Source organism: Heterodontus francisci, chromosome 48 (assembly GCF_036365525.1).
Source record: "Heterodontus francisci isolate sHetFra1 chromosome 48, sHetFra1.hap1, whole genome shotgun sequence".
NCBI lineage: Eukaryota > Metazoa > Chordata > Chondrichthyes > Heterodontiformes > Heterodontidae > Heterodontus > Heterodontus francisci.
The window spans coordinates 4,423,525-4,495,613 of NC_090418.1; the positions used below are offsets into that span (position 1 = coordinate 4,423,525).

Sequence of the window (72,089 nt, forward strand, 5' to 3'; positions counted from 1 at the left end):
TGGCTGTAGGAGGAAACCGGTTCACCCAGCAGAAACCCTCACAGTCACAGGGAGAACTTGCAAACTCCGCACAGGCAGTACCCAGAACTCAACCCAGGTCACTGGAGCTGTGAGGTTGCGATGCTAACCACTGCGCTGCCCTTGCCCACTTTTACCTAGTGTTCCCCAAATCCTTGGTCCCCTCCTACTTGTCATCTACATGTACCTCAGTGTCATCATCCAAAAACACAGCATTAGTGTACACATATACAAGATTGGCTGATGTGACACCCTCTTTCAAGAAAGGATGTAAGAACAGTCCTGGCAACTACAGGCTAGTGGTGGGTAAAGTTTTAGAAATGATCAGGAAAAATATCAACAGATACCTAAAGATTCGAGTTAACTAAGGATAGCCAGCACAGTTGTAAAAAGGCACATCATGCTTGACTAATCTAATTGAATTTTTTGATAAAGTAACAGAAGTTTGATGAAAGGAATGTATGGATGAGGCTGGTGGTAGTGAAAACAATCAATCTCTGCAAGAGGATGTTGGATGACTGCCTGAGGAAAAATAGAGGTGCAGGGCTGTAGAACACAGGATAGCTTTGTAGAGAGCTGGCATAGATTTAATGGGCTGAATGGCCTCCTTCTGTGCCATGAATGACTGAATCGTTTTACTCTATGCTGCCAGCACCCAGCTCTACTACTTCATCACCTTTCTCAACTATATCGCTGTTGCCAAATTATCTCACTGCTTGTCTGATGTCCATTACTGGATTAGCAGAAATTTCCTCCACCTTGACATTGGGAAGAGTGTCATTGTCTTCAGTCTCTAGGTATTGACTCCATCCCTCTCCCTGGTAACTGTCTGAAGTTGAACCAGACAGTTTCCACCTTTTCATACTTTTGTTATCTCTAAATTTGCTGCCAATGCTTTTCTGGCTGGACTACCATCTTTCACCCTCTGTAAACCTGAGCAGCAGAGCTTTGGATGAGCTTGTATCCCATTCACCCATCACCCCTGTGCTCGGTGAGTTATAGCGGCTCCAGGTCAAGTCCCGCTGTGGCACGGACTCGGGCCGTAGGGCCTGTTTCAGTGCTGTATCTCCCTGACTCGATAACTCTCCAAGATCCCCGCACTCTAATTCTGGCCGCTCGAGCATTCCCCTGATTTTAATTGCTGCATCGTTAGCAGTCTGGGCTCTAAACTCTGGATTTCCCTTCCCAACCTCATTAAAGACGCTTCTTAAAACCAACCTCTTTGACCAGGCTTTTGGTTCACCTGTCATAATGTTGCTTTATGTGACTAGGTGTCGCACCTTGGGCTGTTTTATTAGGTTAAAGGTGCTATTGCAATACCAGTTGTTGTTGTGGTGGGAGGGAGGCCGCTGATTGGTGGGTTGGGAGGGAGGCCGCTGATTGGTGGGTTGGGAGGGAGGCCGCTGATTGGTGGGTTGGGAGGGAGGCCGCTGATTGGGCTAGTGCGTTTTTGCTGCAGTTCCTCCTTCGGCCGCCGGCGTCGCTGTTTCTGGACCCGGAAGTGCAGCTTTATAACAGTTCCCCCAGCTCGCAGGGGTGCAGCGCAGAGATAATTCCCCCGGAGGCTGGCAAGATGGTGGAGAAGAAACGGGAGAGTTTGGGTGAGGGCCGGGAGAGGGAGGAGGAGAGAGGGGGGAGGAGAGAGGGGGGAGGAGGGAGAGGGAGGAGAAGGGAGAGGGAGAGGAGGGGGGTTCGGGTTTAATTTCCCGTCACCGAGTGAGGCCCCGGGGTAGGTTCCCGGCCGCTTCCCGTTGCAGTGACTGACATTCCGCTGTGTTCAGGCAGGTCCCAGGATGGCGGACAGCGGCGGGTTCTGGACCAGGCCACTCGGCAGCGGCGCCTGAACCGGCAGCTGGACGCCCTGGAGAAGGACAACTTCCAGGATGATCCGCACGCAAACCTCCCGCAGCTCAAACGCCTGCCGCAGTTCGATGACCACACGGAGTCCGGTGAGGGAGGGGAGGGGGGTCAGGGAGGGCGTGTGAGGGAGGGGGGTCAGGGAGGGAGGGGAGGGGGGTCAGTGAGGGAGGGGGGTGAGGGAGGGCGTGTGAGGGGGGGGTCAGGGAGGGCGTGTGAGGGGAGGGTCAGGGAGGGCGTGTGAGGGGGGGGGGGTCAGGGAGGGCGTGTGAGGGAGGGGGGTCAGGGAGGGCGTGTGAGGGAGGGGGGTCAGGGAGGGCGTGTGAGGGAGGGGGGTCAGGGAGGGCGTGTGAGGGAGGGGGGTCAGGGAGGGCGTGTGAGGGAGGGGGGTCAGGGAGGGCGTGTGAGGGGGGGGTCAGGGAGGGCGTGTGGGGGGGGGGGGTTTCAGGGAGGGCGTGTGAGGGAGGGGGGTCAGGGAGGGCGTGTGAGGGAGGGGGGTCAGGGAGGGCGTGTGAGGGAGGGGGGTCAGGGAGGGCGTGTGAGGGAGGGGGGTCAGGGAGGGCGTGTGAGGGAGGGGGGTCAGGGAGGGCGTGTGAGGGAGGGGGGTCAGGGAGGGCGTGTGAGGGAGGGGGGTCAGGGAGGGCGTGTGAGGGGGGGGTCAGGGAGGGCGTGTGGGGGGGGGGGGTTTCAGGGAGGGCGTGTGAGGGAGGGGGGTCAGGGAGGGCGTGTGAGGGAGGGGGGTCAGGGAGGGCGTGTGAGGGGGGGGGGGTGAGGGAGGGCGTGTGAGGGGAGGGTCAGGGAGGGCGTGTGAGGGAGGGGGGTCAGGGAGGGCGTGTGAGGGAGGGGGGGTCAGGGAGGGCGTGTGAGGGGGGGGTCAGGGAGGGCGTGTGGGGGGGGGGGGGTCAGGGAGGGCGTGTGAGGGAGGGGGGGTCAGGGAGGGCGTGTGAGGGGGGGGTCAGGGAGGGCGTGTGGGGGGGGGGGGTTTCAGGGAGGGCGTGTGAGGGAGGGGGGTCAGGGAGGGCGTGTGAGGGAGGGGGGTCAGGGAGGGCGTGTGAGGGAGGGGGGTCAGGGAGGGCGTGTGAGGGAGGGGGGTCAGGGAGGGCGTGTGAGGGAGGGGGGTCAGGGAGGGCGTGTGAGGGAGGGGGGGTCAGGGAGGGCGTGTGAGGGGGGGGTCAGGGAGGGCGTGTGAGGGGGGGAGGGTCAGGGAGGGCGTGTGAGGGAGGGGGGTCAGGGAGGGCGTGTGAGGGAGGGGGGTCAGGGAGGGCGTGTGAGGGAGGGGGGGTCAGGGAGGGCGTGTGAGGGGGGGGTCAGGGAGGGCGTGTGAGGGGGGGAGGGTCAGGGAGGGCGTGTGGGGGGGGGGGGGTTTCAGGGAGGGTGTGGTGGGCTTGGAAGGAGGATGGAGGCATTGATGGGAGGGGAGCGGCTGTTGCTGCCTGGAATTCTGGTGATGATTGTTTGTGTTTTAGCAAAGAAGAAGAAAAAAACTCGGGGCGATCACTTCAAGCAGCGATTCAGGAAGAATTTCCAGTCACTATTAGAGGAGCAGGTAGGGTTTATTGTTGGCTTGTACCCCACAAGGGTTGGGGGGGAGGTGGGGGAAAAGGGAATTTAGGGTAACCATCTGTGCCGGGGTAGAAATCACCGGTCAGCTTGTACACATGTGAGGGTTCGGGGGCAGGAAGGTATTGCCTGCTTGTGCATGTGGGTTGTTGGTTTATAGAACCAGACTGATTCCTGGGATGGTGGGACTGACGTATGAGGAGAGATTGAGTTGGTTAGGATTATATTCGCTGGCGTTCAGAAGAGTGAGGGGGGAATCTCATAGAAACCTATAAAATTCTAACAGGACTTGACAGGGTAGATGTCAGTGTCCCATGAAATGGAACACCAATCCTTCAGCTGCATATTTGCTTTTCTGATCTCATCCCTGTGCCAGTTTGCACATGGCTTGTGTAATAATCCTGAGGTCGTGACCCTCGAGGTCCTGTTAATTTCGCTCCCAGCTCTTACTAGCATTCTTAGCAGGATCTTCTCTCCGTTCCTTCCGATCTCTTTGCTCTTGCCCAAGCTGCTGGACTGATTGCAATCTATAGCTTTGAGAAGATAGTAACAAGATGTATTTAATTTCTGACAAAACAGAACCTGAGTGCGAGCGAAGGACCGAACTACCTGACAACCTGTGCCTCTCCTTCCAAACTGCCCCAGCGCCATTTCTGTGCAGTGTGTGGTTTTCCATCCAACTACACCTGTGCATCATGTGGAGCCCGTTACTGCTGCGTCAAGTGCCTGGGGACACATCAGGAAACCAGGTACATTCTGTAGCTGGCTCACTCTTCCCGCGTAACCATAGCCACAAAATTGTCTCTGTCAGATACAGAATAAAACTCCTTCACTGTCCCATCAAACACTCCCAGGACAGGTACAGCACAGAGTTAGATACAGAGTAAATCTCCCTCTACACTGTCCCCATCAAACACTCCCAGGACAGGTACAGTACGGGGTTAGATACAGAGTAAAGCTCCCTCTACACTGTCCCCATCAAACACTCCCAGGACAGGTACAGCACAGAGTTAGATACAGAGTAAATCTCCCTCGACACTGTCCCCATCAAACACTCCCAGGACAGGTACAGTACGGGGTTAGATACAGAGTAAAGCTCCCTCTACACTGTCCCCATCAAACACTCCCAGGACAGGTACAGCATGGGGTTAGATACAGAGTAAAGCTCCCTCTACACTGTCCCCATCAAATACTCGCAGGACAGGGACAGCACAGGTTAGATACAGAGTAAATCTCCCTCTACACTGTCCCCATCAAACACTCCCAGGACAGGTACAGCATGGGGGTTAGATACAGAGTAAAGCTCCCTCTACACTGTCCCCATCAAACACTCCTAGTACAGGTACAGCATGGGGTTAGATACAGAGTAAAGCTCCCTCTACACTGTCCCCATCAAACACTCCCAGGACAGGTACAGCACAGAGTTAGATACAGAGTAAATCTCCCTCTACACTGTCCCCATCAAACACTCCCAGGACAGGTACAGTACGGGGTTAGATACAGAGTAAAGCTCCCTCTACACTGTCCCCATCAAATACTCGCAGGACAGGGACAGCACAGGTTAGATACAGAGTAAATCTCCCTCTACACTGTCCCCATCAAACACTCCCAGGACAGGTACAGCATGGGGGTTAGATACAGAGTAAAGCTCCCTCTACACTGTCCCCATCAAACACTCCCAGGACAGGGACAGCACGGGGTTAGATACAGAGTAAACAGTTATTCCATTTCCCTCACCAACCATTCTCTATCTCTTTTGCCAAGTTAATGGTGTGGACTGATTCCCTCTGGTGGTGAAGACTGAGATTGCCTGACCCTGAAACCGATCTAGTGCAGACTCCTTGGAGCTTCTCAGTCAGAGTTGCTTTGAGCTGAGGTCCTGAAGTTGGTTAGTTAGTAACTAACTCCTTTTCCACCCGGCCCTCCAAGTCTGGATTGATGGGTGTACCAGAGCACTGCTGGCAAATCATTCATCCATCAGACACGATGGTGCCCTCACCTGACATTGACACATTGAGGGTTTCTGGATAGTTGAAGCTCCTGGATCCCTGGTTGTTCATATTCTCAGCCTGTAGCCTCGAGACAGTTGCTTTACCCACAGTCACTCAGGTAGGCACCAGTGAACTCCATTACAAATGAAGGTTTGGCATCGCTCCGATACTCAGTCCCCACTGCTGCCATTAGAAAACTGATGGGTTTCCTGCAGCTTAACAAGGACTCCATTTAATCTTCCATGCAGGTGCCTGAAGTGGACGGTGTAAAGTTGGGAGTCTGGAGCTTTTGTGCAGCCAGTGTGCAGCAGACAGCGACTTCAACCCTGCCTGAATTATAAAACCGACTGTTCTCTTAATCTCCTCCACCTTTCAGGGCTAGTTTAAACTTGACAGCAGTCTAGAGAGCCAGAAAATGCCACATGCGATGTTTGCAGCTGTACAGCCGGGCCTGTGGGCAGCAGGCAGACAATTGTCTCTTTAAAAAAGAATGTTGGCTTGGATGAAGGAACCTTGTGTAATGCAGCACCTCTGCTGGCTTCACATTACAGCTTCAGTCCTGATTTGTACAGGCAGACTGCACCTCTGTCTAACATCACATCCTCTTGCAGCAACCCCCTCCATAATGCACCGCAATATCATCTTGGGTTACGAGCTCAAGTCCTGGACTGGGGTTGGCACCCTGTGACTTCCTGACTCAGAGGTGAGATGTAACCAAGTTAACCCTTTTGAAGTGGCTGGTGGATGCCCAGAAATGGTGAAGAGTGATGGTACAACCTCAGAGTGGAGAGGCACGGACATCTTTGGTACCAGTTGGGATAGTGCTATGCCTTTTCTACTGTTTCTAGTCGTGGAGCAGGTTGTATAGCTGTGTTTATCTTCCACTTTGGCAGTGGTTCCTTCTTGTCATGTCATCGTACTGCAGCCTTGCATGTTACAACTCTTTATTTTTGAGGAAAGAAGTTTTTTCCTCTTGGTATGGGCTAGTGATTGTATCTCAGATTTCCTAAGCTACTTAACGCTGTACCTCTCCAAGCAATGTTTAATCCAGCAGGTTATCGGTGGGAAGCTGAACCTGCTTGGTTATCCGGGTAAAGTTTACTGGAATAAAGTTCACTGGACCCAATAATGTACAGTTAAGTTTGGTTGTATTCAAGATGTAAATTCACACTTGGTAAAGTCTGTAAAAGGTTCTTTTGCAGTTTGGTGGGCGGGAGGCAGGAGAGGTGCAGAGTGAGATTGAGTGTCCTTCACAACCTCAACGTCCCAAAGCACTTCACAGCCAATTTTTGTGACTTTTTGGAGGGTAGTCAGTGTTGTAGTCAGGAAATGTGGCAGCAAATTTGCTTATAGCAAGGTCCCACCAGTAGCAATGAGAAAATGACCAGTTAACCTGTTCTAGTAGTTGAAGATAAATATTGGCTAGAACACCCTACTGTTTCAATAGTGTCATGGGATCTTATAGGTTCAGCTGAGGGCAGACAGGGCTTCAGTTTCATTTCTCACCCAAAGGCCTCTAAGCCACTGTCTTTCCTGTTAAAACAGTGACCATATTTCAAAAGTAATCGTTAGCTGTGAAGTGTTGAGAGCTATTCGGAGGTTGTGAAAGACTCTATATAAATGAGTTTTTCCTTTACCGCATGCTGTGCTTATCCATACAGGCCAATAATGCAGGTTGGTGTTATCCTCTCCCCATAGATCAAAGCCCTCACTGTCTGCAAGGAACTATTCATGGAAGTTAATGTGAAGTGGGGGTCTTATCCACAACATACAGTTCAGTAGCTGAAGAGGTGCAACCACGCAACTGGTGGGAAGGGTGATGGGGATAAAATGGAGGTGGGGTGTGGGGGTGGAGGGGAGAGAGAGTAAGGAATACAAGCTGGGGGGGGGGGGGGAAGAAGAGAGAGAGTAAGGAATACAAGCTGGGGGGGGGAGGAAGAGAGAGTAAGGAATACAAGCTGGGGGGGGGGGGAGGAAGAGAGAGTAAGGAATACAAGCTGGGGGGGGGGAGGAAGAGAGAGTAAGGAATACAAGCTGGGGGGGGAGGAAGAGAGAGTAAGGAATACAAGCTGGGGGGGGGAGGAAGAGAGAGAGTAAGGAATACAAGCTGGGGGGGGAGGAAGAGAGAGAGTAAGGAATACAAGCTGGGGGAGGGGAGGAAGAGAGAGAGTAAGGAATACAAGCTGGGGGCGGGAGGAAGAGAGAGAGTAAGGAATACAAGCTTGGGGGGGGGCGGAGAGGGAGGGAGAGAGAGTAAGGAATACAAGCTGGGGGGGGAGGAAGAGAGAGTACGGAATACAAGCTGGGGGGGGAGGAAGAGAGACAGTAAGGAATACAAGCTGGGGGGGTGGAGGAAGAGAGAGTAAGGAATACAAGCTGGGGGGGGGGGTAAGAGAGAGAGTAAGGAATACAAGCTGGGGGGGGGTAAGAGAGAGAGTAAGGAATACAAGCTGCGGGGGGGGGGGGGAGAGAGAGTAAGGAATACAAGCTGGGGGGGGTAAGAGAGAGAGTAAGGAATACAAGCTGCGGGGGTGGGGGGGGGGTGCGGGGGAGGAAGAGAGAGAGTAAGGAATACAAGCTGCGGGGGGGGGGAGGAAGAGAGAGAGTAAAGAATACAAGCTGGGGGGGGAAGAGAGAGAGTAAGGAATACATGCTGGGGGGAGGAGGGTGGGGGGAGTGGTGGGTGTTGGACTGAGGGGGAATGGGGGCTTGGAGAGTTGGGGGTCGGGGTTCAAACAGTGGGGAACAGCATTTCCTGCAGAGCTGGGAGCAGCAGCCTCTGACAGGGAGTGCTGCACTCCGTTCCGCACTGGGAGTATCAGCCTAGATTACATGCTCAAGTCTGGAGTGGGGCTCAAAACCCTGACTTTCTAACTGAGGCAAACGTGCTATGAATTTGCCTGATTCACCGCCAGAGAAAGTCTGCTCAGTCTGTAGAGAGAGCAAAAGGTCAAATCAGTTCAAGAAAAGCCATCAGTTTATTAATATATCTATAATTTATTGAAAAGTGCACAGATTATTTGCATCATGACAATATACATACACTTTACATGCGTAATATACAATGCCTCTCGACTACAAATACTTTAAAGCAGAAAGGGCAATGTCTGATCTGGGTGCCAGTAGGATATCTCTCTCAGGATTCCTGTACCCCAATGCAATGTAAAGAAATTGAACATTGAGGTACAGTCTTAGAATCACAGAATGGTTACAGTACAGAAGGAGGCCATTAGGCCCTTCGAGTCCTATGCTGACTCTCTGCAGGAGCAATGGAGCTAGCCCCATTCCCTTGCCCGGTCGTTCTGGAATTTAATTCCCTTCAGGTATTTATCCAATTCCCTTTGAAAGCCACACTTGAATCTGCCTCCACCGCACTCAGGCAGTGCATTCCAAATCCTAACCACTCACTGTGTAGGAAAGTTTTTCCTCTTGCTGCTTTTGGTTCTTTTGTCATTCGCCTTAAATAGGTGTCCTCTGGTTCTCGATATTTTCATCAAAGGGAACAGTTTCTCTGAGTAGTCCAGACTCCTCATGATTTTGAACACCTCTATCAAATCTCCTCTCGACCTTCTCCAACCTATCTGTATAACTGAAATCCCCCATCCCTTGAACCATTCTTGTTCATCTTTTCTGCACACTTTCTAAATTCTTTGCATACCTCCTAAAAGTGTGGTGCCCAGAACTGGGCACAATACTCCAGTTGAGGCCAAATCAGTGTTTTATCCAGGTTCACCATAACTTCCTGGATTTTGAACTCTCTGCCTTTATTTAGAAAGCCCAGGATCCTGTATCCCTTTTTAACCACTGTCTCAACCTATCCTGCTACCTTCAGTGGTTTGTGCATGTATTCCCCCAAGTCTCTGTTTCTGCACCCCCTTTATATTGCCTCTCCTCATTCTTCCTACCCAAATGTGTTACTTCACGCTGCTCGGCATTAAATCCCATCTGCCATGTTTGTGCCCATTCCACCAGCCTGTCTGTCCTGTTGAAGTACACCACTATCATCCTCTTCAGTTCACAGTACTTCCAGTCTTCTCAAATAGCACCATATAACCATTGACCTCCAACACCTAGAAAGACAAGGACAGCAGGCTCAAGGGAACACCATCACCTCCCAGTTTCTTCTCAAGTCGCACACACGCCATCTCAGCTTGGACATGTCAGCTGTTCCTTTATTACTACCCTGACAACCCTGTGGGAGCACTTTCATCACACCAACTCCAGTGGTTCAAGTAGAAGGCTCACACTACCACCTCAAGGGGCAAATAGGGACGGGTAACAAATACTGGCCTTCCCAGCAATGCCCACATTCCCAAATATTCATTTAAAGATTGAGCAGTAGGTACTGAGAGAAGCAGACATGGACTACCTGAAATTCATAATGCCTTTTATTAGTGACCAAGTTTCTGAATTTTATTCTAGTTGCTGTCAGATTGCCTATAGTGTTGCTCAACTGTAAGTACAACAGCACATTTGTTATAACCACAGGGCCATGTTGCGCACAAGGTATTATTCTGTTGCTGTGGTGTAGGTAAACTCTGCTTAAGGACAACTAGAAGCAACTGTTGAAAATTTCTGTGGATTGGTGGCTGCCTGTAAATCCCCAGCTCTCCCCTTGGGAACAGGCCTGATTATTAAGGGTAGAAAATACATGGGTTTCGTTTATTGTTAAAAGTATTTATTTTAAAATGCTATTTCTCCATTGCTCAGTTCAATTGATGTTTTATGACTATTATTGGAGCCAATTAGAATCAACTGTGACACTTTCAAATGTGATAGGCATACACTAGGACTTGCATTTGTACGCACATCTATTTATCTGAGTATGTCAAAGAAAAAAACTAGAATTTATATAGCACCTTTCACATCCTTTGGAGGTCCCAAAGTGTGCACACACTTTGAAGTCACTGATGGTAATGACAGCCAATTTGCACACACTCCGATGTGCAAACACCAAGCTCCCACAATGGGATAATGGTTAGTGAGGGATAAATGTTGGGAACTCATCCATTCCCCACTGAAATGGTGGCTGTGGGATTTTTTTGCATCCACCTGATGGGGCCTCAGTTTAACGTCTCTGAAAGCACTCCCTCAGTACTGCGCTGTGAACATGAGCCCAGATTCTCCGCTCGAGTCTCCGGAGTGGTGTTTGAACCCAGGACCTGTCTACTTAGAGGCATGAGTGATTCAACTACACTCGGCACGTCGACTGCATGTGACCTTGCTCGTGGGCAGTCTGTAGGGTTAGGGGTTCATTGGACCAGGATGCACAGATGTGATTCAGCCCTGTTTTCAAGTCGCACGTTCTATCGTAATTTTCAGCTATTTCCATTATAAATACTTATGTTGTCAATTATAGGGGGAATGACCCATTTAAATTTGTCGCATTGTAATCCCAGTGGTGTCACTGTTTGAAAAACCTAAAAAGTATCAGACACTGCCTCTTAGAAAAAGCACACAAAAACACTTAAATAAATAACTTTACAATAAATATCTTGGAGCAGCGTATCTTTCACAGGGAAGTTCAGGGAACAGTCAATTTCAATTCGATGTTATAATGAGGGGGAAATCACAGCTATGTCTGTTATAGTTCACTCGTGCACAAGTTCCTTACACACTCTAGTGAGTGGAGATGTTGTAAGTGTCTGCAATGACTTTGATAATGTGGTGGTAGCTGATAAAATGGTGCAGATTGTGCAAGGGGTCAGCTTCTCCGCTAATGGTGTTCATTGCAGGTGTGAGGCATTAAGGGTCCCAGCAACCTCATCTTTAAGTGCCAGTCATTACAAATTCTGTACTCCAATGCCAAGCTAGATCTTGTTGTGGAAATATATGTTATCGATGTGTCCCTCACAAACTCAATGATGGGTAGAGGCCAAGTAAGAGATGGGTTGGAGTGCTTTAGTGCAGCCCCTGCTGGCTAGTTTAAGAACAGTAATGTTGGAGCCTGAGAGCTGAGGTAATGGGGTGGGGGGGGGGGGGGGGGTGGGGAAAGACTTGCAATTCTCCAGCGCCTTTCACGATCTCAAGACATCCCAAAGCGCTTTACAACCAATGAAGTACTTTTGAAATGTTGTCACTTGTAATTTAGAAAATGCAGCCAAATTCACACACAGCAAGCTCCCACAAACAGCACTGTGCTAAAGACCAGATAATCTCTCTTAAGTGATCTTGGTTGAGGGTAAATATTGGCGAGGACACAGGGGAGAACTCCCCTACTCTTCAAAATAGTGGCCGTGGGATTTTTTACTTGAGAGAGCAGATGGGGCCTCGGTTTGACATCTCATCTGATAAAACAGCACCTCCAGCTGTGCAGCACTTCCTTTGATCTACAGTGGGATGTCAGCCTGGATTATGGGTTCAAGTCTCAGGAGTGGGACTTAAACCCACAACCTTCTAACTTCGAGGTAAGAGTGCTATGGCCCATCTTTTACAGCGATTTAAACTTAAATAAGCCAGGAATGCAGTGAGAGATTTATCAGTCACTAAGTAGCTCAGCTGACTGTCAAAAACGCCACAGTGGGGCTGGAGAGTTTGTTTACTAAATTTTTTGAGCTCATCAGGAAGGATTCCAGTGCTGGCAAGTGCCCAGTGTCTGCCAAGTAGGTTAGATACTGTCCTTAAAAACTTACCTTTTTGACCAAGCATAGTCTCTTGTCCTGATATCTCCTTATGTGGCTTGGCTCCATTTGTGTTGGACTATGCTACTTCAAAGTGGCTTGGGACATTGCTCCACATTCTGTGAATGCAACTTGCTGCTGTGGATGTCATTCTCCCTGCTCTGCAAATTGGCCTTGGCTACAATACGCAAAGGGCCCATCATTCCCGGTGGTCGGGCATCCTGTTTACGGTGACTGGGCTGATGCACTGGCTTAGGTGGTACTGTCGAAGTCTCATCTGCAGGTCATGCACACAGAGAGTTCCCCATGGATTAATCAACAGAGTGAGTGAGTGGGTGAGGGGATAGGAGCGACTGTGGGTGGGGGAGGGGAGCGGAGAAGGAAAAATGCCTTTGGAAATTTACACACTTGCTCACGTGCTGAACACTTATTCACACAAGGGGTAAACAAAGGTTTATGGGCGATGGTGAGATTTGCATGACTGAAGCAAGGTGGATGACCAACCCCAGGAAAGGGGAGGAGCACCATTAGATGGCAATCACGCTGGCAACATTTTATGGGCACAGAGGGTCATGCAGTGTCACTGGGAACTAGACTGGGTGTATGGTCAATTTCGGACTCCACTCTCTGCCTCACCGCACAACCTGGAGTGCAGGGGTCACAGGTCGGCACATCGCTCCTGCCTGCTGTAATGGTCAAACTGGTTCTTCCAGTGCATCATGTAGGAGCTCCACCGATGGAACTCCATCTTCCACTGACGTTCAGCCTCATCGATGGTTTCTGGAAGGGAAGGAAGAGAAGGTGAGTCACACGTTTCCTGCTTAATGTAGCTGCTCTGCCATGACATTGCCCTCACCTACACAGATGTCAATCAGCACCCTCACCTCTTAGAAGGTCAGGGGTTTGAGTCCCACTCCAGAGACTTCAGCACATAATCTAATCACGGATTCGGGGGTTTTATATATAGAATAGCGGATATCTAGAAGTGAATTACAAGCTGGAAGCTAATCGAGATTCAGGTGGTTTATATGTAGAATAACACACTCGGGAGTGAGTTACAAGCTGGAGTGAGATTTGGGTGGTTTATATATAGAATAACACTTTACAGCCAACGAGGGCCGAAGGGCCTGTGCTACGCTGTTATGTTCTAAGTAGTTTTGAAGTATAGTCACTGTTGTAATGTAGGAACCAAGGCAGCCAATTTGTGCACAGCAAGCTCCCATAAACAGCAATGCAGTGATAATGACCAGGTAATCTGTTTTTTTAGTTTTGACCAGGACACCGAGGAGATCTCCCCTGATCTGTGAATAGTGGCCGTGGGATCTTTTATATCCACCTGGGAGGACTGACCAGGCCTCCGTTTAACATCTCGGCTGACAAGGCACCTCTGACAGTGCAGCACACCCTCGTTACTGCACTGGGAGGGTCAACCTAGATTTGATACTCGAGTCTCTGGAGAGGAACTTGAATCCACAACCTTCTGAGCCAGAGGTGAGAGCGCACTACCCAGTGAGCATGGCTGACAGAGGATTTGTTGAATCTCACTTGTCCACAACACCAACTGCACGGGAGACTCAGCCTTGATCCTGTGCTCAGAGCTACAGGTTTTGAACCTGGGACAGCAATGCTACCAATCCTAAATAATTTGTTTTAACGCATTCTACAGAGGGTGACTTATTTTTTAAAATTTATTTCGAGATACAGCACTGAAACAGGCCCTTCGGCCCACCGAGTCTGTGCCGACCAACAACCATCCATTTATACTAATCCTACACTAATCCCATATTCCTACCACATCCCCATCTGTCCCTATATCCCCCTACCACCTACCTATACTAGGGGCAATTTACAATGGCCAATTTACCTATCAACCTGCATGTCTTTGGCTGTGGGAGGAAACCGGAGCACCCGGCGAAAACCCACACAGTCACAGGGAGAACTTGCAAACTCTGCACAGGCAGTACCCAGAATTGAACCCGGGTCCCTGTAGCTGTGAGGCTGCGGTGCTAACCACTGCGCCACTGTGCAGATGGACTTGATCCACCTGACTGGCAGCACTGAAAACCAGCCGGGTGACTTAAACCCCAATGTCCAGGTGGCATCCATTTTAACTGGCTCTTCCCAGACAATGGAGAAGGATACAGCCTCAAACTGTGTGAGTCCTTTAAATATGCAGATCAGGGACTGATGTCATGGGGGTCGCTGACTGCTATTTGAACTCTGACCTGATCAGAGCGGGAACAGGCTCCATGACCAGAAGCAGCAGTTTAAAGCGATGCTCCAGGCCGCACAAGGGAAGCTTGGGGGTGTTTTCCCCACTTCCACTAGTGAGCCCCCTCCCACCCCACACCTCTTCTCACAACTGCCTGTTTGACCAAAGTCTCCTGTCGTTTGAGATGCCACTCCCCTCACCCGTCGCCTGTTCCTCACCCACTTCAAGCTGGCTGCTGAGAGGCATATAAACAAGAACCAGGCTTAAAATTGCGCTGACCTCACCCTGTCCAACCCCCAGAATTTCTCAGGCCTCACCTCATTATCCCCTGCCCTTGGATCCCACTCCTAGTTATGTCACTGTATTCTCTGTCTGGCTCTGATAAATGTCACAATTTCTTCAAAGAGATGTCATTTCTGTCCAGGAAGTCTGTTGAATGACAACTTTCTCTGTGCCATTTCTTCCCTCCTCCAAGTAATTAAGAAGCATACGGGATACTTTCCTTTTTGAGCCAAGACATAGAATATAAGGGTGGGGAGGTTCTGCTACAACTGTGCAGAACACTAGTTAGGTCACAGCTAGAGTACTGCATACAGTTCTGGTCAGAAAATTACAGGAATAATGTGATCACAGTGGAAGGGGTACAGAGATTTATGAGGATGTTGCCAGGACTGATGAGTTTTAGCTATGTAGAAAGATTGGATCGGCTAGGGTTGTTTTCCTTGAAACAGAGGAGGCTGTGTTGGATATTTAATTAAGGTGTATAAAATTTGAGGAGCCAAGGCAGAGTGGAGAGGAAGGACCTAATTTCCTTTGCAGAATGGTGACTAACCAGGGGGCATAGATTTAAAGTAATTGGTAAAAGGATAGGGGGAATAGAGAAGAAACTTTTTCACCCAGATGGTGGTGGGGGTCTGCAACTTACTGTCTGAAACAGTGGTAGAGGCAGAAATCCTCATTGCATTTCGAATATACTTGGATAGGCACTTGAAGTGCTGTAACCTATGGGGCTATGGACAAAGAGCGGGAAAGTGGGATTAGGCTGGCTAGCTCTTTTTCAGAAGGCACAGAGACAATAAGGCAAATAACCCGAACCATATATTTCTGATTCTATGAGTCGCCATAAGACCAGTTTTAGTGCACAGGAAAGAGATGTACATTTCTATAGCGCCCGTCACAACCTCAGGACATCCTGAAGTGCTTTATAGCCAATGAAATGCTTCTTGAAGTAAAGTCACGGTTGCACAGTAGGAAACGCAGCAGCCAATTTGTGTATAAAGCAAGACCCCATAACCACCAAAGTGATAATGACCGGATAATCTCTACGTGCTGATGTTTGGAGGATAAATATTGGCCCCAGGACACCTAGGAGAATTCCCCTGCTCTTCTTTGAAGTAGTGGCCATGTGATCTTTTACATCCACCCAAGAGGGGGCCTCGATCCGGAAGAAGGCAAATCTTAACAGTGCAGCACTGCGAGTGCTGGCCTAGATTATGTGCTCAAATCTCTGGAGTGGGGATTAAAGCTATGACTTCTGTCACAGACCCACTGAAGTACATTGACCACCCCCCCCCCCCCCCCCAACTGAGCACTGAGTACTGCCAGGGGGAGGGGAAATCAGAGTTAAGTTCGATCCTAAAGTTCATGCATCCTCTTCAGCAGGGATCAGCAAATAGGAGTGGGTATCCTGTATGAAGATTTTTCTCCCTCTCTTTCTAGCTGTGTGTCCCGTTATGCTGCCTGAACCCCTCTCATTAACCTCCCCCGAACATAGTGTAGTGTTCCTCTGGCTCTTTCTGATTTTTGCAGATCTGTATCACAACAGGAAGATCTGCTTAACCCTGTCCCCCCACTGCTGCTGGGCTGCTCTCAGACATATTTAAACATTGCAAAAGGACCATTATTAAATATGGAAAGACTGAAGCTAGGATGCGATGTACAGGTTACCCAGAGGGTTTGCAGGCATGGTTTTATTGACAATATTTACACATGCAGGAACTGGAGAACATACAAAGACACGTGAACTATCAGAGCAGAAAATCAGATGTGTATTTAACAGGTAATAAAATAAATTGTACAATTGCATAACTCAAAAATGAAGCACGATGCCACAGTGATTTACCAGAGCTGTGTAGAAGAATGAAAAATACAAATAAAATAACTTTCTAACAAAAAAGCTAGTGTTTTTTAAAAATTGGAATGAAGTTCTGATCATGTGAGGGGGGAAAAGGAAAGATGCTGAACACATAAAGGGAAAATAAAACAGAATGAGAGAATAACTGAGTGAAAGGGAAAAAGAGAATGAAAGAAAAACAATGAGAAAGTGGAGCACAAAAAAGAAAATGAGTGTGATAGAAACTGTGGAAAAAAAAAAGGATTGAGAATGGGAGAAAAACATGCAAGAGAAAGGAAACTAGCAAAGACAAAGAGTGGGGGAACATGTGAGGGACAGAATGGAGAGAAACGCAGACAGGGCAAAACAAAGTCAGAGTGTGCATGAGAAAACAAATAGAATCGTAGAATAATATAGCACAGAAGGAGGCCATTCAGCCCGAAGAGTCTATGCTGCCTCATTCTAAGATGTGGGGAAGAATCTTCCCAGGATCAACTTCAGATCTGCCAAGGACATCTACTTGGTGCAGCAGTGATGGACATGGCCTCAAGTCTTCACACTTCCCTTCATTGTTATGGGTGGCATTTCACTTTTCATCGAGGTTGCTATTGGGGTGAGATGATCACTTGAGCTTTGCCCGGCGGCGATTGGAAATTTTGTCCTCCCTCGTTGATCCACCATTTAAATTCCACTTCCTTAAAATGTTTCGTTTGCACCACTGGAATTGATACATTCCCTACATTGGCCCAGATCTGCGCCTGTTATTAATGAAGCAAACTGGGCCAGGAATTGTCAGCACTGCTAACACGCTCAGGATGGGCTGCAATTAACACCTTCTGTGAACCTCTCAGATATGAGTTGCTCAGTGGAGGGAAACCACTTGGGCCTTCTTGTTTCTACACTATCTAACTGAACGGGTCATGACGACAGTCACCTCTCTGGTAATGACAAAAACTAATGCCCTTCCACTTCCTAGTGCTTCAAGCCCTTGGAGACTAGTGGGAACCTGGTCAAACTTGCCGAAAGTGTAGCTGACGTACTGGAGTCAGTGCGAATAAACTTGGGGGCGCGTCACCTAAATGACTGAATTAGAATTAGAACATTACAGCGCAGTACAGGCCCTTCGGCCCTCGATGTTGCGCCGACCTGTGAAACCATCTGACCTACACTATTCCATTTTCATCCATATGTCTATCCAATGACCACTTAAATGCCCTTAAAGTTGGCGAGTCTACTACTGTTGCAGGCAGGGCATTCCACGCCCCTACTACTCTCTGAGTAAAGAAACTACCTCTGACATCTGTCCTATATCTTTCACCCCTCAACTTAAAGCTATGTCCCCTCGTGTTTGCCATCACCATCCGAGGAAAAAGACTCTCACTATCCACCCTATCTAACCCTCTGATTATCTTATATGTCTCTATTAAGTCACCTCTCCTCCTCCTTCTCTCTAACGAAAACAACCTCAAGTCCCTCAGCCTTTCCTCGTAAGACTGAGTGGAGGCACAATACTGAAATATATAAACCCAGAAGGTTCCACGTTGGATTCGGAATTGGTGCTGACCAGAAAGAAAGACGTGCATTTCTGTAGCATCTTTCACATCCGCAGATTGTCCCAAAACACAGCACTGCCAATTAATTACTTTATGAAGTGTAGTGCAGTTGTAGGAAATGTGACAGCCAGTTTGTGCACAGCAAGCTCCCACAAACAGCTATGAGATACTGAGTAGACAATCTTTTTAGTGATGTTGTTTGAGGGATAAATATTGGCCAGAACAATGGGGAGAACTTCCCCTGCTCTTCAAAATAGTAGCAGTGGGAGCTTTTATGTCTGCAGATGGGGCCTCAGTTTAACATCTCATCTGAAAGATGGTGCTTCAAACAGTGCTGCATTCCCACAGTACTGCACCGGGCGTGCTGGCCTGGATTTTCAGCTCAAGGCTTGGAAACGGGGCAAGAAGTCACAACCTACTAACAATATCTATGCTTCAAAAAGTGATTCATTGATTGTGAAGCACTTTAAGATGCTACAGAATTACACATTCATTATTTCTTCCTCGCATCCTCTCCTCACTGGCTTCCCAAGAGAAACTTCAAACCATTCAGAAGCCGAAATACTAGCTGGACGAATTGCCACAACATCCATCATCGCTGCCCACTCAATTCACCCTGTCTTTGCATTATCAACAAATCCTTGTCCTTTTTCGGGTCCCTCTGCACACCGTCTTGATTTGTCTCCAGCTCCACATTGCAATCTAGCTGTCTGCCACTGCAACCCAAGAACCAACCAGGAGTTTCTGGAGCCTGCTCTGTCATTCAATTCGAACATGGCTGATTTGCAGCTCAACCCTATTTACCCACCTTTGCTCCACATCCCGCAACACCCTTACCGAATAAAAAATCAATCGATCTCGGTCTGGGACGCTCCAACTGAATGCCAGCCTCAACAGCTTTTTGGGGGCGCGAGAGTTTCAAATTTCCAGTACCCTTTGCGTGAAGAAGTGCTTCCTGACATCAATCCTCAACAGCCTGGCTCTAATTTTAAAGTTATGTTCCCTCATTCTTGATTCCCCACTAGAGGAAATAGTTTCTCTGTTTCTACCCTATCAAATGTCTTTAGAATTTTAAACATCCTGACCGATCGTCCCATCATCTCTGAACCTCAACAGATTACAAGCCAACATCGAACTGCCCTGCTGCACTTCTCCCCCTCCAGCTCCACAGCCTTGCACTCTTGGCTTCCTTTCCTATCCTTCCCCCACACTACCCCCTAGTGACAACTGTCCTCAATTTCCACCCGCTGTTTGAATTCATGTCGATCTTCTTGTAACATTGTAGTTAGGCCAAAGCATCACGTCATTGAGAGTTTTTGGTCTTTTTGCCACATCTGCCCCATAGTTGAAGGGGAAACGTTACCAAGTGGGGAATCATAAGCACTAGCCCGCATCCTGCCTTGATCCGGTGGGATCTCCCTATGCATGCTTTCTCCTTTCAGTAAAACAACCATGAATTACTCATTTCTTAGCTGCTGCTGTTCCTTTACTAGCGCAATGGTGCATTCTTATTTTGCATCTTAACCTCTCCAACCAGCCCCCCTCCCTTGATTGACACCCCATCCACAAACATTCACTCCCTCCACCACCGACGCACAGTGTTAGCAGTGTGTACCATCTACAAGATGCATTGCAGCAATGCACCAAGGCTCCTTAGCACCTTCCAAACCCGCGACCTCTACCAACGAGAAGGACAAGGGCAGCAAATGCATGGGAACATCACCACCTGCACGTTCCTCTCCAAGTCATACACCATCCTGACTTGGAATTATATCGCCCCTGACTTGGAATTATATCACCGTTCCTTCACTGTCACTGGGTCAAAATCCTGGAACTCCCTTTGGGCGGCACAGTGGTTAGCACCGCAAACTCACAGCTCCAGCGACCCAGGTTCAATTCTGAGTACTGCCTGTGTGGAGTTTGCAAGTTCTCCCTGTGTCTGTGTGGGTTTTCTCCGGGTGCTCCAGTTTCCTCCCACAGCCAAAAGACTTGCAGGTTGGTAGGTAAATTGGCCATTATAAATTGCCCCTAGTATAGGTAGGTGGTAGGGAAATATAGGAACAGGTGGGGATGTGGTAGGAATATGGGATTAGTGTAGGATTAGTATAAAATGGGTGGTTGATGGTCGGCACAGACTCGGTGGGCCAAAGGGCCTGTTTCAGTGCTGTATCTCTAAACTAAACTAAACTAAACTGTGGGTGTACCGACCCCACATGGACTGCAGCGGTTCAAGAAGGCAACTCACCACCACCTTCTCAAGGGCAATTAGGGATGGACAATAAATGCTGGTCTAGACAGCGACGCCCACATCCAATGAATAAAAAAAATATATAACTTTTAAAATGAAGAACAGATGGGGAAATAATCCAAAGGAGGTCAAACTAAACAGGTCAAGGAAGCTTACCGTACCATTTTCTGCATGGGAATTTTATTGTCCAATTCTTCCCACAGGACAAGCTCAATAATGAAGCTGGATGACTGGGATTTCAACCGCATGTCCCAGTTTTGAATTCCAATCTTGAACTGATACTCATGCTGGGGATTGCCCTATACTGTCTGTGGATACTGGCTGCCGCAGTGGGGGGCGGCGCAGTGGTTAGCACCGCAGTCTCACAGCTCCAGCGACCCGGGTTCAATTCTGGGTACTGCCTGTGTGGAGTTTGCAAGTTCTCCCTGTGTCTGCGTGGGTTCGGGTGCTCCGGTTTCCTCCCACAGCCAAAAGACTTGCAGGTTGACAAGTAAATTGGCCATTATAAATTGCCCCTAGTATAGGTAGGTGGTAGGGAAATATAGGGACAGGTGGGGATCTGGTAGGAATATGGAATTAGTGTAGGATTAGTATAAATGGGTGGTTGATGGTCAGCACAGACTCGGTGGGCCGAAGGGCCTGTTTCAGTGCTGTATCTCTAAACTAAAATTACAATTGTGACTACACTTCTGAACAGGTATTTTATTTGCTATGAAAGCACTTTGGGAAGTTCTGAGGTTGTAAAATCAAGTTCTTACTTCTGTCAGTGAGCATGTGGGAAAGGAATACCAGTGTGTGTGTGTGTGTGTGTGTGTGCAGTCAGTTCACCGCCTGCTCTGAATTCTTCTACTCCATTGTTCATGATCTTTCATACGTCATCCTCCTCGGCCAAGGTGCCTGTGGTCTCGCCCTGTTCGATTGCTACGCATTACCGGTTACCAACGGGTTAGACGTATTTCTGGATTTTCCGTAACATGATCTCCTACCACCCTGCCCCCCACCCCCCCCCCCACCACACTCCTGCCATTCTCACAGCGCCTTACCAGCCAATCAGTACGTGAGCAGAACCTTCACACTTGATTGGCTGGTTTTTGACTCTCAAACAGCCTCTTTACCCCGTCTCTGATATTTTCACAACCAAAGGCTTCAAAGGGTTGTTTCTGAAAGAATGCAATTTTTTTTACTGCAACTCTGATTTTTTCATTGTTAATCCACTTTCCCCTTGTCCTAACATCCTGAAGATGGGATGTTGGGATGAGGAAATTTAGCTCCAAGATTGAATAGTCATTTTGATATACTAAAACAGAGAATGATCTAGAAGCTTAGTTACTCCGTGTCGCTGTCACATTTATTGTGAACTTGTGCTTTGCTGGAGGTTGGGTGCGGACGTCAGTCAGTGAGCTTTGCAGAACCTTTAAATTTGCAAGATTTTCCCGAATATCGTATTAGGCAATAGAACACAGTAATTCAGCTCCGAAGCTGATGAAAAAGAAAGAACTTATATTTCTATAGCATCTTTTATAACTTCAGGAAGTCCCAAAGTGCTTTACACCAATAAAATGCTTTTTGAAGTGTAGTCACTGTTGTAATCTATGAAACGCGGCAACTCAACTTGCATCATGTGACAATGAACAGATAATCTGTTTTTGTGATGTTGGTTGAGGGATAAATAGTAACGAGGACACCGGGGAGAACTCCCCTGTTCTTCAAAATAGTGCCATGGGATCTTTTACATCCACCTGAGAGGGTAGGCAGGGACTGAGTTTAACATTTCAACGGAAAGGTCAGATCTCTGACAGTGCAGCACTCCCTCTGTTCTGCACTGGGAGTGCTGGTCTGCATTATATGCTCAAGTCTCTAGGGTGGGACTTGAACCCATGACATTCTCATGTAAGGTAAGAGTGCTACCCACTGAGTCAATACTGATACCTTAAAACAGAAACCATAGGAGGAAATGGAAGCAATATGAGACCTCAATATTTGCAGAAATTTACAGCACAGAAGATGACTATTCGGCCCATTGCACCTGTGCTAGATTTTTTTCCTAGAACAATGAAAAACCTGTCCCACCACCCTGCTTCCCGATGGTCTTGTATCTTTCTCTGCTTCAACTTTGACCCACTTTTCCTGTAAAAGAATTCAAGGGTCTTCCTGTGGCAAAGCATTCCCTGCTCCAATAACTCGGTGCGTAAAGCAGTTTCTTCTAATCTCACTCCTCACTCTTAGTGACAATTTAAAATTGATGACCCCTCGTCAATGATTCCCCAGTGGAAATAAAATCTTAATTTTAAAAAACTCAATTAAATCTCCTCTTAGCCTTCTATGCTCCATGCATCTCCATTTGTACTGGAGAATTATTTGGCAATTCGGTGGAATCTCTGTCCCTTTAACATCATTTTCATTGCCTCCCAAAATGTATTTAAAGAAAAACTGTGACTAGCTGTTTTCAAGGAAATCTGGTTTGGGAGTTAAATGGATATTGGGATGAATTCTTCGACTGGAATTTTGTTTTTTGAATGATTGGTTTGCTGTGATAAACCATGCACGACAGAAATGAAACATGTTCCTCAGAGCAATATTGTTCTTTTCACTTCTTTCATTGTCATACTAATTTTGGATATTAAAAACCAGTTTCACACACAATGTGCTGCAGTTTATTTTTGATGCAATTTTAACCAGTGGTTAATTTTTTCTGAACCAGTTGTGTGATAGTGGGGCCAAGCTATTAAGTTCAAATACAAACATCTCATGGGATTGAGTCTAATTATGTAATCATTTTTGTAACCAAGTTTCCTGGACAGTATTTCTTAGTCTGACTGGTTCTCTGGGAGTTGATGTGAAGACTTCATACAGTGAGAGGACTTGACAAAATGAAAAAGTACAGTCGCAAGTCAGATAGAAATAGAAGGATAAGACAGATGAATGTGTGGCTGGAAAGATGGTGCAGGAGGGAGGGCTTCAGATTCCTGGGACATTGGGACCGGCTCTGGGGGAGATGGGACCTGTACAGGCTGCAGGGGTTGCACCTGAACAGAACCGGCACTGAGTTCCTTGCGGGACATTTTGCTAGTGCCATTGGGGAGGGTTTAAACTAGTTTGGCAGGGGGATGGGGACCTGAGGGTAGACTCAGTTGGGACAAAATTAATGGATGAGTCTGGAAGACAGAGGAAACAAAGATTAGAAAATAAAAAAAAGAGTTGGGCAGTTCTCAAGGGTATCTATTTCAATGCAAGGAGTATAGCAAATAAAACATGAGCTGAGGGCACAGATAGACACGTGGCAGTATGATATCATAGTTAAAATCCATGTTACAGAAACATGGCTTAAGGAGGGACAGGAATGGCAGCTCAACGTTCCTGGTTACAGGGTTTTCAGATGACATAGGGAGGGGGATAAGAAAGGAGGGGGTGTGGCAATTTTGGTCAAGGAAACTATTACAGCTGTGAGGGATGATATGTTGGAAGGTTCATCAAATGAGGCCGTATGGATTGAGCTAAGGACCAAAAAAAGGGGCAATCACACTGCTGGGAGTGTACAACAGCGCCCCCCCCCCCCCTCCCCCACCAAACAGTCAGAGGGAGATAGAAGAGCAGATATGTAGGCAAATCTCTCAGAAGTACAAGAACAATAGGGCAGTAATAGTTGGGGATTTTAATTACCTTAATATTAACTGGGATAGTTTTAGTGTGAAAGGAATTGAGGGAGCAGAATTCTTGAGGTGCATTCAGGAGAACGTTTTTGCCCAGTATGTAGCAAGTCCAACAAGACAGGGCGCAGTTTTAGACTTAGTTTTAGAAAATGAAGATGGGCAGGTGGAAGGAGTGGCAGTGGGAGAGTATTTTGGTGCTACTGATCATAATTCAGTCAGTTTTAATATTATTATGGAAAAGGACAGAGATAGAACAGGAGTCAATTGGGGCAAGGCCAATTTTACTAAACTGAGGAGTGATTTAACGAAAGTGGGCTGGAAACAGCTACTTGAAGGTGTCAGAACAGTGGGCGGCATTCAAAGGGGAGATTCAAAGGGTTCAGAGTAAAGATGTTCCCACAAAGAAAAAGGGTGACGCAGCCAAATCTAGAGCCCCATGGATGTCAACGAGCCGACAGAGTAAGGCAGAAAAGGAAAGCTTATGTCCAACACCGAGAACTCAATACCACAGAAAGCCGAGAGGAGTATAGAAAGTGGAGGGGTGAAATCAAAAAGGAAATCAGGAAAGCAAAGAGAGGGCATGAAAGAATATTGGAAAGCAAAATCAAGGTGAACCCAAAGATGTTTTATCAATACATTAAGAGTAAGAGGATAACTAAGGAGAGAGTCGGGCCCATAAAAGACCAAAAAGGTAACCTATGTGTAGGGGCGGAAGATATTGGTATGGTTCTTAATGAATACTTTGCAGCTGTCTTCACAAAAGAGGGGGAACGATGCAGATATTGTAGTTAAGGAGGAGGAGTGTGAAGTATTGGATGTGATAAACATAAGGAGAGAGGAAGTATTAATGGGATTAGCATCCTTGAAAGTTGATAAATCACCAGGGCTGGATGAAATGTACCCTAGGCTGTTAAAAGAAGCAGGAGAGGAAATAGCAGAGGGTCTGACTATCAGTTTCCAGCTCTCACTGGATACAGGTGTAGTGCTGGAGGATTGGAGAACTGCTAATGTTGTACCTCTGTTTAAAAAGGGAGTGAAGGACAGACTGAATAATTATAGGCCAGTCAGTCTAACCTCAGTAGTGGGCAAATTATTGGAATCTATTCTGAGACAGGATTAAACTGTCACTTGGAAAGGAACAGGTTAATCAAGGATAGTCAGCATGGATTTGTTAAGGGAAGATCTTGTCTGACTAAGTTGATCGAATTTTTTGAAGAAGTAACAAGGAGGATTGATGAGGGTAGTGCAGTTGATGTGGTCTACATGGATTTTAGCAAGGCTTTTGACAAGGTCCCACATGGCAAACTGGTTAAAAAAATAAAATCCCATGGGATCCAGGGAAATAAGTTCCGAAGAAGGGTCACTGACCCGAAACATTAACTCTGCTTCTCTTTTCACAGATGCTGCCAGACCTGCTGAGTGGTTCCAGCATTTCTTGTTTTTATTTCATTCAAAGGGAGTCTGGATATGCCGTAAGCTGCAGAGTTATGGACCAAATGCTGGAAGGTGGGATGAGAATAGGTGGATTGTTTCTCGGCCAGCACAGACATGATGGGTCAAGTGACCTCCTTCTGTGCCTTAAACTTTCTATGATTCTATAGCAAGACTTGGAGAGGCCAGAGAAGCTGGCAATGTTCTCTTTAGAGCCGAGAAGGTTAATGAAGGACTTTGATAAGAGTAGATGGGGAGTTACTGTTTCCATCGGCAGGTGGGTTGAGAACAAGAGGACACAGATTTAAAGTAATTGACTAAAGAGCCAGAGGGGGAAATGAGAATTTTTTTTACACTCAGCAAGTTGTTGTGATCTGGAATGTGCTGCTGAAGGGCAGTGGAAGCAGATTCAATAGTAACTTTCAAAAGGGGAATTACATAAAATACTTGAAGGAAAAAGCTGCAGGGCTGTGGGGAAAAAGCAGGTGTGTGAGACTACGTGTATCGCTTTTTCAAAGGGCTCGTAAAGGCATGATGGGTCGAATGGCCTCCTTTTGAGCTCTCAGATTCTATGAATTATTTCAGAGCAGCAGTCATGACTACTTATTATGTTCAATGTTGGCATTAGAGTGGTATTTGGGTTGGGGGAGTATTTAGTTGTCACTCCCTTCACTGACACTCCCACGATCTTTAACATAAATGAGTCAGCAGGTCAGAAAACCGCATTTCAACGGGGTCCACAAGCCCCACCATTGGACCTCCAGCTAAAACCAAAGGAGAGCAGCTGTACAACTGGCCTATTGGAGAAGCAGCTCTGCGGGAAATTCCTATTTTCCAAGCCAATCACCTTCTGATTCTCTGAGGTAGCCGCAGCATTTGGTGCCAAAGTGTGTTGAATTGGGCCAACACTATGCCAACACATTTCACGGTGAACTCTGACAGAGGAGAGAGAGAGCCCGGCACTGACTGACACACAGATGTGCAAGGCAGACAGTAGGGAGGTGAAGATAACACCCATGTGTTCACAATTTCCCAACAAGCCTTGTCAGATGGGTGAGGTTTGGTACTGAGAGTGGCGTTGCTAGAGGTTATCTGTGAGTGTGAAACCTCTTAAGCAGCAAAGTAACTTGGAGATACAACGATGCCTAGTTGAAGGCCAAAGTCTCGTGGGAGCAGGGATAAGTTAATCTTTTAATGAACAACACTGAGAAACAGCTCAGTCCCTCAGGGCCCAAACTGCAACCGAGTTAAGGACACATTTCAAGGTTTCAGGCAAATGGGCTATAGTAACACATGATAGAACTATTTTAATGTAGCACCCGTTTGAAGATTAATCAAGCTGTAGCTGTTTAACAAGGAAGCAACAAAGGCAGTTTCAAAATTAAATAACACGAGTTCAGCCAAGATTTGAGGGTATGTTACGCATGTTCGCAGGTTAAAAAATGTGCTATAAGTTTAACAGGAGTTTTCTGGTGGTTTGATTTTATAAAACAACTCAACTTCTTAAAACTTACTTTTTTTTTAATATGCTGTGAACAGACATATAGTATTTGAAGGCTGGGTACTTCCCACCCTCTTTACCCTGCCTAAGGCTGGGGAAGACACTAGCAGTCTGTTGTACCTCAGCTCCTTCTGGGTAACTCGACGAGCAAGGCAAAGGATTAGATCACAAACCAGGCCTGTGATTTAACATCAAAGTCCCTCTTTTCAGCTTTGGCTCCCCACCATCCACCCCCTACTCCAGCACACTAGTCCCAGCTAGGAAAGTGAGCCTAGACCCAGGCTGTGGGGAGCGAGTGGGAGCCTTGCTCCCTCTGGCTACAGAGTTGAGAAGTGATCTCCCAGCTACAAGGGCCAATAATTTGGGTGAAATGTTTCTCTTTTATGTGGACCTTCTGCCCACAATGTGACTCCCAATGGCCTGCCCTTGTTTTTGTTCGCTGGGAGCAGCACTGAAACTCCAGGAGCGGGGCTCGATTTTAGTCTGGTGTGGCAGGTCCAAGAGGCTGCAGCCATCTTAGTACAGCTGGTGAGCGGCTCACCAAACAGACAGGGCCAGAGGTGGAAGAGAGGGAGAGGGATGTTGAGGGGAGGGGGAATGCAAAAAAGGAACCAGAGTATTTTTGCGGGGGCGGAAACATAAAAGAATATTTAGGCCTGTTTCGGGAGTGACCTGCTGCCCTTTAAAGGACCATTGGTCAGGCTGCTCATCACCAGGGACCGATAAGGTGGGGCAGGCGCATGCAGGGCCCGCCTACTCGTCCATGAAAACCTCCTCCTGGGCCCTACATTGAAATAATTCCCTCACCTCTTTCGGACGGGAAGGGTGTTCACCCATTGCAAAGGTCTCTGGAAAATCCAGTTAGGCAGGCCCCGGGAATTTTAATTTTTAAATTTTACGTTTGCCTAATGTCCTGTTCCATGTATAATCAGGGCGGTAGGCTTACAAAAATCGCCCCACTCCCCACCCCACCTAGCCCTTCAAACTCAACTCATCATTTCATAGTCAGGCAGGCCAACAAAGGCCAAGGAGTGCAGGAAGATCTGAATTGCCCCCGATATGTAATTCTTTTGGCAAACTCCTGATAAACAGTCCCCTTTTCCTCCCTGAACTTTGCAGTGGTCTACATGGGTGCATGTTATGTGTCTCAGGGCATCTTTTTGCTTAGTGGACAAAAAAGCAGAGAAGGGTAAATAAAACAACATAGAAACTGTTCCCCTTACAACTAGGTGTCCCGTTGCTAGAAAGTTCTCCATCACATGCTAAAATAAAAAGGGAACAATGATTAAATTAACTCAAAATGTAAAATTAAAACAACTTATATAATTAGGATAAATAAATAAAGATTTTTAAGTTGCAGGAATGCCTTCCCATCATCTGTCCCTTTTGCATCCAATTTTTTAGCCCTCTCCCCCACAAAAGGTGGTGGTTTGTTACCAAGGGCAACCCTCTCTACCCCCCCCACCCCCGACAAACTTCTGGTACCATTCTTCATGTGTGAACAAGGAGTGCCATTGAACTGTTAGGACGTGCAGAGCATCCTGTTCCATCCTGTCCTCATCCCACACATCCACACACACCCCTGCCCACACTTGCCAGCTAAGTTCCCTCTGCCCTGATCTGAGGGCACTGAGGCTCACCACCTGCTGGTCTGGCTGAGGGTGCAAAGCTCGACAAGAAGTCGAGCCCGGGGAACCTTCCTGCCCAGTGAAGGATCAGTTTCTACAGCAGGTAAGCTATGTGCAGAAGCAACAACTGGTCCTGAAAGGGGCAGCAATACTAGTCTGTGCCATTATTAAATCAAACAGAAGCCAATCCCCTGTAGCTTTAAATGTTGTGTGAATAACAGAGTGATACAACAACGCTCTCCTCCCCTTCCCTAAGGCTTGCTGAAGTACAGTTACAAAGTATGTTCAGGTGAGACAGCTTGTAGGTTGAGGATCCCCACTTTGTGAACCACCCTGTGGATATACAGACAAAGCTGTACATTATAAATATTCACAGTTCATGTTATAAACGAATGCCCGTCCGGTCATAGAGTGCAACAGCAAGGAGGTTACACTAAACCTTTCTCAATCAAAGATTCAGCCTCAGCTGCAGTATTGCCCCAGTCCGGGTGCCACACTTCAGGAAGGATATCAAGGCCTGAGAAGGTGCAAAGTTTTATCAGAATGATACCAGAGATGAGCAAACTTCAGACATGGGAGACTGGAGAATCTGGGTTTGTTCACCTTAGAGCAGAGAAGGTTAAGGGGAGATTTAATTGAGGCGTTCAAAATGATGAGGAGTTTTGATAGAGTGGATAAGGAGAAACTGTTTCCTGTGGCAGGAGGGTCGATAACCAGAGGGACACAGATTTAAGGTCATTGGCAAATGAATCAGGGGAGAATTTTATTTTAATGCAATGCGTTCTGATGATTTGGCTGATAGGGTGGTGGAAGCAGATAATGTAGTAACTTTCAAAAGGAAATTAGATGAATACTTAAAATGGGGGTAAGAAACTTGCAGAGCTGTGGGGAAAGAGCAGGGGAGTGGGATTAATTGGATAGCTCTTTCAAAGAGCCAGCACAGACACAATGGGCCGAATGGCCTCCTTCTTTGCTGTATCATTCTAGTCATGAAGAATGGTACCATCAACCAAATGGTGCGAGCACTCCAATCCTATTGTGGTAACACCCAACTCCACAACCCTACTAGGTAAATTCTAGGCTCCCAGAACCATAGAAAAATTACAGCACAGAAGGAGGCCATTCAGCCTGTCGTTTCTATGCCTACCGAGAAAACTAGCCGCCCAATCTAATTCCACCTTCCAGCACCTGGTCCATAGCCTTGCAGGTTACAACACCTCAGGTGAATCCCATTGAAGTAAACCCCAGGCTCCTGATCAGCTCTCAGTCCCAAACTACTATTTGAGCACAGGGGGACATTGGGCCCACTCTCGGCTCACAGAGATAGCCCAGGACGGGCGGACGGGTAGGCGGGCACGGTACGAGTCTACCCACCGGAGCGGACTCAGCACCCTGAGGGACAGAACAGCGGGTGGAGAACATCAATAAAACTTAGTGAATTGCTAGGTTTTTCGCACCGATTAGAACCTGTTTGCACCAAGGAGGGTAAGACATTACCTGTGGCATTGAGGAGCTTGGGGAGGAACTGGTTCCAGAAGGCACACATCTGAACACGTAGGCCGTTATTGACCTTGATGGACTCCACATTGAGGTCAATGAACTTCTGCTCACTGGTGGTGAAGGGTGGCCATTTTCTTTTTTGTGTGTGAGGCTCATTTGGGTTTCTGCAGAGGGAGATAAAGAACACAAATCAGATACTTGTTGGACGGACCTTCAGGTATTGTACTTAAGATGCAGGCACCTAATGGGATAGGATCACAGGAACAGGTGGAGGCCACTCAGCCCCTTGAGCTTGTTCCACCATTCTATCAGATCATGTCCGATCTGCAACACAATCCCATTTTTCCGCCTTTGCTCCAAATCGCTCGATATCCTTGCCTATCAAAAATCTATCAATCTCAGTCGCTAAAGTGCCAACTGATCGACAACATCCATGGCTCTTTAAGTGCGAGTTCTAGATTTCCACTACCCTTTGAGTGGAAAAATCCTTCCTGATTTCACTCCTAAATGCTGCAGCTCTAATTTTAAGATTGCACCCCCTCTTGTTTTCCACTCCCCACATCAGAGGAAATAATTTCTCCGTATTTACCCTATCAAATCCCTTTATCATTTTAAACACCTCGATCAACTCACCCCTCAAACCTCCAGGGAATACAAGCCAAGTTTAGGCAACCTGCCCTCATAATTTATCCCTCTAAGCCTTGGTATTGTGGCCCAGCAGCCTGGGTGTGGCTTTGTTACAATCATGTACAGAGGCAGAGAGAGATTTCACCCCAGTCTGTTAACCAATTGTTAAAATTAGCACTTACTTACTGTAAAAGTATGGCTCGATTCTGGTGGAGTGTAGACCCCATATTCAACTGAACTGAGTCCACCTCAAACTTATTTCACCTTCATATCTGACCAATAAGAGCCTTTCCTTGAGTCGACCTGGGGTTTAATGTGAAGCTGATCTTACTAAGGCTGCTGGTTATGTTACAGGACTGGGAATTTAGAAGCCTGGAATAATAGTCTGGAGAATAAAAGTCCTCCCACCGTAGCAGTTGAGAATTCTAAATCAGTTATTTAAAATAATCTGGAACTTAAAAAAAAGGCTCGACTATAGCTGTGGCTCAGTGGGTGACACACTTGCCTCCATATCAGAAGGCTATTGGTTCAAATCCCACTCCAGAAAGTTGTGTGCATACTCCAGTATGACCTTCCTAGTGCTGCACTATCAGAGGCTCTGTCTTTAGGATGCGACATTAAACCAATATGTCTGCTTTCTCAGGTGGATGCAAAAGATTCTTCTGCACTAACTGAAGATGCATAGAGGAGTTCTCCCCAGTGTCCTGGCCCAATATTCATCCCTCAACCAACATCATTAAAAACAGATTATCTGGTTATTTATCAAAGTGCTGTTTGTGGGAGCTTGCTGTGCATAAGAATTGGCTGCTGCATTACAATAGTGACTGTACTTCACTGACTGTAAAGCACTTGCGGGCATCCCAAAGTCATGAAATGCACTACAGAAATGCAATTCTTCCTAAAAGAAAATGGCATCTGTTCTGTGAATTTCTGCCTAGTTTTATTCTTACCCAGTTCTCGCGAATGTTGACCAGTAGTGCATTATCTTTCTGCTCAACATCTTCTCCTCCTCTGTGTAGTTTAGTTGCTGCTCCAGAGGCAACCCAAAGACAAATTCAATCTCATAGCCGTGGATAACTCCCATCCACTCTGGCCAAGCCAAGTTGGAGGCTCGATGATTGAAGAAATACACGTAGATACCGTTGCCAAATTCTGAGTACTTGTAGGCAAAGTGCATCAAGGGGCAGACGACGTTGTGGTCTCCGACAATGTCAGCTATCGCGTCTCTGTTCTTTATGCCATTGTGCTCATCCATCCAGTCCGTGTACTGAAGGGCAACAGCTTCCAGCCCCAAGTTGCTGGCATGAGGGACACTTAGCTTGACCCCTGCCATGAAGTCTTCACGAGTAATGATGCTTTCCGAGTCCTTGCTGAAGCCTGGGGCTCCATATACGAGGAAGTAGGAACCTTCATCCTTGTTGACTCCCAGCAAGACCTGAGTTTTCTTGAAGCTGCCAGAGTTCAGCATGGAGTCCAGGGAGTCTGGGAAGAAGTCCCCATCGATGATTGGAACAAATGAAAACCGGAAGAGACCGCTGTAGGGAAGGACAGACCACTCCTTGTCAATGAGTTGTTGAGGCTCTTTTGTCCGAAGACAGTCAATTAACTCATCATCGCTGTTGATGTTGCAATTGAGGAGTCTTCCCAATTCAACTGCCCTCCTGCGACCTTCAGCTACAGAGACGGTCGCCCATGGACAATTTGGTGAGCCGCTTTGAAGGATGGCTCTGTTGAAGAGGTCCCTGCTCCCTGGGGAGAGCAGATGCATGCCGATGGAAGCTCCTCCAGCACTTTCACCAAAAATGGTCACCGATTTTGGATTTCCACCAAAGAACTGGATGTTCTCCTGCACCCATTGCAACGCCAGCCTTTGGTCCAGAAGCCCAACATTTCCTGGTGCCTCTTGGTTTCCATGTAGGGCAAGAAACCCAAAAGCGCCAACCCTGTAGTTCATGGAGACCACTACCACCTTCTCAGTGTAAGCAAGGTATTTCCCATTGTACACATCCAATGTCGAAGCTCCACTGTAGAAACCACCTCCATAGACCCACACCATGACAGTTGCATTTTTTGGCCTTGGGGAGGGGACCCACACATTGAGGTACAGACAGTCTTCGCTCATCTCCTTATTTGGGTTCCACATCTCTGAGCCAGGAAATCCAGGGAACTCAGTGTCAACGTATTGCTGACAGTTCTTGGGACAGGAGGAGGCATTCCAGATCCCTGACCATGGCGACTTGGCCTCAGGTTTCTTGAACCTCAAGTTCCCAACGGGAGGTTCGGCGAACGGTATCCCAAGGAAAGCACTGACGTAGCTGGACAGGACAGGCATTCTTGTTCCCAGCACCTTCCCCAACTTAGTGCTGACCAGAAGTTCAGCATGGTGCTGTGAGTGGCAGAGAACTATTAAGAACTGAAGCACACCCAGTGGAGAGGCAACAAGTGTCTTCATTTTTCCTGTGGCTATGATAGAACTGAAAGAAAAAAAATGAGAGAGGAATAAAAATAGTTCCTGACGTTCTGGTCTACAATTAAATCCTTCATACAACAGCAACAGTGTGCATTTATCTCGCACCTACAGTGCAGTAAACTGTCCCAAGGTGCTTCACAGCAGACACAATTTGACACCGAGCCGCATAAGCAGTTATTAGGACAGGTGATTAAAAGCTTAGTCAAAGAGAAGCGTCTTAAAAGAGGAGAGAGAGGAAGAAAGGTTTAGGGAAGGAATTACAGAATTTAAGGCTGAAAATACAGCCACCAAATATGGTGCGAAGGGAGTAGGGAATGTGCAAGAGGCCAGAGTTGGAGGTACGCCGATATTTTGGATGGTTACAGGGCTGGAGGAGGTTACAAAGGTGGAGATAACTCTTCTTTCAATGCCGGATGTGCTGGACTTGTCACCGGTGGTGTTCCAAAATGTAAATGGTGAAACTTGGCAGAATTTCAAAAGCTTTGGTGGCCTCACTGCTAATGGGTCTCGCCAGCTGTCAATGGTTAAGCTGCACACTGGGCCAGATACACATAACCAATTACAGAAGCCCACACCCTTTAATATATCCAGTGAAGTTACCTGAAAGGATGGTTAGAAACAGATACAATGGCAAAGTTCAACAGGGCATTGTATATATACTTGAAAAGGAAAAAAATGACGGGCTATAGGGAAAGAGCAGAAAAGTGGGACGATTTGGATCACTCTTTTAACAGTCAACACAGACATAATGGGCCAAATATTGTGCAGTAAGATCTACATAAATACATATATTTTACCTGGTATATTGAATGTATAATTCATATATATATACTTATACCACATGTGAATATTACCCTACTTTTGCACAAATAACATTATTCATAGATTCAAATATTACAGATAGATATATGATTTGTTAAGGGAAAATAGTGTTTAACTAATTTGACAGAGTTTTTTGATGAGATAACAGAGATTTGGTTGATCTGATGCAGATGGATTTCCAAAATGTATTTGATAAAGTGTCACACAACAGGCTTGTCAGCAGAGTTGCAGCCAATGGAATAATGGGGTTCGTGGCAGCACGGATACAAAGTTGGCTGAGTGACAGGAAACAGAGAGTTGGGGTGAACGGTTGTTTTTTGGACTGAAAGGAAAGTTTACAATGGTATTAGCTCCCCTGCTTTTCTTAATCTATTTTAATGATCTAGGCTTGGGTGTGCAAGGCACAGTTTCAAAACCTGCAGATGACACAAAACTTGGAAGTATTGTGAATTGTGAGGAGGATAGTGATAAACTTTTAAGGAGGACACAGGCACGCTGATGGAGTGAGCAGACATGAGGCAGATGAAATTTAATGTAGAGAAATGTGAAGTGATACATATTGGTAGGAAGAACAAGGAAAGGCGATGCAAAATAAAGGGTACAATTCTAAAGGGGGTGCAGGAGCAGAGGGACCTGGGAGTATATGTGTACAAATCATTGAAGGTGGCAGGGCAGGTTGAGACAGTGGTTAATAACGCATACGGGATCCTGGGCTTTATAACTGGAGGCATAGAGTACAAAAGCAAGGAAGTTATTACGGTGAACCTTTATAAAACACTAGTTCAGTCTCCACTGGAGTATAGTGTTCAATTCTGAGTACCATGCTTTAGGAAGGATGTGAAGGCATTAGAGGGTGTGGAAAAGATTCACGAGAATGGTTTCAGGGATGAGAGACATCAGTTACGTGGATAGATTGGAGAAGCTGGGGCTGTTTTCCTCAGAGAAGAGAACGTTGAGAGGAGATTTGATGGAGGTGTTCAAAATCATGAGGGGTCTAGACAGAGTAGATAGGGAGAAACTATTCCCATTGGTGGAAGGATCGAGAACCAGAGGGCACAGATTTAAGGCGACTGGCAGAAGAATCAATGGGCGAAATGAGGAAAAGCATTTTCATGCAGCAAGTGGTTAGGATCTGGAATGCACTGCCTGAGAGTGCGATGGAGGCAGGTTCAATTCTGACTTTCAAAACAGAATTGGATCTGAACAGAAAAGATTTGCATGGCTATGAGGAAAAAGCTGGGGAGCAGGACTAGCTGAGTTGCCCTTGTAGAAAACCGGCACTGACACGACAGGCCAAGTGGCTTCCTTCTGTGCTGTAACCATTCTATACTTCTATGAAATTGAATTCATAGTTCATAATTTCCATACTTGCATTGGGCTCCAATGGAATAGAAGACAAGGAATAATCAGAAAGCACAGTTCAAGGAGCTCACATTAATACTGCTCACCTGGAACCAATTGCTCGAAGTTCTGTCAGAATAAAGGAGGACTTGGCTCAGTGGTTTGCAAGCAGTCTCACCTCTGAGTCAGAAGCTTGCAGTTTCAAGCCCCACTCCAAAGCATGAATCTAGGCTGGCACTCCTAGTGTAATACTGAGGGAGTGCTGCACAGTTGGTGGTGCCATCTTTTGGATGAGACATTAAACAGAGGCCCCTGCCTTACGTCTACCTGAGAGGGCAAAGATCCCATGGCACTATTTCAATGAACAGCAAGGGAGTTCTCCCAGTGTTCAGGCCATCATTTATTCCCCAGCTAACCCCCAAAACAGATGACTGCTGTTCGTGGGAGCTTGCTATGTGCAAATTGGCCTGTGCATTTCCTACATTACAACAGTGACTACACTTCAAAAGTCCTTAATTGGTTGTAAAGCACTTTGGGACATATTGAGGTTGTGAAAGAGGTTATGCAAAAGAAAGTCTTTCTTTTAGTTATGGAGACCTGGATTAATAATGCAAAGAATGAGTTCAAATCCTGCCAGGGTGGTTTGAGAATTTGAATTCCATTCAAAAATAAAATCTGGTAGCAGTAAAAGTCACCATGAAACTGTTGGGTTTTTGTGACAATCCCTGGTTCATTTATGTCCTTAAGTAAAGGAACCCAACATCCTTATCCAATCAGGTCTATGCGTGACTTCAGTCTCACACTAATGTGTGTGACTACTAACTAACCTCTGAAGTTACCTAGCAAGCGACTTAGTTGTCTCAAAACTGCTACAGAGAAGGCGACTCAGTGCCACTTTCTCGGGGTAATGAGGATTGGGCAATAGATGGCAGTGATGCCCACATCCTGCAAATGAATACGCATGAGGTGAGGCACCTGACTGTCCCATGGACCTCCTAGATTGAGTCAGGAGAGAGGAGTAAACAATGTTTGCTGGTGGGTCATGTAAAGAGCTCTCCTGTGTGTGACATCATGGTGGAATAGCTGGCCTGTCAGTGACCACCGCTTCCCCACCCTCCACTATGTAATGCCAGTTGCCAACAGCATCCATAACATGGCTTATGGAAATAGCTCTGGGTAAATGTATCTTCGGAAAAGTTGACGTGAATCACTTCCAGGAGATATCAAGTTGGCATGCGGGAATAAAATGTGACACCAGAAGTGGAGAGCCAGCTGTTCGCCTTGTAATGGAATAAAAGTACATGTGACAGTGCAGGGAAGGCCCCAGGAAAGGGTAGCTATATATTTACAATCTTCACTGTAAAAAAGAGTGGGGTGAATGTATTGCGCTGTTATCAATGTGACGGAGTCAGTGTTATGTATGGAACAATCTTATCAAACTAAAGCCCAGTCTATTCTGCCCCAGAAATGCGCCTTGACCACAGTGTCAGTCGAGCTCCCCTGGCCGTCCCAGTGAGATGCTTCCACTTGCCCTGTACTCACTCAGTTTAACAGTCAACTGAACTGAATTGACAGCAGATTGTGCCCAATAGTCCAAACCAGCTCCCTTTCACTCCCATTAGATAGAATCCCATTGGACCAAACCCCTTCCCACTCACTCCCATTGTACAGAATCCCAATAGTCCAAACCAGCTCCCTTTCACTCCCATTAGATAGAATCCCATTGGACCAAACCCCTTCCCACTCACTCCCACTGCACAGAATCCCAATAGTCCAAACCAGCTCCCTTTCTCTCCCATTAGATAGAATCCCATTGGACCAAACCCCTTCCCACTCACTCCCATTGTACAGAATCCCCATAGTCCAAACCCGCTCCCTTTCACTCCCATTAGATAGAATCCCAGTGGACCAAACCCCTTCCCACTCACTCCCATTGTACAGAATCCCCATAGTCCAAACCAGCTCCCTTTCACTCCCATTAGATAGAATCCCAGTGGACCAAACCCCTTCCCACTCACTCCCATTGTACAGAATCCCAATAGTCCAAACCCGCTCCCTTTCACTCCCATTAGATAGAATCCCAGTGGACCAAACCCCTTCCCACTCACTCCCATTGTACAGAATCCCCATAGTCCAAACCAGCTCCCTTTCACTCCCATTAGATAGAATCCCATTGGACCAAACCCCTTCCCACTCACTCCCACTGTACAGAATCCCAATAGTCCAAACCAGCTCCCTTTCACTCCCATTAGATAGAATCCCATTGGACCAAACCCCTTCCCACTCACTCCCATTGTACAGAATCCCAATAGTCCAAACCAGCTCCCTTTCACTCCCATTAGATAGAATCCCATTGGACCAAACCCCTTCCCACTCACTCCCACTGTACAGAATCCCAATAGTCCAAACCAGCTCCCTTTCACTCCCATTAGATAGAATCCCAGTGGACCAAACCCCTTCCCACTCACTCCCACTGTACAGAATCCCCATAGTCCAAACCAGCTCCCTTTCACTCCCATTAGATAGAATCCCATTGGACCAAACCCCTTCCCACTCACTCCCACTGTACAGAATCCCAATAGTCCAAACCAGCTCCCTTTCACTCCCATTAGATAGAATCCCATTGGACCAAACCCCTTCCCACTCACTCCCATTGTACAGAATCCCAACAGTCCAAACCAGCTCCCTTTCACTCCCATTAGATAGAATCCCAGTGGACCAAACCCCTTCCCACTCACTCCCACTGTACAGAATCCCAATAGTCCAAACCCGCTCACTTTCACTCCCATTAGATAGAATCCCAGTGGACCAAACCCCTTCCCACTCACTCCCACTGTACAGAATCCCAATAGTCCAAACCCGCTCCCTTTCACTCCCATTAGATAGAATCCCATTGGACCAAACCCCTTCCCACTCACTCCCATTGTACAGAATCCCAATAGTCCAAACCAGCTCCCTTTCACTCCCATTAGATAGAATCCCAGTGGACCAAACCCCTTCCCACTCACTCCCACAGTACAGAATCCCAATAGTCCAAACCCGCTCACTTTCACTCCCATTAGATAGAATCCCAGTGGACCAAACCCCTTCCCACTCACTCCCATTGTACAGAATCCCAATAGTCCAAACCCGCTCCCTTTCACTCCCATTAGATAGAATCCCAGTGGACCAAACCCCTTCCCACTCACTCCCATTGTACAGAATCCCAATAGTCCAAACCAGCTCCCTTTCACTCCCATTAGATAGAATCCCATTGGACCAAACCCCTTCCCACTCACTCCCATTGTACAGAATCCCAATAGTCCAAACCAGCTCCCTTTCACTCCCATTAGATAGAATCCCATTGGACCAAACCCCTTCCCACTCACTCCCACTGTACAGAATCCCAATAGTCCAAACCCGCTCCCTTTCACTCCCATTAGAGAGAATCCCAGTGGACCAAACCCCTTCCCACTCACTCCCACTGCACAGAATCCCCATAGTCCAAACCCGCTCCCTTTCACTCCCATTAGATAGAATCCCAGTGGACCAAACCCCTTCCCACTCACTCCCATTGTACAGAATCCCAATAGTCCAAACCCGCTCACTTTCACTCCCATTAGATAGAATCCCAGTGGACCAAACCCCTTCCCACTCACTCCCATTGTACAGAATCCCAATAGTCCAAACCCGCTCCCTTTCACTCCCATTAGATAGAATCCCAGTGGACCAAACCCCTTCCCACTCACTCCCACTGTACAGTATCCCAATAGTCCAAACCAGCTCCCTTTCACTCCCATTAGATAGAATCCCAGTGGACCAAACCCCTTCCCACTCACTCCCATTGTACAGAATCCCAATAGTCCAAACCCGCTCCCTTTCACTCCCATTAGATAGAATCCCAGTGGACCAAACCCCTTCCCACTCACTCCCATTGTACAGAATCCCAATAGTCCAAACCAGCTCCCTTTCACTCCCATTAGATAGAATCCCATTGGACCAAACCCCTTCCCACTCACTCCCATTGTACAGAATCCCAATAGTCCAAACCAGCTCCCTTTCACTCCCATTAGATAGAATCCCATTGGACCAAACCCCTTCCCACTCACTCCCACTGTACAGAATCCCAATAGTCCAAACCCGCTCCCTTTCACTCCCATTAGAGAGAATCCCAGTGGACCAAACCCCTTCCCACTCACTCCCACTGCACAGAATCCCCATAGTCCAAACCCGCTCCCTTTCACTCCCATTAGATAGAATCCCAGTGGACCAAACCCCTTCCCACTCACTCCCACTGTACAGTATCCCAATAGTCCAAACCAGCTCCCTTTCACTCCCATTAGATAGAATCCCAGTGGACCAAACCCCTTCCCACTCACTCCCACTGTACAGAATCCCCATAGTCCAAACCCGCTCCCTTTCACTCCCATTAGATAGAATCCCAGTGGACCAAACCCCTTCCCACTCACTCCCATTGTACAGAATCCCCACAGTCCAAACCCGCTCCCTTTCACTCCCATTAGATAGAATCCCAGTGGACCAAACCCCTTCCCACTCACTCCCACTGTACAGAATCCCAATAGTCCAAACCCGCTCCCTTTCACTCCCATTAGATAGAATCCCATTGGACCAAACCCCTTCCCACTCACTCCCACTGTACAGAATCCCAATAGTCCAAACCAGCTCCCTTTCACTCCCATTGGACCAAACCCCTTCCCACTCACTCCCATTGTACAGAATCCCAATAGTCCAAACCCGCTCACTTTCACTCCCATTAGATAGAATCCCATTGGACCAAACCCCTTCCCACTCACTCCCACTATACAGAATCCCAATAGTCCAAACCCGCTCCCTTTCACTCCCATTAGATAGAATCCCAGTGGACCAAACCCCTTCCCACTCACTCCCACTGTACAGAATCCCAATAGTCCAAACCCGCTCACTTTCACGCCCATTAGATAGAATCCCATTGGACCAAACCCCTTCCCACTCACTCCCACTGTGCAGAATCCCAATAGTCCAAACCCGCTCACTTTCACTCCCATTAGATAGAATCCCATTGGACCAAACCCCTTCCCACTCACTCCCATTGTACAGAATCCCAATAGTCCAAACCCGCTCTCTTTCACTCCCATTAGATAGAATCCCAGTGGACCAAACCCCTTCCCACTCACTCCCACTGTACAGAATCCCAATAGTCCAAACCAGCTCCCTTTCACTCCCATTAGATAGAATCCCATTGGACCAAACCCCTTCCCACTCACTCCCACTGTACAGAATCCCAATAGTCCAAACCCGCTCACTTTCACTCCCATTAGATAGAATCCCATTGGACCAAACCCCTTCCCACTCACTCCCACTGTACAGAATCCCAATAGTCCAAACCCGCTCCCTTTCACTCCCATTAGATAGAATCCCAGTGGACCAAACCCCTTCCCACTCACTCCCACTGTACAGAATCCCCATAGTCCAAACCCGCTCCCTTTCACTCCCATTAGATAGAATCCCAGTGGACCAAACCCCTTCCCACTCACTCCCATTGTACAGAATCCCAATAGTCCAAACCCGCTCCCTTTCACTCCCATTAGATAGAATCCCAGTGGACCAAACCCCTTCCCACTCACTCCCATTGTACAGAATCCCAATAGTCCAAACCCGCTCTCTTTCACTCCCATTAGATAGAATCCCAGTGGACCAAACCCCTTCCCACTCACTCCCATTGTACAGAATCCCAATAGTCCAAACCCGCTCCCTTTCACTCCCATTAGATAGAATCCCAGTGGACCAAACCCCTTCCCACTCACTCCCATTGTACAGAATCCCAATAGTCCAAACCCGCTCCCTTTCACTCCCATTAGATAGAATCCCAGTGGACCAAACCCCTTCCCACTCACTCCCATTGTACAGAATCCCAATAGTCCAAATCAGCTCCCTTTCACTCCCATTAGATAGAATCCCAGTGGACCAAACCCCTTCCCACTCACTCCCACTGTACAGAATCCCCATAGTCCAAACCCGCTCCCTTTCACTCCCATTAGATAGAATCCCAGTGGACCAAACCCCTTCCCACTCACTCCCACTGTACAGAATCCCAATAGTCCAAACCAGCTCCCTTTCACTCCCATTAGATAGAATCCCAGTGGACCAAACCCCTTCCCACTCACTCCCACTGTACAGAATCCCCATAGTCCAAACCCGCTCCCTTTCACTCCCATTAGATAGAATCCCAGTGGACCAAACCCCTTCCCACTCACTCCCATTGTACAGAATCCCCATAGTCCAAACCCGCTCCCTTTCACTCCCATTAGATAGAATCCCAGTGGACCAAACCCCTTCCCACTCACTCCCACTGGACAGAATCCCAATAGTCCAAACCCGCTCCCTTTCACTCCCATTAGATAGAATCCCAGTGGACCAAACCCCTTCCCACTCACTCCCACTGTACAGAATCCCAATAGTCCAAACCCGCTCACTTTCACTCCCATTAGATAGAATCCCATTGGACCAAACCCCTTCCCACTCACTCCCACTATACAGAATCCCAATAGTCCAAACCCGCTCCCTTTCACTCCCATTAGATAGAATCCCAGTGGACCAAACCACTTCCCACTCACTCCCACTGTACAGAATCCCAATAGTCCAAACCCGCTCCCTTTCACTCCCATTAGATAGAATCCCAGTGGACCAAACCCCTTCCCACTCACTCCCATTGTACAGAATCCCAATAGTCCAAACCAGCTCCCTTTCACTCCCATTAGATAGAATCCCAGTGGACCAAACCCCTTCCCACTCACTCCCACAGTACAGAATCCCAATAGTCCAAACCCGCTCACTTTCACTCCCATTAGATAGAATCCCAGTGGACCAAACCCCTTCCCACTCACTCCCATTGTACAGAATCCCAATAGTCCAAACCCGCTCCCTTTCACTCCCATTAGATAGAATCCCAGTGGACCAAACCCCTTCCCACTCACTCCCATTGTACAGAATCCCAATAGTCCAAACCAGCTCCCTTTCACTCCCATTAGATAGAATCCCAGTGGACCAAACCCCTTCCCACTCACTCCCATTGTACAGAATCCCAATAGTCCAAACCCGCTCACTTTCACTCCCATTAGATAGAATCCCAGTGGACCAAACCCCTTCCCACTCACTCCCATTGTACAGAATCCCAATAGTCCAAACCCGCTCCCTTTCACTCCCATTAGATAGAATCCCAGTGGACCAAACCCCTTCCCACTCACTCCCATTGTACAGAATCCCAATAGTCCAAACCCGCTCCCTTTCACTCCCATTAGATAGAATCCCAGTGGACCAAACCCCTTCCCACTCACTCCCACTGTACAGAATCCCAATAGTCCAAACCAGCTCCCTTTCACTCCCATTAGATAGAATCCCAGTGAACCAAACCCCTTCCCACTCACTCCCACTGTTCAGAATCCCCATAGTCCAAACCCGCTCCCTTTCACTCCCATTAGATAGAATCCCAGTGGACCAAACCCCTTCCCACTCACTCCCATTGTACAGAATCCCCATAGTCCAAACCCGCTCCCTTTCACTCCCATTAGATAGAATCCCAGTGGACCAAACCCCTTCCCACTCACTCCCACTGTACAGAATCCCAATAGTCCAAACCCGCTCCCTTTCACTCCCATTAGATAGAATCCCAGTGGACCAAACCCCTTCCCACTCACTCCCACTGTACAGAATCCCAATAGTCCAAACCCGCTCACTTTCACTCCCATTAGATAGAATCCCATTGGACCAAACCCCTTCCCACTCACTCCCACTATACAGAATCCCAATAGTCCAAACCCGCTCCCTTTCACTCCCATTAGATAGAATCCCAGTGGACCAAACCCCTTCCCACTCACTCCCACTGTACAGAATCCCAATAGTCCAAACCCGCTCACTTTGACGCCCATTAGATAGAATCCCAGTGGACCAAACCCCTTCCCACTCACTCCCATTGTACAGAATCCCAATAGTCCAAACCAGCTCCCTTTCACTCCCATTAGATCGAATCCCAGTGGACCAAACCCCTTCCCACTCACTCCCACTGTACAGAATCCCAATAGTCCAATCCCGCTCACTTTCACTCCCATTAGATAGAATCCCATTGGACCAAACCCCTTCCCACTCACTCCCACTGTACAGAATCCCAATAGTCCAAACCCGCTCACTTTCACTCCCATTAGATAGAATCCCAGTGGACCAAACCCCTTCCCACTCACTCCCACTGTACAGAATCCCAATAGTCCAAACCCGCTCCCTTTCACTCCCATTAGATAGAATCCCAGTGGACCAAACCCCTTCCCACTCACTCCCATTGTACAGAATCCCAATAGTCCAAACCCGCTCCCTTTCACTCCCATTAGATAGAATCCCAGTGGACCAAACCCCTTCCCACTCACTCCCATTGTACAGAATCCCAATAGTCCAAACCCGCTCACTTTCACTCCCATTAGATAGAATCCCATTGGACCAAACCCCCTCAAATCAGTCTCTGGCCAGTATTCACCCCTCAATGACTATCACTAACAACAGATTATCTGGTCATTATCACAATACTGTTTGTGGGAGCTTGCTGTGCGCATACTGACTGCAGCATTTCCTACATTACAACAGTGACTACACTTCAAGATTACTTCATTGGTCCTAGAAGCACTTTGTGGGATGTCTTGAGGTTGTGAAAAGTACAATAAGAATTCTTTCTTTGCAATTTTTGTCTGAAAAACTGTATTTCCGTCACCATATTTTTGTGTAATTTCTCTCCGATTGTGTATTTCTATGCCCATATTTCTATTGAAACCTCTGATAAAAATCACGCTGTAATTACATGCTGCCAGCAGTCGGGGTACTGTAGTCCCTCAGTTTTGCATCTCAGCTACACAGTCTACTACAGAGACACTCCTGTGCTGCAATAAGATCCCCTTTAACAACAACAACTTGCATTTAGATGGCACCTTCAATGAAGTAAAACATCTCAAGGTGCTTTACGGGAGCATAATCAGACTAAATTTGGCACCTGACCATATTAGCAAATATTCGGCCGGATGATAAAACCTTTAGTCAAAGAAGTAGGTTTAAAGGAGCGTTTTTAAAGTAAGAGAAGTAGAGAGGCCTGGGGCCTAGGCAGTTAAAGGCACAGTTGCCAATGGTGGGCAAAAGATATTGGGGATAAACAAAAGGCCAGAATTGGAGGAGCGCAGAGATCGCGGAGGGTTGAGGGGCTGGAGGAGGTTACAGAGATAGGGAGGGGTGAGGCCGTGAAGGGATTTGAAAACAAGGATGAGAATTTTTAAATCAAAGTGTTTTAGGACCGGGTGCCAACGTAAGTCAGCGAACAGAGCAGTGATGGGTGAATAGGACTTGTTGAGAGTCCAGATAAGGGCAGAACAGTTTTTGGATGAGCTAAAGGTAGAAAATAAGAAACTACTCTCTGGGAGGAAGTTGAACCCGATTCAGTTATTCCTCTAACTACGCAGGACCAACTCCAGACCACTGTGACAACCCTTTCATCATCTCCACCTGTGACAACCCAACTCCCTCTAAGACTCCCCTCTGCTTCCAGTTACTGATGCAGCTGCAGTCTTACCCTGGACACCCACTGACCTTCATTTTTTAAGCAAGTATTCGCCTGTGGTGGCTTTCCCAAAGGTCAGCGGAGGTCGGTCTTGACTCACAGGACAGGAGTCCTCCTCTGGCTGCTGATTTGCAAAGATCTCATGAGATGTCGGTCCAGCTCCTCGGTGGGACAGGGGTTGGTTATGGACCATAGCCCAAACCCGGCACCAGGCATCTCCCACCACCTCTGCCTCCGACACGACTAAGCTTTTGGTTGGCTGATGCCTGTCCGGTGCCCGCAAGCTCATCCCAAATGTTCTGAGTGAACTTTGAACCTAATGGATTGCACAATGCGAGATCCAAATGGGGCCAATCTGGTTCTCAGCTGTAAATATCAGGAAAGGCTGACCGGGCCGGGGCTCTGTTCTCCAGAATAGAGAAGACTAAGAGGGTCTTTAAAATTCTGACGGGGTTTGATCGGGTAGATGTAAAGAAAATGTTTCCAATTGCTGGGAGACCAGAAGAAGGAGCCATCAACATAAGACAGTCACTAATAAATCCAATCGGGAATTCAGGAGAAACTTCTTTCCCCAGAGAGTGGTGAGAATGTAGATGCAGCTCAAATTCACTCAAAGATTGTGGGCGAGGACGAGCCAGACTGCTCCGGAGAGCTGAAAATGTTGGGATTTATTGATTTGTTTTGTAACTGAATTAACAAGATAACATCCAGCTCATTGTGTCAGACATTTCACAAATATCTCACAAGTCTTTTCTGGCTGGTTACATATTAAATACGGATTTAATATAAATCAGCATCGAGCTTTAAAAAAAAAACTCCTCCTCCTACACCTTGCCATTGTGCTCCACCACCCAGGAGATTTCACTCTCCCCCCCCATCACCCCCTCCGTCTCCCCCCCACTCCCCACCCATCCTCCCCCGTCCCCACTTCCCCATCACCCCCCCTCCCTCACACTCCCCCCCCCACCCCCGTCCCTCCCACCTGTCCCCCCCCACACACCCCCTTCCCCCCCACTCCCCCTGTCCCCCCTACTCCCATCTCACTCCCCCTGTCCCCCCCACCCCGCCATCCCCACTCCCCCCGCCCCCCACCCTGTCCCCCCACCCCGTCCATCCCCACTCCCACCCCACTCCCCCTGTCCCACCCCACTCCCACCCCATCCCCCCCCTCTCCCCCACTCCCACCCTGCCCCCCCCAACCCCCACCACCCCGCGCCCCCTCCCCCGCTCCCACCCCGTTCCCTCCCTCCCCCACCCCGTGCACAAGCAGCCTTCGAATATTGTGCTTACGTGGCTGTCCCTCATACCTGGGCACATTGTTTAACCATGAGATCGGGGAGGAATGACAGCTCAATCTTCCCCTCATTCGACATCCACCCATTTTCATTTCCCAGCAGAGGATGAGTGGGGGTGGGGGTGAGGGTGGTGGTAGGCAGTGTGGGAGAGAAGGGAAGAACTTGCATTTCTATAGCACCTTTCACAACCTCAAGCTGTCCCAAAATGCTTTACAGCCAATGAAGTACTTTTTGAAGTGTGGTCACTGTTGTAATGTAGGAAACAATTTATACACAGCAAGATCCCACAAAACAGCAATGAGATAACAACCAGATAGTCTGTTTTTTTGATCATGTTGATTGAGGTATCAATATTGGCAACAGAACACCAGGGAGAACTCTCCTACTGTTCTGCGAATAGTGGCAGTGGGATTTTGTACATCGAGCTCAGGGCAAATGGGGCCTTGGTTTAACATCTCATTCAAAATACAGCACACCCAGTAGTGCAGCACTCCTTCGGTACTGCACTGGGAGTGTCAGCCTAGGTTATGTGGAACTCACAACTTCTAACTCAGAGGCAAGAGAGAGTGCTACCCACTAAACCATGGCTGGCATGTAGGTGGAGGACTTATAGTCTTATTTTAAGACTTCTTTAATGTGGAGATGTTTGACCAGGTTCTCCTCTTTGCTGGAACTGCAGAGATGTTAATTATGGGACTGTTTTCAATGACAATGCTAGGAGTCATGACCTCAGGCTGACCTGTGGACTCTCCTGAGCTATGCCAGCTTGGGTGGTTGTGAGGTTTGCTGATGTCCCTGAGGCGCTACCTGTGGTTACAGAGCCCCTGGGTGTGAGAGGGGAACAGAGTGCTCCCACTCTGGGATCCAACACAATGAGCCTGCATGTGTAGGAATAGTCATAAAGTCATACAGCATAGGACAGTGGCGCAGTGGTTAGCATCACAGCTCCAGCGACCCGGGTTCAGTTCTGGGTACTGCCTGTGTGGAGTTTGCAAGTTCTCCCTGTGGCCGCGTGGGTTTTCGCCGGGTGCTCCGGTTTCCTCCCACTGCCAAAGACTTGCAGATTGATAGGTAAATTGGCCATTGTAAATTGCTCCTAGTGCAGGTAGGTGATAGGGAATATGGGATTAATGTCGGAGGGGATGTGGCAGGGAATATGGGATTAATGTAGGGTTAGTATAAATGGGTGGTTGATGGTCAGCACAGACTCAGTGGGCCAAAGGGCCTGTTTCAGTGCTGTATCTCTCTATGACTCTAAAAGAAACAGGCCCTTCAGCCCACTGCATTCATGCTGACCATAATGCCTATCTATACTAATCCAACCTGCCTGCATTAATTCTATATCCCTCTATACCTTGCTCATTGAAGTATGTGTCGAGATGCCTCTTAAATGATGCTACTGTTCCTGCCTCCACCACCACCTCAGGCAGCTCATTCCAGATACTGTTCTTTGTGTGAAAAATTTATCCCTTTGATCCCCTTTAAACCTCCTCCCTCTCACCTTAAATCTATGCCCTCTAGTTTTAGTCACCCCTACCATGGGAAACAGACTCTGGCTATCTACCCTATCTATGCCTCTCATAATTTTATATACCTCTATCATGTCCCCTCTCAGCCTCCTTCGCTCCAGGGAAAACAGACCCAGCCTATCCAATCTCTCTTTATAACTCAAGCCCTCCAAACCAGGCAACATCCTGGTGAATCTTTTCTGCACCCTCTCTAGCTTAATCACGTCTTTCCTGCAGTGCAGTGACCAGAACTGCACACAGTTCGACAAATACGGCCTAACCAATGTTATGTACAACTGTTCCGAAGAAGGGTCACTGACCCGAAACGTTAACTCTGCTTCTCTTTTCACAGATGCTGCCAGACCTGCTGAGTGGTTCCAGCATTTCTTGTTTTTATTTCAGATTTCCAGCATCCGCAGTATTTTGCTTTTATTATGTACAACTTTAACATGACGTCCCAACTCTTGTAGTCAATGCCTCGGTCGATGAAGGCAAGCATGCCATATGCCTTCTTCACCACCCTGTCTACCTGTGTTGCCACTTTCAGGAACTATGTACTTGCACCCTAAGGTCTCTCTGCTCAACAACACTCCCCAGGGCCCTGCCATTCACTGTATATGTCCTGCCCTGGTTTAACTTCCCAAAATGCATCACTTTGCACTTGTCTGCGTTAAATTCCATTTGCCCAATCCCTTGCCCACTTTCCCAGTTTATCTATATCCTGTTGTAATCTTAGACAACCTTCTTCACTGTCCACTATACCACCAATTTTGGTGTCATCTGCAAACTTACTAATCATGCCCCCTACATTCACATCCAAGTCATTATTATATATGACAAACAACAGAGGGCCCAGCACCGATCCTTGCGGTACACCACTGGTGACAGGACTCCAATCTGAAAAACAACCCTCCACTACCACCCTCTGCCTCCTATCACCAAGCCAATTTTGTATCCAATTGGCTAGCTCACCCTGGATCCCATGTGTTCAAACCTTCTGGACCAGCCTACCATGCGGGACCTTGTCAAAGGCCTTGCTAAAGTCCATGCAGACAACGTCCATCGCCCTGCCCTCGTCAATCCTCTTGGTCACCTCCTCAAAAAACTCAATCAAATTCGTGAGACATGATTTCCCACGCACAAAGCCATGCTGACTATCCCTAATCAGACCTTGCCTTTCCAAATGCATATAAATCCTGTCTCTCAGAATCCCTTCCAATAACTTTCCCACCACTGATGTAAGGCTCACCGGCCTGTAGTTCCCTGGCTTATCCCTGCTGCCCTTTTTAAATAAAGGCACAACATTAGCTATCCTCCAGTCTTCCGGTACCTCACCCGTAGCTAACGATGATACAAAAATCTCTGCCAGGGTCCCAGCAATCTCCTCCCTTGCTTCCCACAGCATCCTAGGATACACCTGGTCAGGCCCTGGGGATTTATCCACCTTAATGTGCTTCAAAACCTCCAACACCTCCTCCTTTGTAATGTTGATATGCTCCAGGATATCAGTGTTCCCTCCCTTGAACTCACTAGCTTCCATGACCTTCTCCACAGTAAATACAGACGAGAAGTATTCATTTAAGACCTCGCCCATTTCCTGTGGCTCCACACATAGATTGCCACACTGATCCTTAAGGGGACCTACTCTCTCCCTAGCTATTCTTTTACTCTTAATATACTTATAAAGGAGAATCCTATAAGATTCTATCTTATCTGCCAGGGAAATCTCATGGCCCCTTTTCGCCCTCCTAATTTCCTTCTTAAGTGTAGTCCTACATCCCCTATACTCCTCGAGGGACTCGCTTGATCCCAGCTGCCTATACCTGACATATGCCTCCTTCTTTGTCCTGACCAGACCCTCAATATCCCTCATCAACCAAGGTTCCCTAAACTTGCCAACCTTGTCCTTCCATCTAACCGGAACATACCAGCCCTGAACTCTTCCTATCTCACTTTTAAAAGCCTCCCACTTGTCAGACGTCCCTTTACCTGTAAACAGCCTCTCCCATTCAACTTTTGAGAGCTCCTGTCTGATGCCATCGAAATTAGCCTTCCCCCAATTTAGGACTTTAACCTGAGGACCAGTCCTATCCTTTTCCATAACTATCTTGAAGCTAATAGAGTTATGGTCACTGGTCCCAAAGTGCTCCCCCACTGACACATCAACCACCTGGCCATCCTCATTTCCCAAGAGGAGGTTGAGTGTAGCCTCTTCTCTAGTAGGGACATCCACATACTGCTTCAGAAAACTATCCTGGACACACTTAACAAATTCTTCCCCATCTGATCCCTTAGCACTAAGGCAGTCCCAGTCAATATTAGGGAAGTTAAAATCACCTACTATTAAAACCCTATAATTCCTACACCTATCTGTGATTTCCCTACATATATGCTCCTCCACTTCCCTCTGACTATTGGGGGGCCTATAGTACAATCCCAAAGTGATCACCCCTTTCTTATTTCTAAGTTCTACCCATATGGCCTCGCTGGACATTCCCCCGGGATATCCTCTCTAAGTACTGCCGTGATGTCCTCCCTAATCAATAGTGCAACTCCCCCTCCTCTCTTACCTCCACCTCTGTCACGCCGGAAGGATCGGTACCCTGGAACATTGAGCTGCCAGTCCTGCCCATCCCTCAACCACGTTTCTGTAATAGCTATAATATCACAATCCCATGTACTGATCCATGCTCTGAGTTCATCTGCCTTACCTGTAAGGCTTCTTGCATTAAAGTAAATGCTGTTTAGCCTACCAGACCTTCCACGCTCCATGTCCTGCCGCTGCCCGGCCTGCCTACTGGACTTGCTTGCTTTAACCTCTACATTTGCCTCAACTATCTCATCGGAGAGACTTTGGGTCCCACCCCCCTGCAAGACTAGTTTAAACCCTCCCGAGTAGTACTAGCAAACCTCCCCGCAAGGATATTAGTCCCCTTCCAGTTCAGATGCAACCCGTCCTTCTTATACAGGTCACCTCTGCACCAGAAGAGATCCCAATGATCCAAGTAGCTAAAGTCCTCCCGCCTACACCAGCTTTTCAGCCACGCATTCACTTACCTTATCCTCCTATTCCTATCCTCACTAGCATGTGGCACAGGGAGTAATCCTGAGATTACAAACCTAGAGGTCCTGCTTTTTAACATTCTGCCTAACTCCCTATATTCACTTTGTAGGACCTCATCTCTCTTCCTGCCTAGGCCGTTAGTACCAATATGGACCACGACCTCTGGCTGCTCACCCTCCCCTTTCAGAATGTCCTGCAGCCGCTCCGAGACATCCTTGACCCTCGCACCAGGGAGGCAACATACCATCCTGGAGTCTCATTTGCCGCCACAGAAACGCCTATCTGCACCCCTTAGGATAGAATCCCCTATCACTATCGCTCTTCCACTCCTTTTCCTCCCCTGCTGTGCAGCAGAGCCCTCAGTGGTGCCACAAACTTGGCTGTAGCTGCTTTCCCCTGGGAGGTTATCCCCCCCCCAACAGTATCCAAAGCGGTATATCTGTTTGAGAGGGGGATGGCCGCAGGGGACTCCTGCACTACCTGCCTGCACCTACTACTCTGTCTGGTGGGCACCCATCCCTTTTCTGACTGTGCAGCCATTACCTGCGGTGTGACCACCTCACTAAACGTGCTATCCACGACGTCCTCAACATCGCGGATGCTCCACAGTGAATCCACCCGTAGCTCCAGCTCCGTAATGTGGGTAGCCAGTAGCTGCAGATGGATCCACTTCCTGCACACATGGTCGTCAGGGACACTGGAAGTATCCCTGATTTCCCACATAGCGCAGGAGGAGCAGATCACGGGGCTGAGCTCTCCTGCCATGACTTACCCTTAGATTAATTAGTTACTCCCTGAATTAAAAAGTACTAATTACATTGGGGGGCCTTGTTCTACCCACTCCAATCTAATGTCCTTAATAAGCTACACTGAATAAAAAAAAAACACTTTAGTAGTACTCACCTTATCACCAGAGGTTTTTTTTTTCAACAAAAAAAAACTTTCCCCTCATTTTTTAAGATATTTAAATGCAATAACAGCAGTGACTCACCAACCAATCAGCTTGTTGGGTGAGGATCAGGATTAGGCACTGGCCCGATGTTCTCTCCCACCATGGATGAATAGTCTTACTTGTTGGAGGATGTTGTTCAACTTTTGAAAAGACAGGCAACAACAGGTCAGAGTGGTAACACCGCCCATCCCGAAGCAGCATGGGAGCAGTGAGCATCAAATGGGCAAACCTCACTGAATGCCGTGGGAGTGGGAGTGAACTGAGGGGGTGTGGGAGCCGAGAGGGAGGCAGCTAATCCTTGAGGGGTTTTCGAGCACTAGCCCAAGGTACCTCTGTGGAGCCGGGACAAGCCTGGCAAAAAAAGACAAGAAAGACTTGGCAGCCCTCTCATGCAGCAGCCCTTTAAACACTGCTGGTTGGGTTGCCTACTGGCTGGTACAATGGCAGACACCCGAATTTGCATCTTGATTCCAACAAGAAAAGGGCTTGAGATACCACCAACCTCAGTCTCCAGGCTCATTCATGAAGAACAACGGCTTGGTAATGGTCACCAACTCTGATTAACTATCACATGACCTCCTGCTCCCTCTCCTGCCGTAGGTCACCCGGCATGCCCACCCTCCTGAGGCCCTGTCTTCCCCCGACTCCCACTTTGGGCAGCTCACTTTGTTACCCGATTGGATGATTCGGGACTCTTCGTAAAATAGCCTTCATTGCTGCCCCCGCCCCACTTTCTGACATTTCAATAACTGATGAAGGAAAGTCTTTGAAGAAAATAAAACAAACAAAAAAACCCAGCAATTTTTTGAAAAACCAGATGATTTTTTCCCCTGGGTATTGCTCGCTGCAGTTTCCAGGAAGTTCATCTTTCATTGCTGGAGACGCCAAGATAATCCCAGGAGCGTCGCCATACTACTGAGAATCGTACAGCACAGAAGAGGCCATTCAGCCCATCGTGTCTGTGCCCGCTCTTTGATAGCTGCAAACAAACGTGAATCAACACTCTGTGGAGCGGACCTGAAATCCATGGAAAAATAAACGTACAATCTGGAAAGTGCCAAAGTTCCCGTCCCTCCTACCTGTACAGTGTAGAACATTAACTGGGATTATTAGAGCTAATTGCCCTTTGTTCACTCACACAGAACAACTCATTTATAAATCCAAAGTGATAACAACAACTTGGTTATATAAGCGCTTTAACATGGTAAAACATCGCAAGGCACGTCACAGGAGCAGTAACAGTCAAAGTTGACATCGAGCCATCTAAGGGGAATATTAGGGCAGGTGACCCAAAGCTTGGTCAAAGAGATAGGTTTGAAGGAGAGAGAGGTAGCGAGGCAGAGTGAATTCCAGAGTTTAGGGCCCTAAGAAGCTGAAGGCATGGCTACTGATGGTGGGGCGTAGGGATTTGGGGATGGTTTACAGCCCAGAATTGGAGAAGCAGAGAAACATAGAAACATGGCAAATAGGAGCAGGAGTAGGCCATTCAGCCCTTCGAGCCTGCTCCACCATTCATTATGATCATGGCTGATCATCCAACTCAGTAGCCGTTCCCGCTTTCGCCCCATATCCTTTGATCCATTTAGACCCATCAGAGAAAATCTCGGAGAGTTATCAGGCTGGGGGCATGTAGGGCATAATAGCCTGCTTCTGTGCTCTAAGATTCTATAACTCCATAATGGGACTCAATACAGGATGGACAGTGCTGGGATGTTTGGCACAACGTCTCACTTCTCCAGAGACACGAAACCGTCTGCACTTTCCGCACATTTCTACATGACCGCTGGATGTCCCAAAGCACTTTACAGTGAATGAATTACTTGTGAAGTGCAGTTACTGTTGTAATGTAGAAAATGGAACAAGCTCCCACAAACAGCAATGCGATAATGACAGGATAACCAGTTTCTGTGATGTTGATAGAGGAATAAATATTATTCAGGATACCAGACAGAAATCCCCTGCTCCTCTTCAAAATAGTATCATAGGATCTTTTACATCCATCTGTGAGGACAGACAGGGCCACGGTTTAATGTCTCATCCAAAAGACCTCTGACAGTGCAGCACTCCCTCAGTACTGACCCTCCGACAGTGCAGCACTCCCTCAGTACTGACCCTCCGACAGTGCAGCACTCCCTCAGTACTGACCCTCCAGACAGTGTGGCACTCAGTACTGACCCTCCGACAGTGCAGCACTCCCTCAGTACTGACCCTCCGACAGTGCAGCACTCCCTCAGTACTGACCCTCCAGACAGTGTGGCACTCAGTACTGACCCTCCGACAGTGCAGCACTCCCTCAGTACTGACCCTCCAGACAGTGTGGCACTCAGTACTGACCCTCCGACAGTGCTGCACTCCCTCAGTACTGACCCTCCGACAGTGCGGCACTCCCTCAGTACTGACCCTCCAGACAGTGCAGCACTCCCTCAGTACTGACCCTCCGACAGTGCAGCATTCCCTCAGTACTGACCCTCCGACAGTGCAGCACTCCCTCAGTACTGACCCTCCAGACAGTGTGGCACTCCCTCAGTACTGACCCTCCAGACAGTGTGGCACTTCCTCAGTACTGACCCTCCGACAGTGCAGCACTCCCTCAGTACTGACCCTCCGACAGTGCAGCACTCCCTCAGTACTGACCCTCCAGACAGTGTGGCACTCAGTACTGACCCTCCGACAGTGCAGCACTCCCTCAGTACTGACCCTCCGACAGTGCAGCACTCCCTCAGTACTGACCCTCCGACAGTGCAGCACTCCCTCAGTACTGACCCTCCAGACAGTGTGGCACTCAGTACTGACCCTCCGACAGTGCAGCACTCCCTCAGTACTGACCCTCCGACAGTGCAGCACTCCCTCAGTACTGACCCTCCAGACAGTGTGGCACTCAGTACTGACCCTCCGACAGTGCTGCACTCCCTCAGTACTGACCCTCCGACAGTGCGGCACTCCCTCAGTACTGACCCTCCAGACAGTGCAGCACTCCCTCAGTACTGACCCTCCAACAGTGCAGCATTCCCTCAGTACTGACCCTCCGACAGTGCAGCACTCCCTCAGTACTGACCCTCCAGACAGTGTGGCACTCCCTCAGTACTGACCCTCCAGACAGTGTGGCACTTCCTCAGTACTGACCCTCCGACAGTGCAGCACTCCCTCAGTACTGACCCTCCGACAGTGCAGCACTCCCTCAGTACTGACCCTCCGACAGTGCAGCACTCCCTCAGTACTGACCCTCTGACAGTGCAGCACTCCCTCAGTACTAACCCTCTGACAGTGCAGCACTCCCTCAGTACTGGCCCTCCGACAGTGCAGCACTCCCTCAGTACTGACCCTCCAACAGTGCAGCACTCCCTCAGTACTGACCCTTTGACAGTGCAGCACTCCCTCAGTACTGGCCCTCCGACAGTGCAGCACTCCCTCAGTACTGACCCTCTGACAGTGGAGCACTCCCTCAGTACTGACCCTTTGACAGTGCAGCACTCCCTCAGTACTGGCCCTCCGACAGTGCAGCACTCCCTCAGTACTGACCCTCCAACAGTGCAGCACTCCCTCAGTACTGACCCTTTGACAGTGCAGCACTCCCTCAGTACTGGCCCTCCGACAGTGCAGCACTCCCTCAGTACTGACCCTCTGACAGTGGAGCACTCCCTCAGTACTGACCCTCCGACAGTGGAGCACTCCCTCAGTATTGACCCTCTGACAGTCTACCACTACCTCAGTACTGACCCTCCGACAGTGGAGCACTCCCTCAATACTGACCCTCTGACAGTGCAGCACTACCTCAGTACTGACCCTCCGACAGTGGAGCACTACCTCAGTACTGTGCTTGGAGTATCAGCCTAGATGCTGTGGTCAGGTTTCTGGAGTGGGACTTTAACCCATAATTTTCTGGCTCAGAAGCGAGATTGCTACCCACTGAGTGAAGAACAACACCTTGTGCCTGTATGCAATTATCTGGTGATGAAAGGATCAGTTCAGGCTGCGATGCCACCCATGGTGCAACAGCTTGCTGACAAGCATCATGCCCATTTCCTAGCAGCAGTCTATTCTTCTGAGAGGCCTTTGGGAGAAAACTGGTGTCAAAGTTGTGCAATGCCTGTTGTAAATTATCCCTGAGCTATTCAATCGCAACAGTTTATTCAACAAGTTTAGGGATATGGTTGATGAGGGATATTGAGGGTCAGGACAAAGAAGGAGGCATATGTCAGGTATAGGCAGCTGGGATCGAGCGAGTCCCTTGAGTATAGGGGATGTAGGACTGCACTTAAGAAGGAAATTAGGAGGACAATAAGGGGCCATGAGATTTCCCTGGCAGATAAGAAAAAGGAGAATCCGAAATGATTCTATAAGTATATTAAGAGTAAAAGGGTAACTAAGGAGAGAGTAGGTCTTCCTAAGGATCAGTGTGGTAATCTATGTGTGGAGTCACGGGAAATGGGCGAGATCTTAAATGAAGATTTCTCGTCCGTATTTACCGTGGAGAAGGTCATAGAAGCTAGTGAGTTCAAGGGAGGGAACACCGATATCCTGGAGCATATCAACATTACAAAAGAGGAGGTGTTGGAGGTTTTGAAGCGCATTAAGGTGGATAAATCCCCAGGGCCTGACCAGGTGTATCCTAGGATGTGATGGGAAGCAAGGGAGGAGATTGCTGGTTAGCACCGCAGCCTCACAGCTCCAGCGACCCGGGTTCAGTTCTGGGTACTGCCTGTGTGGAGTTTGCAAGTTCTCCCTGTGATCGCGTGGGTTTCCGCCGGGTGCTCCGGTTTCCTCCCACAGCCAAAGACTTGCAGGTTGATAGGTAAATTGACCGTTGTAAATTGCCCCCAGTGTAGGTAGGTGATAGGAGAATGGTGGGGATGTGGTACGGAATATGGGGTTAATGTGGGATTAGTATAAATGGGTGGTCGGCACAGACTCGGTGGGCCGAAGGGCCTGTTTCAATGCTGTATCTCTAAATAAAAATAAAAAAAATAAACAGGGTTAACCCGAGGGTGATTCTGTTCTCATCAGAAATCTGTACAGGCCACTTCCTGGCAGTGGTTAGTGGCTAGTGATCTGGAGGTGGAATGTCATGGGATTATCCCTCCCTATCCTAGAGGCACTCTGATAGGATTGATGCATTAGCAGAGATTGGCTAAATAAACGCAGACCGCTAATCAAACAGGAGGGGAATGTTCTGAACCTGTGTGAAACGGTGAAACATCACCCTCACCAACCAGTAATGTTCAACGACTGACCATGCCCTCCGGTTGTAAAAAAGGGGCAGTGTGTGTCTTTCAGACGAGATGTTAAACCAAGGCAAGTCTTAAAAAGATTCTTTTCTCTGGAGAAGTGCAGGGGAGTTCTCCCCGATGTCCCGGGTGACTTTTCTCTCTCAAACAACATTACCAAAGAAATACAGGTGGTTGGGACCATTAATCTCATTTGCTGTTTGTGCGATCTTATTGTGTGTGGCATCATTGCCAGGTTTGCCTGTGTAACAACAGTGACTGCACTTCAGATGTATTCTGTAGCCGTGCTGCACTCTGGGATGTCCTGTGAATGTGAAAGGTGCTACTCAAATGCAAAGTCTTTCTGTGTTAACTGGAAGACCCATCCTGAAAGCAGGGAAGAGGGGGTAGGGACACAGCAGAATCCCATTTGAGGCAAATGCTATTATTTATTTCAGTGGGGAGATTTTCTGTTCACTATTTGTAGTGAGTTTGTAAAGATGGTTGTGAACAAAGTGGATGAAATCGATCTTCCGACACAGTGCAAGGTAGGCATCTGATTTAGTATCACTCGTCTTGCACTGCAACCTAATATCGAATTTCATCCCCAGACTGAGGAAATCCCTTCCTACCCCCACCTCAAAATCTCAAAAGGCAGAAAGGGAGGAAGATGATTACAGAATTCTGAAGCACTCCGTGAGAGGAAGATTAATGGGACTTCTGCGACTGGTTCTGAAACAACACTTGCACAATTATATCCTAAACATTACTCATCAGAGTCGTCAGCAGAATAGATGGGAGTTGGCAGACCAACTGATAATATTGGTATTCAATAAGAGGCAAGCAGTCCCTGCTATTTTACTCAGTTTGCCTTTCTTGGTGGCTGTTTCGCTTATGCTGGGATACCATTACCATACCCATTAAGACAAGCTAGCCATGGAGTATCAGCAGCCTATTCGACTGCAGGGGGCACAATTAAAAAAATGTTTTATAAGAGCCCATGCAGTTGGTGGGTTAGACGCTGGACTCTCACCTCAGATCACTAAGTCGAAGAAGAACAGGGGAGTTCTCCCTGACATCATAGTCGATATTCATCCCTCAGCCAACAATAACAAAGAGATGAGCTGGTAATTGTCACATTGCTTTTTTGTGGGAGCTTGCTGTGCACAAATTAGCTACCGCATTTCCTATATTATCCCGAGAACAAACTTTAAAAAAGGGCTCAAGCCTCAGTTAGGAATTGGCGAAAGGTCACAATAATGAGCAACACGCTCTTTCATGGCAATTAGTGGCAACTGTTTCTGGGAATAAAACTTTCCGTGGGACAAGATAAAGTCTTCAACAACCGCCGCCATATACCCCCCTTTGTTAGAATCATACAGCACAGCTCAAGCTATTCGGCCAGCTCTTTGAAAGCATTATCCGATTAGTCCCACTAGCCCCTGTTCTTTTCCCACAGCCCTGCACATTTTTGCGCCTTAATTATCCAATCCTGTTTTGAAAATTATTTTTGAATCTGCTTCCATCGTCCTTTCAGGCAGCGGATTCCAGATCACAACAACTCTACAATAAAAAAAATTCTCCACATCTCCCCCTCTGGTTCTTTTACCAGTTATCTGTGTCCCTCTGGTTACCGATCGTCCAGCCACTGGAAACAGTTTCTCCTTATTTACTCTATCAAAACCCTTCATAATTTTGAACGCATCTATTAAATCTCCTCTTAACCTTCTCTGCTCCAAGGAGAACAAACCCAGCCCCCCTTTCCTGTTCCTATCAAAACCCTTCGTTATTCCTGATTTCCCCTGATATTCAATAGATAGAGACAGAAAAGAAATGAATGAAAAGACAGCACCTACCATGCATCAATATCAGCAGTCAGAGTGGCTTCAAGTTCCCTCAACCAGCTAAATCTATTTAAAGGCTGCAGCTGTCCTGCAGGAACACACTAAGGTTTAAGCATTGATGCAAATCAAGGGGGAGATTTAGTGCCTCGTAACAAGGGGGTGTGAGGGTCCTGTGGCCAGTGAGTGGCTGCACTGTTTTAAAGTGACAGGGCCTTTTTTGTTCAAATGAGCAGGCTAGCTTTCAAAAATCCGTCAAGAGAAATGTAACTGCTTAACTCCTCAGCTGACCTCTTAACATCAAATCATCTCTGACATTTGACTGTACCGTGTTAATTAGGTGTCTGCTGAATGCATTAAAATGGTAAACTACAGCTGGATTTTGCAGGACAATATCCCACTTGTAATATCGGACAACATGTTTTTTAAATAAAAGGAGACTTGCAATTATATAGCACTTTTCATGACTTCAGGACATCCCAAAGTCTGTCACAGCCTTTTGAAGTCACTGTTGTCATGTAGGAGATGCAGCAGCCAATTTGTGCACAGCAAGGTCCCATGAACAGGAATAAGGACAAGGCCATCTGTTTTAGTGATTTTGATTGAGGGAAAAATATTGGTCGAGGCAACAAGGAGAAGACCCCTGCTCTTTTTATGTCTGCCTGAGAGGGCAGATGGCGGCTTCGGTTTAATGTTGCATCTGAAAGACAGTTCCTCCGATAGCACAAAGCTACCTCATGTTAAATTCCAGAAAGCATGTTGTGGAAGGGTAATGCTGGATATTTGCTCATTCTTGAAGAAAGAGCAGATGAGATATGTTGTGTTCCAAAACTGGCATATAGTCTGGCCTCTGAGCACACATAGACGAGTCACTGGATCTTTTAGAACAGTTCTTTCCCGGCAATGTTGAGAATTAATTTTGCAGGTTTTTCTTCAAAGACAGGAGACAAGATGAGTTGACACAGTGGACTTCTCAGGGTCTTTTAGAGAGATGCTGGAAAGCTGTGCTGGGTTGTTGTCTTCGTCCTTGGGAATTCTCTTCTCTCCTTGGAAGTTCTCTTTTCTCCTTGGAAGTTCTGTTCCTTTTTATAGAGTTCAACTCCAACTCAAAACAATTCAAACGCGAAACTGACAACAGGAGGCCAACCTTTTGACCTCCATCAATCTAAAGCTGTCACTTCTTTGTAAACAACTTCTCCAGGTGTCCAGATTTCTCTGTTGTTTATTGAGCTGGAAGGCAGGTGGTTTCCCGGAAAGGCCTGTTGTTGTTGTTGCTGGAAGTCAGCTGGTTCCCCAGAATGGCTTGTTTTTGATGCTGGAAGTCAGGTGGTTTCCCGGAAAGGCTTGTTTTCCTCACAAGACCTCTTAGTGCCCTGTTTAAGTAACATTTCCAGGGACTGTTTTTCAAAGTCAAGTGGCCTTTACATGACCCCCTTTGAAAACCCCAAAGTTCAACATTTCTTCAATCTTTCAAAAATGAATCCTCAAAAAATATAGTTAACAAAACACAGAGGCACTTTTGTAACATGTCTCAGAGGCAAGATTGCTATCACTGAGCCAAGGCTGACTATATACGGATATACGGTCAAAATGAAAAATGCTACTTTGACTTTGCAGAGGCTACAGGATTGTGTTTGCACATTGGGAGAGATTTCATCTGACCTAATGAGGTCCCGGGGTCATTCCACAAACCCTAACAGCAACCTATCCAGTTTATTATAGAACTATGAGTCTTGGCAATAGGTGCCAGCATATTATTTGACTGTAGAAGGCATCACATTAAATCACCATCCATTCCTGACCTGATGTGCATAGGCTTGCATTTCCAGCATTTCAAATGAAATTGGTCCAGGGGTCGTGAGGCTAATTAAGGGCTTTAGATATCTGGAGCTACCCTACCCTACCTTCTGTTCCTCTATCTGTGGCCTCTACATCTGCACTGAGTGTGATGAAGGGAGTTTGGTAAGTGAGTGAATTTTAAGGGTTACTCTCTCAAGACGAGTTTTTGTTTTGTTTACATCTAGCAATTAATTGAAATTCCTGTTTCAGTTAAGAGGTAGGTTAAGTTTCTTGCGGTTTTAAACAGGGGTATACTAACACTCTGAGAATAGCTGTAGCTAGTTAATTAGGTAGCTAGCTTAAACTGGTTTCTGAACTTTAGCAGAGTTGACACAGCATTGTTTTCAGAGAGTATAAATTCAGGGACTCACTGAGTGCTGCTGGAGGGCATAGAGTCTGAAGAAGGGAATTTGGTAATTGAGGGAGTTCGGTAAGGAGGGGAACTATAAGAACAAAATAAATTTGAGTGCACAGAGTGTAAAGTGGGAGTTTGGTGCATGAGGGAGGGGCTCCTTTCTTTCTTCTACCTTTTTTCAGCCTCCAGTAGCTGCCTCTCTCTTCAGTTCAGGGGAAGAAGTTGATTGGTGAGTAACTGGTAAGTTATTTTATTGCTCATTGTAATAAAAAGTTTTAAAAGTTACATTATGGCAGGTCAGCTTGACCAAGTGGAATGTATGCCCTGCGGTATGTGGGAAGTCATGGACGCTCCCTGTGTCCTAGACAAACATATCTGCAGGAAGTGTCACCAGCTGCAGAAGCTTGAGTAGGCAAAACAAAGGCGAGCATCAACTAGGCTTAGAATGCAGAATGTCAAGAAGACAAGGTGAAGGGCACTCTACCTGAATGCATGCAGCAGTCGCAACAAGGTTGTGGACTTAAAGGCCCAACTAGCGGTAAATGGGTATGATCTAATTGCCATAGCAGAAATGTAGCTACAGGTGACCAAGACTGGGAACTGAATATTCAAGGATATTTGACATTTAGGAAGGACAGGCAAAAAGGAAAAAGAGGTGGTGTTGCGCTGATAATAAGGGATGGGATCAGTACATTAGTAAGGGAGGATCTCAGATCGGAAGAACAAAATGTGGAATCTGTTTGAGTGGAGCTAGGAAACAGCAAGGGGCAGAAAACATTGGTAGGAGATGTTTATAGGCCACCAAACGTAGTGGTAGTGTGGGGCATGGTATTAATCAGGAGATTAGAGAAGCATGTAGCATGGGCAATACAGTAATCTTGGGTGACTTCAATCTGCATATAGACTGGGTAAAGCTAATGAGCACTAATGCTGCGGAGGATGAGTTTCTGGATTGTGTTAGGGATGATTTTCTAGAGTAGTATGTCAAGGGATGAGTGACCACAATATGGTAGAATTTTACATAATATTTGAATTTGAGGTAGTTCAATCTGAAGCCAGGGTGTTAAATTTGAACAAAGGAAATTTTGGAGGTATGAGGGGCAAATTGGCTGAGGTGGATTGGGAAAATACATTAAAAGATATGACAGTACATAGGCAATGGATAGTCTTTAAAGAAATATTACATAGTTTACAGCAACTATACATTCCTTCAAGGCACAAAAACCCCAAAAGAAAAGGCAGTCAACCGTAGCTAACAAAGGAAGTTAAGGATTGTATAAGATTAAAAGAAAAGGCCTATAAAGTAGCCAGATTTAGTAATAAACCTGATGATTGGGAGGATTTTAGAATACAGCAAAGGAGGACCAAGAAACTGACAAAGAAAGGGAGAATAGAATATGAATGTAAACTAGCAAAAAATGTAAAAATGGACTGTAAAAGCTTCTGTAGGTACGTAAAAAGGCAGAGTCAGGAGAATTTATAATGGGGAATGGAGAAATGGCAGAGAAGCTAAATGATTACTTTGTGTCTGTCTTCGCTGCGGAAGATACAAGAAATCTCCCAGAATTAGAGATCTAAGAGATTAGGGGGAATGAGGAATTGAAAGAAATTAGTATTAGTAAGAAGGTTGTATTGGAGAAATTAATGGGGCTGAAGGTTGATAAGTCCCCAGGACCTGATATTCTACATCCCGGAGTGTTGAAAGAGGTAACTATGGAGATAATGGATGCATTGGTGATCATCTTCCAAAATTCTATAGACTCTGGAGTGGTTCCTGCAGATTGGAAATGTCATCCCACTATTTAAGAGAGGGAGAGAGAAAACAGGGAATTACAGACCTGTTAGCCTTACATCAGTTGTTGGGAAAATGCTAGAATCTATTCTAAAGGATGTGATAAATGGACACTTGGATAATATTGATCTGATTGGGCAGAGTCAACATGGATTTATGATTGAGAAATCATGTTTGATGATGTTACTAACAGAATTGATAAAGGGGAGTCAGTGGATATAGTATACTTGGATTTTCAAAAGGCCTTTGATAAAGTCGCCACAGGAGGTTGGTGAGCAAGATTAAAGCACATGGGACAGGAGGTAATATACTGGCATGGATTAAGGATTGGTTAACAGGCAGAAAACAGAGAGTAGGAATAAATGAGTCATTCTCACATTGGCAGTCTGTGACTAGTGGGGTACCGCAGGGATCAGTGCTTGGGTCCCAGCTGTTCGCAATATATATCAATGATTTGGATGTGGAGACCAAATGTAATATTTCTAAGTTTGCGGATGACACAAAACTAGGTAGGAATGTGTGTTGTGAGGAAGTTGCAAAGCGGCTTCAAGGGGATTTGGAAAGACTTCGTGAGTGGGTAAGAACAGGGCAGATGAAATATAATGTGGAAAAATGTGAGGTTATTCACTTTGGTAGGAGGAATAGATGTGCAGAGTATTTCTTAAATGGGAAAAGATTAGAAAGTGTAGATGTACAAAGGGACCTGGGTGACCTTGTCAATAAGTCACTGAAAGTTAACATGCAGGTGCAGCAAGCAATTAAGAAGGCTAATGGTATTTTTTAGATTTAGATTTTAGAGATACAGCACTGAAACAGGCCCTTCGGCCCACCGAGTCTGTGCCGACCATCAACCACCCATTTATACTAATCCTACACTAATTCCATATTCCTACCTCATCCCCACCTGTCCCTATATTTCCCTACCACCTACCTATACTAGGGGCAATTGCTAATGGCCAATTTACCTATCAACCTGCAAGTCTTTTGGCATGTGGGAGGAAACCGGAGCACCCGGAGAAAACCCACGCAGACACAGGGAGAACCTGCAAACTCCACACAGGCAGTACCCAGAATTGAACCCGGGTCGCTGGAGCTGTGAGGCTGCGGTGCTAACCACTGCGCCACTGGTATGTTAGCCTTTATCACAAGAGGATTTGAGTACAGGAGTAGTGAAGTCTTGCTTCAATTGTATAGAACCTTGGTTAGACTGCACCTGGAATACGGTGTGCAGTTTTGGACCCCTTACTTTAGGAAGGATATTATTGCCACAGAGGGAGTGCAACGAAGGTTCACCAGACTTGTTCCCGGGATGGTGGGACTGTCCTATGAAGAGAGATTGGGGAAACTAGGCCTGTATTCTCTAGAGTTTCGAAGAATGAGAGGTGATCTCATTGAAACCTACAAAATACTTAAAGGGATAAACATGGTAGATGCAGCTAAGATGTTTCCCCTGTTTGGGGAGTTTAGAACCAGGGGACACAATTTCAAAACAAGGGGGAAGCCACTGAGGACAGAGATGAGGAGAAATGTCTTTCCTCAGAGGGTTGTGAATCTTTGGAATTCTCTACCCCAGAGGGCTGTGGAAGTTCAGTCATTGAGTATGTTTAAAGCAGAGATTGACAGATTTCTAAATAGCAATGACATAAAGGGATATGAGGATAGTGTGGGAAAAAGGCATTGAAGTGGATGATCAGCCATGATCATACTGAATGGTGGAGCAGGCTCGATGGGTTGAATGGCCTACTCCTACTCCTGTGTTCCTATCTTTGACCTTCTCCATCTACAAAGAGCCACTTGTGTTTCATTCTCTATTTTGTCACCAACTCTCTCCTCTTGTCAGTGTGTCTCATTCTCTCTGTCTCTAACTGCTGTCAGTGTGCCCTTGTATTACCCATTGCTGTTCTCAACATAATTCAACCTGCTCATCTAAGGGCAATTCAGCTCCTGCATACTGTTATCAGATGCAAAAAGACAAACAGTGCATCTATCACAGATGACTATCTCTCCTCTCTGCAGGTCTGCCCCTGATTCTGTAGCACTAGGTTTTATCGCCCCTGATCAGTGACCCTGGGGTTTTAATCACCCTTGATCTGTCACATTGCGCCTGGTTTGTTTACGTATTCAGGGAGACCTGGGAGCCTAGCTGGCTGCCACCCCCCATGGAACTGGTGCTCTAAGAATATGAGAATGAATGTACCCTTCATCACGCCATAGATCCGTAACTGTACTTTGCTCGTCCCTTTCTGCATAACTGTCTGTTTAGTGTCAGTGGCTCAGTGGGTAGCATTCTTGCCTCTCAATCAGAGGATTGTGGCTTCAAGTCCCACTCCAGGGACATTGGCACATTAGCTAGGCTGACACTCCCAATGCAGTACTGAAGGGGTGCTGCACTGTCAGGGGGCAGAAGCGAGGGAGTGCTGCACTGTCGGAGGTGCTGTCTTTCGGATGAGACTTTAAACAGAAACCCCGGCCACACCACCCGACCCTGACATCTGCCCTCTCAGGTGTTCAGGGAGAGTTCTCCCTGCTTTCCTCCACAGGGATTTTATCCCTCAGCCAAAATCACTAAAAAAAACAGATTATCTGGTCAGTGTCACATTGCTGTTTGTGGGATCTTGCTGTGTGCAGATTAACTGCTGTGTCTCCCACTTCTCAACAGTGACGACACTTCAGAGAGCACTGATTGGGGACACTGGCTAAAACAAATTAACACTACAGCAAACAAGCACCCGCCCCGGCTCCAGCAGCAAAAAGCAGGCATTTCCAATCAGACAGACACTGCATCTCATATCTGCCTCTGAATTATGGGTGAGCTGTTTATTGGGAGGTAAAGAGCGGAGTTGGGCTAATTATACCGGGAGGAAGCTGCAAGGGTAACAATAGATCCTTGTGTCTTTCTGCGAGAACAACATTGAGCTGCTTTCCGGTGACATTTCCGCAAGTTATTCTGCGTGTCCTGTCATTGACACCCCGGGAAGTTGGGATGTGGAGGTCAGATACTGTTAACAGGAACAGCAGCTGTCAGCGCCCAGCCTGAATCCACAGGCTCTCACCCAGCAATTGTCCACCTTGGGCGAAAACCTTCCTCTGTCACTATCTCTCCATATCTCTAACACAGGATAACTTGCCTGCCTACAGGTATTTAGACTTTTATTTCACTTACACTCACAGTAAATCTCTCTCCACAAACTCAGATTAAAGCAAAAACCAGCCAACACCGGTGGTGTCAGACAAACGGCAGAACTAGGAGGCATAGAGCAGCGCAGCGAGTTGTTGGGTACCAACTGGACCAGAGTTATACTGAGGGCTGTAAGTCAAACTCTGCCCGTCAGGAAGGGCACTCGATGTCAACCCATCTTACCTTTGCCACTCTATTTATACCCATCTTTCTGTCTGCTCGCTATTTTCCATCTCTCCATCCCTATCTCTGTCTTTAATTCACTATATCGCTCCATCATGTTTGCCCCCCTCAATTCCTGTTTTACTGACTCACTTAATCTGTACCCGTTATTTCTACTTGGCTATAATGTTCTGTCTGTAATTGTTTCTGTTTGACTCTCTCTCCATCCATCCAATTTCCTGTCCTGTCTCTTGCTCTCTCTCTCTCTCTCTCTATCTGACTCTCATTTTGTATCTGCATTTCTCTATTTCTGACTGTCTCTAAATCAGACTCTCTATCCATTTCAGTTTCCCTATCTGTGCCCCTCTGTCTGGTGACTTTCCCCTATTTGACTCTATCTGTATCTCTATTTCTGTCTAACCTTGTCAGCTATATCTATCTCTGATTATGGTCTGTGTGTATCCTCAGAAACTCCAATGGAAGTGAATTATAGGATGTGTACTCAGTTCTCCTGCACAAGTCTATGACCTCACTCCCTTTATTCTCCTATCAAGGGGTGGGTGAGTGCAGCATAACTGGATTAAGAGAAGCTGTGTGCAACCCTGCACGAGGTTTCACAGCAGTGTAATTACACTTCCAGTAGCAGAGCCTTCCATGGGAGAGAGACGGTCGTCTATTAATAAGATTAGAGGATTTACTCATAGCCATTTACAGGACATTTTGCCCCTTGGTAACAAAATGTAACACAGTCTATTTATATTAAACAGCGGTATTTAAGATCTGTTGGATGGTTCTCCAATTTCACTGAAGGTGATATTAGGAGGATGGAGATTTCTGCAGATATATGGGATCTGTATTTACAGCATCAGTCCAGTTCCCTTTCCTTTATTTTTGAACCGACAGATCCAAAAGAGTACAGCCTGAGTTTGTGGCCCCCCACGAATGTCTGGGATCAGCAGATAAATAATTAAATAAATAGCACAGGGCATCTCTTATTGCCCCCGGTACTATGAACAACTTAATAACAACAACCGTAACTTGCATTTATATAGCGCCTTTAATGTAGTGAACCGTTCCAAGATGTTTTGTGGGACAGTAATCAGACAGAATTTGACACCGAGCAATGTAAGGAGATATTAGGATAGGTGATCAAAAGCTTGGTCCAAACTGTAGGTTTTAAGGAGCATTTTAAAAGGAGAAGGACAGAGGTGGAGAGGCAAACAGTTTAGGAGGGAATTCTAGATTTAGGTCCCAGATGGCGAAAGGCATGTGAAGTGCTTTGGGATTTATCATCACATTAAAGGTGCTGTATAAAATAAAAGTTGTGGTAGGATTACGTTTATATATACACATTCATAACTATGATTTGGATATAGCATAATATATTCATGTATGAATTATGTGTCACGTCTCATGTATCTATTTTCAATATTTGAATCTAGGAATAATATTTATTTGATATAAATACAAAGGTAGGGCAATATCTACATGTGTGGGGTGTTACACACTCGAGGTATAAAAAGGTATAATGATATACCAGGTAAAATACATGTAAACTTATATAAAAATCACACTGCATAGAAGGAGGTCATTCAGCCCATCATTCCTGTGCTGGCCCTTTGAAAGAACTATCCAACTCCCTTCTGCTCTTTCCCCATAGTCCTGCAATTCTTTTGCTCTCCAGTATTTCTCCAATTTTCTTTTGAAAGTTACTATTGAATCTGCTTCTACCACCCTTTCAGGCAGTGTAAAAAAAATTATCCTCACCTCCCCTTCTGGTATTTTTATCTTAAATCTAAATCTTCTAATTACCAACCCTCCTGCCAGTGGAGTTTCTCTCTATTTACTCTATCAAAACTCCTGAGTGTTTTGAACACCTCTGTTAAATCTTCCCTTTACCTTTTCTGCTCAAAGGAAAACAAGCCCAGCTTCTCTCATCTCTCCACAGAACTGAAGTAATAGGTATACACTATCCTAACTGATGAGAGCGAAGGCCATTTCCTCTCTTCTCCTTACCCAATAAAGTCAAACCTTCCCCCAGGTTTCCTCCCTGCCCAAGCTCTGAACCTCTGTCATTCTCTAGTTTCTCTCCTATCTCCCCTCATTCCCTGTCTGAGCTCCTCTCATCCATGAGCCCCACCTCCTGCCCCCTCCATTCCCACTAAGATGCTGCATCGCCCAACTTCTCTTCCTGGCCCCCATGTTAGGTGACACTGTAAATTACTCCCTCTTTGCAGGTCCTATCATCATCACCATCAGCAGCCTTCCCCTCCTCAGAACACCCTCGACCGTTCTGCCTTTGCAAACTACTGTTCCATTCCCGACCTGCTTTTCCTCTTAAGTCCTTGAAAGTTTTGCCACCTTGCAAATCCGTACCCAGCTTTCCAGCAACTCCCTGTGAATCTCTCCAGTCAGAGTCACAAATGGCATCCTCTGTGACTGTGACTGTGGTGAACTGTCTGTCCACATTCACTTTGATCTATCTGCAGTCTTTGACCTGGTTGACTGCACCATCCTTCTCCTCTGTTAACCAACTTAATAGGACTGCCATCACCTGCTTCAACTGTGACCTATAAAATCATAGCCAGCACATCTCCAGTCATGGTTTCTCTGTCCACCATTACCCATGGAGACCACAAACCATCTATCCTCGTCCTCTCCCTCATCGACATGGTTTCCCTTGGAGGCATCATCCAAAGAAGGGGCTCAGTTTCCACATGTACATCAGCTCTACCTCTCCATTACTGCTCTTGACCCCTCCACTGCCTTTCTGTTGTCAGACTGCTTGTTCTTCATTAAAACACAATTCCCCCTACCTTCTCCTTCCAACAACAACCTGCATTTATATCGCACCTTTTAATGTAATACAATATCTCACAGTGCTTCAATGGAGCATTATCAAACAAAATTGGACATCAAGCCACATAAGAAGACACTAGGATAGTTGACCAAAAGATTGATCAAAGATGTAGGTTTTACGCAGTGTCTTGTAAAGATTGGCTGAGAGGTTTAGGGAGGGAATTCCAGAGCTTCAGGCCTAGGCCGCAAAGGGCATGTCTGCCAATGGCGGAGCGATGGAAAGTTCAGCATGTGCAAGAGACCAGAATTGGAGGAGTGCAGAGGTCTTGGGGGTTTGAGGGGCTGGGGAAGGTTACAGAGAGCAAGGGAGGAGTGAGATCATTATCACATCTATAAACACTGACACCTTCTCCACAAGATAGGAAAAAAACATCTGTAGCTGGTTCTGATTGGAAAACCCAGTCAAGGCTACTGGGCAACCATCCAATTCATTCCACTCTGATTCTACTGTTGGGCTGCACATGGTCCTGTAATAAGGTCAGCCTCACATTCACACTGGTCAGACCACATCTGGAGTACAGCACTCAGCCCTGGGCACCAACCCTCCAGAATGATATGTTGGCCTCGGAGGGGTTGCAGCACAGATTCACCAGTGATACTGGGCTTAAAGGGGTTAAATTATGAAGCCAGGTTGCACAAAGAGTAGTGGAAATGTAAAACTCACTCCCTTAAAAAGCTTTCAAAGCTGGAGGTGAATTGAAATTTTAAATCTGAGATTGATAGATTTTGTTGGGTAAGGGTATTAAGGGTTACAAAACCAGGGTAAGATACACATCAGCCATGATGTAACTGAATGATGAAATAGGCTTGAAGGGCTGAATGGCCTACTCCTGTTCCTATGTTCCAACACTGTCTGGACCTAGAGGATTATTGCAACAGCTCCACTGGTTTGCTAACAACTTAAGTAATGGAATGAGAATGAGCACTTTCCTTTCATGGACCACAAAGAATCCATTTGGGCTGCAGGGTTGTTGCTGCATTGGGATGGTGACAATGGTGTGTGAAACAAGGAGATTAGAAGATCAAGTCACCCCTTGATCAAGGTGTTCAAAATGTTAAAAGGATTCAATAGAGGAGATATTGAGGAAGTAATTTCTCTCCTGGAGGAATCGCAAACAAGGGGTTATAACCTTAAAAGAACTAGACTGTTTCGGAGCAAAATCAGGAAGCACTGTTTCAAACAAAGGGTAATGGAAATGAGGAACTTTCCCAAAAACCCGGGGGATCTTTGGATCTTTCAAGACTGGGATCGACAGGTTTTTGTTGGGTAAGAGTAAATGGAGTTGATGTACAGATCTTCCATGATTGAATTGAATAGCAGAGCAGGCTCGAGGGGATGAATGTTCTCCTCCTGTTCTAGAGGAACCTTTACTTTCCATCCTCTGGTCTGGGAGTACTTAGTGCTGACACTGGGTGCCTGAAATGAAAAGTGCTTCACTGCTCAACATCAAGAACAAAACCACCAAATTAATGCAAAAAAAAAACCAAATAATTCTTACAAGTTGCAATAAATGAAAAGGAACAAACTTCTCTCCACAGTAATTGGACAACATTTCATATCCATGCAAGCATTATTCAACAGGGAACACTACCCCTGTCCAAAGTTCCCCACACCAATCTGCCCCTTGTGTAGCTGTTTGGAGACTGTCTCTTTTTGCATTTCACTAAAGTACCAGATACAGAGGTGCAAAATAATCGATTACAATTCTTGCAGAGGTGAGTACCCTTCCTGCAAGCGTCACACTCATTTCCTTTAGCATGTTCCTGGTAACACTTTAGTCACCAGAGCTGTTATCAGGGATGAGCAACGCCACCGGAGGGCTGTGACTGGCCTGACAACTGCTCATATAACAGCAGCTACTGGGCTCCAGGCTTAATTCATTATTCAACCACTTTATCCTCAAAAAAAGCAAAAGATGCTGCAAATCTGAAAGGTCACAGATCTGAAACGTTAACTCTGGTTTGTATCTCCATAGATGCTGCTTGAATATTATGCTAAATATTTCCAGCATTTTCTGTTTATGTTTCAGACGCTTTAACTTGTTTGCATCGCATTCCCCCCCCCCCCCCCCCCCACCTCTGCCCCTTAAGCCTCAATGCAATTAAACCCAAGACTGATGCACGGAGGAATCTCCTGTCAATGTGGGCTTCAGTGCATCCAAGGAGCTGTGTGGCTCCCTGCACCCAACAGCCAGAACTATTAGAAGGTGCTGGGGATTTGGGAGGGTTTTATTTAGCACTCGTTCTGCGACAACTACACGTTACAGGGGTTAAAAACAAAACAAAAATAACCTGAAGCTTTTTTGTAACCCCCCAAAAAAATCCAAACCACAAATAGCACAGGCGCCTTATTATTATGGCGTTGTCATGGGCACCCGAGAGGGATCGATTGCTGTCTGTCTCTATCTCTCTTGCAAGGTGATGCGTTGCAATTTTTTTGACCCTTGCACACACTGACTCAAATCCTGTGGGATTCGTGTTGAAAACAGACACACATTGAAATAGCAATTCTCTGAATCTCTTGCTCGCCGATTATCCGCGATGTTAATTTCACAGCCCTCCTTCCAAAAGGCGATGCATTCAAAAATAAGGGGAACACACATATAAAAATAGATGATCCGGTTCGTCCAAACAGCATGCATTCGTTGCAGAATGGAGAAGTAACATGTAGAAAAGGTCCAGATACCTTACCTGTGGCTGAATGGATGGTGCACACACACACCGGGCAGTCAGTTGCAGATTGCAGGTAGACGAGGTACCAGCAATGGTACTTGTATCGCTTCATCCAAGGTTGTATGTTGTGTGTAGGGTGGGGGGGTGATGATGATGAGCAAATGGGAAGAGTCTCGCGATGTTTGCTAAGGAGCTGCGGGGGCCGAGTGTCCGCATTTGTACAAGGAGGAACTGGGTGGGATGGGACTGGGCAAAGGGAGAAGATCCAGAGGGTTCACTGCTCGGATTAACTGATAGTGCATTCGCCACCTGCCATCCCAGGACAAGCGGCTGCTTCTCTCTTCCACCTGGGAGGACAAGTTAATGTCACAAAATAGTTAAAGCATTCTATTTAAGTCGGATTGTGCACAACCAAAGGTACTTTGCTCTCCTTAAAAAGACTCCAAAATAATTATTCCATTATTTCCCAGTGAAACTGACATTTGATATTTTACACTGTGCACAGAATAGTGCAATGCATTTCTCCTCATGTTGCAAAGATTGATCTCTCCTTTTAAGTCTTTGATTTCCATTCTGATTCAGCTCATCTCTGTTGTATGGAGAAATTTTTTTTTTGGACAATTAACAAAAATTGGGACACAACAAGATGTGTGCATGAAC

The 72,089-nt window shown here is 47.0% G+C and overlaps 2 protein-coding genes across 2 annotated transcripts; one reads left to right on the forward strand and one right to left on the reverse strand.

Annotated features, from left to right (window-relative positions):
* The first annotated feature begins 1,516 nt into the window (after positions 1-1,516).
* Positions 1,517-7,246, forward strand: znhit1 (zinc finger, HIT-type containing 1). Its single transcript, XM_068024042.1, has 5 exons — positions 1,517-1,619; positions 1,800-1,967; positions 3,342-3,421; positions 4,015-4,184; positions 5,675-7,246. Exons 1-5 carry the CDS (start codon positions 1,592-1,594, stop codon positions 5,694-5,696), a joined length of 468 nt encoding a protein of 155 aa, XP_067880143.1. The 5' UTR covers positions 1,517-1,591; the 3' UTR covers positions 5,697-7,246.
* Positions 7,247-12,704: 5,458 nt separating this feature from the next.
* Positions 12,705-32,961, reverse strand: ache (acetylcholinesterase (Yt blood group)). The gene is made up of 3 exons (XM_068024032.1): positions 31,460-32,961; positions 29,880-30,046; positions 12,705-12,826 (listed from the first exon to the last, which is right to left on the reverse strand). Exons 1-3 carry the CDS (start codon positions 32,959-32,961, stop codon positions 12,705-12,707), a joined length of 1,791 nt encoding a protein of 596 aa, XP_067880133.1.
* Between the last annotated feature and the right edge of the window lie 39,128 nt (positions 32,962-72,089).

Bases quoted from the DNA above. Each gene is read 5' to 3' on its own strand.
- znhit1 (XM_068024042.1), top strand. From the start codon at position 1,592: ATGGTGGAGAAGAAACGGGAGAGTTTGG. The intron at 3,422-4,014 runs GTAGGGTTTATT...CTGACAAAACAG, and splicing joins AGTCACTATTAGAGGAGCAG to AACCTGAGTGCGAGCGAAGG. The intron at 4,185-5,674 runs GTACATTCTGTA...TCTTCCATGCAG, and splicing joins GGGACACATCAGGAAACCAG to GTGCCTGAAGTGGACGGTGT.
- ache (XM_068024032.1), bottom strand. From the start codon at position 32,961: ATGAAGACACTTGTTGCCTCTCCACTGGGTGTGCTTCAGTTCTTAATA. The intron at 30,047-31,459 runs GTAAGAATAAAA...CTCCCTCTGCAG, and splicing joins TCAACATTCGCGAGAACTGG to AAACCCAAATGAGCCTCACA. The intron at 12,827-29,879 runs GTAATGTCTTAC...CTTCCCTTCCAG, and splicing joins CAAGCTCCTCAATGCCACAG to AAACCATCGATGAGGCTGAA.